The sequence below is a fragment of the Cyprinodon tularosa genome, unplaced genomic scaffold (assembly GCF_016077235.1).
Source record: "Cyprinodon tularosa strain WSP-4 unplaced genomic scaffold, ASM1607723v1 ctg313, whole genome shotgun sequence".
Lineage (NCBI taxonomy): Eukaryota > Metazoa > Chordata > Actinopteri > Cyprinodontiformes > Cyprinodontidae > Cyprinodon > Cyprinodon tularosa.
Window position 1 is genome coordinate 1 of NW_024039023.1, and position 58629 is coordinate 58629.

The 58629-nt window shown below is 36.6% G+C and overlaps 1 protein-coding gene across 1 annotated transcript; it reads left to right on the plus strand.

The window, feature by feature from the left end:
- Positions 1 to 14376: 14376 nt before the first annotated feature.
- Positions 14377 to 36756, plus strand: lhx5 (LIM homeobox 5). Its single transcript, XM_038292519.1, has 5 exons — positions 14377 to 15035; positions 17378 to 17601; positions 18234 to 18511; positions 22398 to 22563; positions 36032 to 36756. Exons 1-5 carry the CDS (start codon positions 14863 to 14865, stop codon positions 36379 to 36381), a joined length of 1191 nt encoding a protein of 396 aa, XP_038148447.1. The 5' UTR covers positions 14377 to 14862; the 3' UTR covers positions 36382 to 36756.
- Positions 36757 to 58629: the final 21873 nt, after the last annotated feature.

The window sequence follows — 58629 nt, forward strand, 5'->3', positions numbered from 1 at the left end:
GGCTCTTGCAGCCTTCGCTGCTCGGGCCTAATAAAGGTCCATAAAGACATTGATAGGAGAGTCTGGTGTGGATGAACTTGACTAGCCGGCACAGGGTCCTGACCTCAACCCGACAAACTACTTCATATTGAACCCCTACGCATTAGGAATGGGATGCCACTGAAGCTCATACATAAGTAAAAGCAGGTGAGCGAAAAATGTTGGCTATATAGTCAGTGGCAGTGATGGGACTAACGGCGTTAAAAGTAACTGTTTTAGTAACGAGTAATCTAACTAATTACTTTGACTGTAACTATAACGCAGTTACCATTGCAGACACCCCGTTATTAGGCATTACATGATAGTACTCGTGCGTGCGTCATGAGAGACGGGAGGATGAGAATGGCTGATGTATAGTGAGATTCCGTCTGTCAGTTGGTTAGGTGGGTGTTTCTGCTGGCGGGTGTAAACATACAGCACACACAGAGAGATGGAGAGTGAGGATGACTCCAGCAGCAAAACAGCGTTTTCTAGATGGAAATACCGGTGTTACGTTGAGCTGCGTTTCCCCATCACAAACGGTTTCCCCTGCATCTCCGCACATCGCAGGCGGCACGATTCACCGCGCAAGCGACAGGAAACGCGCATGCTCACTAAAGGAGCGCAACAGTCGCCCTGTGCTCGTGCCACAGGAGAACTATGGAGAGCGGGAACGATCAAATGATCGCCTATATGGAGAAAGGGAGAAATCTGGATGGATGGATTGACGTACGTACGGACGGACGGACGGACGGATGGACAGATGGATGGATGGATACTCTGCCTTTTCAACCTACTGTATTTTTTATTTTAAACATTATTTGATGGCCTTTGTGGCAGGGATGGAGATCCATATTTTATGTCACACACAGAGTTTACATCTAGATAGATAGATGATAGATAGATGTTGCAGTATCTATAACAACCCAAACACACAGGATTTCAGAATTAGACATCCCCAGTTATTAATTTCATACACTCACCAGATCTGAATGCCCTGTTAAAAAACTTCACATCGCGTCCCTGATGTAATTTACGTTGAGTTGCAATAAATGCTAAACTCTCTGCAGGTTCTTGTCTTTGTCGTCCGCTCTATTCAGCTGGCTTTGGAAACACACGGCGAGAAGGTGGGGGCTGGGTGGGGAGGGTTACGGGGGCGAGAAACGCAAAAGTAATGCAATAGTTACTTTTACTAGTAACTAGTTACTTTTATTGTGGAGTAACTTAGTTAGTAACTCAGTTACTTTTTGGGAGAAGCAACTAGTAACTATAACTAATTACTTTTTCAAAGTAATGGCAGAGTACACAAAAATTGAACTTAAATAAGAGCAGTACTACGTCATATTTTTTATTCAATTAAAAGAAAAAGGTAGCCCTATAAGTAATTACTCAAGTAAGAGTATTTGGTAAAAAGACTAGTCAAGTACTGAGGAACGGATCTACCTACTCACAATCATAAAAATTTGTATTTTAAAGAATGAAATAGAAACAAACACAACATATAGTAATTACACAATTAAAAATGTTCAAATAAAATTTCTAGGTTTTATAAAACTTGTAGAATCAATAGTTAGAGTGTGTAACAATTGATTAAATTACAGTATACTGTTTACTGAAGTTTCACTTAACCTCCAAATGACACTGCAGAGTCAGCAGATGGAAAATAACATTTAAACAATAAGCCTCGAGTACAAATGAAAGAAAACATGTTTCTCAGTGGTGCAGATTTGTTTATATCAGGCTTGTTTATAAGTGAGGTTATTCACAATGCATGGAGTAGCCAGAAATGTAAAATTATAGGGTCCTATCCCACTTCTCCACTTAACACAAAATATCAATGTTGCATCACACGTCTAAAGAATATAGCTTTCAGACATATATATATGACATATGTGTACCTCAGTAAATGTATAAATCAATTTGTCAGTAAATGTCACTAACAAACAAGATTCTAGCAAATCTTTCAATATACTCACATAGTATATCGTTGAAGGATGCATATGACCTGCATTCAGGAGCATATCCAGCAAATTTTTTAATTATTTGTAGGAGTCATGTTCCAAATTAGATGTACATACATTCCTGTGTGCATGTATTCCTTTATAAGACAGACTTGATAAAGCCATTGAGTATGGCACAGACTGCAAGTATGCTATTCGAATGATCCTAAAACTTTATCATTTCTCATCCTTGGCATATTTATCAAATGCACGGTTTTAAACATCAGTTTAATTTCTCTCTAAGGGCATCTTCAAGAGAATCTTATCAACTATTGCATTCTATGATGTTTTTTTGTGTGTAAATTTGTACCTATTTTGTGAGGCTTTAATTAAACTATTTTACCATCTTAATGCAACCAAGTGCTTTTTGTGTCCCAGCTTATAAAGTCAACCTGAGCAAAACAAAGTTTTTATTTAAAAAGTGTGGAGGTAATCTCATAGACGCATAGTACCTCGAACCCCGTAAAACCTTCATAGTTTATAGTACTCTGTTTTATGTAATCATTATTAATTGGTGAACTTTACATGATTTGAAACTATCAGTGATGCTAAACTTTCCAATAGTTTATACTCTAGAGGTCTCCTATATGTATACTTTGGTTATGTTTGGGTGCCTCTGGGTGTCAGTTTTAGATTTTTAAACATCAGCACTCGCCTTATAACAGAGATGTTTACTGTATAGGAACAAACATTAGATTAAAATGATACTCATTGTTAGAAAAACATTCAACATTTTCAATTCAATTTAGTTTATTTATATAGCACTAATTCACAACATGCCATCTCAAGACACTTTACAGAGACCATTCAACCAGATCATACAGTTGAATTGGTTCAAAGTTTTCTATCTACAGAAAACCAGTTGATTGCATCGACTCATTGACTCAAATGCAATCTCTCACACCAAGTAGCTTGTAGCGACAGTGGAGAGGAAAACTTTTAACAGGAAGAAACCTCCAGCAGAACCAGGCTCAGTGTGAGCGGCCATCTGCCGAGGCTGACTGGGGTTCAAGAAGACAGAAGCAGACATAGAAAAAGAAGCAGAAATACAAAAGGCAACTTTCAACCAGCTCCACAGTCGGGCCTGTCCAGGAAACACACAGCAGGGCAGACGAGCTCCGAGCCAGCTCCCATGTCAGAGGATGAAAGAGAGCACATACAGTTAGTCACAGTCAGAGAATATGACTAAACTGGAAAAACAGGCAAAGCTCCAACATGTATAAACAAAGGTGTTGACTCGCAGCTCAATTGATTTTCTCTCCAGGAGAAGCCAAACAGGAACAGACCAGATAAACCTATTATGATGAGAGAAAACAAAAAATAACAAAAAACAGAGCATAAAGTTAGATATTAAACTAACAAATATGGCAGAATGGAGAATAGGGATAGAATGAGGAAGAATGATGAAAAGTAGGCCCTTTGTCCTCCAGTAGTGTAAGCCTATAGCAGCATAACTAACATAAAATTTTCAGAACAGGCGAAATGAAACCAACTCCATCTTGATCATCAGTACTGTTACACCAAACAGGTTATGTGTATATATTTACAGCAAATTTACAGCAAACTTTCTCATTTTAATTTTAAATCAGGGTATCTATTGCAAGTGCTGAGTATTAAAATTAATCAAGATATTACAAGTGTTAACATTACTTTTTATTCAAGTCTTGACAGCTTTGCATTTGATATTGACTGCAGCTTTTGAAGGATGTTAACACTACTTAAGAGTGTGAAAGTTACTACTGAAAGAAAGGAAGCGCTAAAAAATGAAAGGGTTGACAGCTTCTGTCGTGCATTAACAAGGTAGAAATTTATGAGAACTAAGGGGTCCTCTTAGAGTTCAATTTAAATGTATGTTTAAAATAAAAAAATATGAGCTAATTTCTTGCAAGTCGTATGGTATATAAATTCCCTTTTGAAAGGTTTTTAAAAACTAGAACGAAAGAGAAACAACTCAAGTTTACGGCAATAAGTGTTGCCCAACTATTCAGCTCAGTTCAGATCGATTTAGTGTTTCTATTTTTTGTTTTGTTTGTTTGTTTTTTATTCTAATGTGTGTGCATTTAAAATCATATACAAGTTTGATTATACTCAGTTTAATCCAAATTTCTTTAGTTAAGTCTGGTTTTCAGTGGGCATAATTCAGTCTAATTTCTATTTAGTTTGTATCTGTAAAGTTGTGTGTAGGTTTGACAGGACCCAAATGCAGACAATGAAGCTTAAGGTGGTTACTTGCAAATTTAATTAACCAAAAAAAGGAAACAGAAGGAAAAAGCCAAAAACATAAATCCCCAGAATCCAAAAAATACAGAAAAACCAGGAAAATTCACTTGAAGAGGATGAATGAACGACAAAAGAGCAACAGTGACTGAGCAGGAGGTGCATATATGGGAGAGAGAAACAAAGACCAGGCTAATCAGCAGATTGGGAGCAGGTGTGAACAGAGGAGTCTAGAAGGGAGCAAGGGAAAAGGAGGCTAACATAAGAGGGCAACAGAGGGAAAACAAGAAATACCTAAGAACTCAAATACAATAAAAAATAACTCGAATAACAAAAAGTGGAAATAAAACCAATGAAAACTCAAAGATAAAACTTAAACAGAACCAAAACCATGACAGTATCAGTTTAGCTTTGGTACATTTAAATTGAGTATTTTTTTTATTTATTTATCAATTTTTCAATGTGCAGCTTAGTTAAATTCATTTTATTTCAGTTTAATTTAGCTCAGATACGGCTAACTTATTTTAGTTTAACTCAAGTAAACAAATATCATTTATTTAAATTAAAACAGGTTTGAATTATTTCAAGTCAGTTTAATGAATTCACCCCAGTTCTGTTGGAACCAGTTTAAATTAGTAACAATTAGTTCAGCTTAATTTCATTAATTAATCTTATATAAAACACATCAAAACCAAACTGTCCAGAAGTATTTCAGTCCTAGCAAGAGCTAAATACATTCTGGATCTCAAAGCACTTTACATCCTATACTGCTCACTACTGTTACCTTATTTAAATTACTGTGTAGAGGTTTGGAGGAACACTTATCAACACTCACTACAGCAACTACTCATAATGCAACTTCGGGATCATACAAACTCATTATTTCTAAAATCTAAATTGTTAAAATACCATGATTTAATTGAATACCAAATTGCAGGATTCATGTTCAAAGTAAGTCATAACGTATTGCCTGGGAATATACAAAAGATGTTCTCTGAAAGGGAGGGAGGGTACGATGTAAGGGGAAGGGGAAATTTTAAGACTAATAGATGTAGAACAACAAGGAAATGATTATGTTTATCAATTTGCGGAGTTAACATGTCGAACAAACTAAATGAGAACCTAAAGCAATGCCCAAACATTCCTTTTCAAAAAAAAATGTACAAAGAAATTATTTTTTTAGAAGGTACAGAGAAGCATTATAGAAAGTTTTGTTTGTGTTTTTCGTTTTGTTTATTTGTATAGATGTATGAGGGTATATGTGTATAAATATTTATGTATGTATATGTGTTGGTAGGTGTGTATATATATGGATATATATTGCAACATAATTATAGATATTGTAAATTGAAGAAATACAAGAATTAAAGGGGTAGGAATACATAAGTTTTACTTCTTCCTACTCCTTTTTGCACATGTAATAGAGGTATATTAACTCAGGAAAGAAAGGTACCTTATTTGTTGTTTCTCTCTCCAATGTTTTTAAACATTGTTTTATTGTTTGGTTTTGTTTTGTTTTTTTCTCTCTTGCATGTTCGAAATAAAGATACCACTTCAAATTCAATTCAGTCTTAACTCTAATAATTTCTATCTATAGATGTCCAAATGAATTCAGCTAATTTGTGGTCCAGTTTTACTTACCGGTAACTCAGTTGATGTCTTTACAATATACTTCAAAATTGTATATATTTCATTTGAGTTTTATTTACGGTTAAATGTGGTACATTTGCTTTAGTGCCAATGCACCAAAAAAAAATCCATCCCAAAATACTTTACAAGACAACAGATCCAATTTATATTCAGATACATAAAGTCAATATCATTTATGTAAATTTGAAGGGAATTATGTAAAATCCAATTCAAACCTACTCACACAGAAGGCAGTCAAATTTCGCTCAAAATGCAAATTGTTAAAAAGATCCCATGTAGCATGTTCCAGACACTGCATATACCTCCCCTCTGAATTCATGAATGCTTTATATAAGATGGCTGTTTCTTTTCTGCATCTAGATACTGACTTGGCAACAATCCCTTATATTGGGCTTAGCATGGGGACAGCGGACTTCTTAAGAAATGACAAACAAACAAAAAGTTCAGAATAAGTATGGTGGAAATGGAGTCAAATGTAAAGGCTCTTCAAGTGGATTCTTAATGCCATGAGCTATTTGTAAAATCTATAGATAGAAAAGGTGAACATATAAAAATGGTGGAAGCAATAGTTATTTCAATGGCTTTTTCTATTTCAGTTTAATTTGATCTAATTCAGCTATGTGAAATACAGCATAACTCAGTTCTTTTACTTTCTTTTCAGTTTATCTACCGGTAATTCAATTTTAATGAAGTAGTTTTATATTTCTTTGCTTTTAATTTTAGTGAGTTCATAATTTCTAGCTGTGTGCAGTTCTATTCATTTTAGATTTGTTTCATAAAAAAAATATTTTCCACATAATACGTCCCAGGAAGGAATACAAATTATTTATATATCAAAACTTTTTCAACACCCTAGAAAAGAAGCTTTGCTTGATTAGGATGATAGAAGTGAGCCATCAGGTTACAGTAAGCGATAGATGAGGGCTTCTATTACATTGCAAAAAGTCCCCCAAACTAATTCTATATATATATTTATAGGGGAGGATTAAAAAAGCACTATTATATAGAGTAATGAGACAACAGCTGAAATGAAGCATTCTGAGAAAAAGCTAATTCTTGTTGGTAACAAGTAGATGGGACTGGTAGGAGAAAGTTAATGAAGCCTATAGGAAAATTCAAACTGGAAGACTTTATAGCCTTACCTCTTATCCAATCACCATCAGATGCCCCCCTGCTGCAGCCCCCTCCTTTGCAGTGGTCAATCATCCTGCAGGACTCTGCTTTTAAAGCCTCTACTTCTATGCTTCTGCAGCCCTCCACCACCAGTGTCAGACCCCAGAGGTGGGGTTGCAGGTGGGTTCACATCCTGTGTGTTCTCCTCAAACATAACATCTACAATTTTAATTTTGTGGCAGTTCTTAATTAAAAAAGAACAAGCTCAAAGTTCACTTCATACAGATAAAAATGAACTAGCTCACATTTATATTTCACTTTTTCAAAAAATGAACTAAGATCACAAACCTAGAAATGAACTTCAACCCATAAATGAAGTTCAAATTCATTTGGTAAATTAATTACCAATCCTCAACAATAGAACCTCATATTTCATCTTTCAAATGTGTGATATTAATATATAGAGAGAGAAATGGAAAATACACAATGCAGTCAAGGTATACTGTATGTGCAATGAAACCTTTATTTTGCCAAATTACACAGAACATCAGAAACATACAGGAACATTCAGGTTCTGCTGAATAGATCTGGCTCACAAATTTCTTAAGTTCCTCATTCAGTAGCAAATATTCCCAGGACAGCTTGGATGTTTTAACTCGATGTGTTGCTTTAAATTTGAAGTGGAAATGGCTGACATACGGACTAGTTTGTTAAGTCCCGGTGGGCACAGTTTGCACAAAAACTTCAGTTTTCTTTCTGTCCAAGTCTTTAGTTCATAAAACTCTGCCAAGAGCTCTGAGTCAAATCATGCAGACTAGCACTAGCGGCCATCAAAGCATGTCCAATAAGTGCATTTAACAAACTTTTTATCTAATGAAAAGTGTCCTTATCAATAGAAAGCAAACATGAGCTGTGTTTGTCACTCATTATTCTCAGAGTGAACAACGCTCTTGTTTTTGTTCATTGCTTCAAAACTGATCCGTTCAGTTCACCATTCAGTAAGAATATGAACGTATTCAGTGAACGCAGCGTATACATAAACGCAGTTTACGTATGTGCGTTTTAAATGAAACCGCTCCCACACAGAAAAAAATGTAAATCTAAATAAGTCTGTTTGTCTTAAAATAAGCCAGTTTTTTCGTGAACTGAGGAAGAAAGTAAGAAATTTTACAAAAAGAACAAGACAATTTACATAAAAAAAAGAAAAAACAATTGCGTTGTCCTATTTCTAATTTTATATCATCTAATTATCTTATTTTAAGAGTAAAAATACACATTCCATTGGCAAATCATCTTATTTGCCAACTCAAATTAAAGGTAAATGAACTTATTTTAAGAGGTTTTTACTTATATCTAGATAGTTTTTCCAGTGCGTGAGTATTTATTACTTTTGGCAGAATTATAACTTTAGAGAAATAACTTTTTTCTCACCTTAGAAGCTTTTTTTTGTATGCAGCTGCAGTTATCTAATTGTTGATCTGAATTGATGCCTTATTGATGGTAGCCGTAGCATCAACGGTACTCTATTCCCATCCCTAAGTCTTAAACATGGGGTCATTGAGTGATGCCAACAGATAGCCTGCCTTTGGTAGATGATACAGCCGCTTCACCAGTTTGCTTCCTTTCTTAAAGAAGAAAAGTAAGAGGTCACAGTCTACTTTTACACAAAGTGGACATCTGTTTGACATTCTGTTGAGTCTATCTCTATTTTCTTCAATAAAACTGTCATGATCTGGCCTGTTTGCTCTCCACTAATTAGTAATTCCTATCACCTGCCCTTTTCCCTCCCTGCCTCATTATAATTAATTCCTCTCACCCGTTTCCTCTGGTTTATATTCAGTTCAGCCTGAGCATTCAGTGCCAGATCATTGCTTGTCTTTCTGTTCAGTTTTTATTTGGTTGATGTCCTGGATCCTAGCAGCCAGTGGAAAGAGGGTTTTAGTGTTTGTCTCGTCTCCTGATCGTCCACTGTTCCTCCCCTGCGGAGTCCTCTGGGTTTTTGGCTCATTATGGGGGGGGGTTCAGTTTTTATCTAAGTAAGCCTGGCTCCTGGGTGGAGACCAGTTTAAAGTCTGCTTCAAGTTCCGGTTCCACGTCCTGTCTCGGCTACCCTCTTCCACTGAGCCTGCCTGTCTGCACCTGATCCTGTCTGCTCCTGTGCGTGACCAACTGGTCATGCTTCTGGTCCCAGTAAGACTCTGAACCCTCCTGGAAGCCTGTGGATGCCTGGAAGTCTGGATCCTGCCACCTGTCTCTGTTCCTGCCTGATCTGGATCCTGCCTGTTTCTGTTCCTGTCTGTTCTGGATCCCTGACCAGGATCAGCTTCCACCATCACCTCTGGGACTGCAGCATTGGGACACTTGTGGTCTGGACTGTTAAACCAGGTAAGTGACCAACACAGTTAATCTTCTATTGGTTGATCGTGGTCACTTACCTGTGTTTCCTCCCTAGAGTGTCTGAGATTGGGCGGTGCCCCGCCCCCCCTGCCTGCAGTGTCCTCGAGCCACAGCTCCGCTTTTGTTTTGTTTTTATTTTAATAAACCTTTTGAACTTTCCTACTGACTGTCTCTCCTGAATACTGGGTCCATCTGTCCGCGGTTCCTGACAAAAACAATCTTACTGTTAACAGCAACACTCAGAGGAACGTCATCTTCCACATTTGAAGGCGCTTTTCTCTTTTAAAAAGATGTGGCTATAGTAGGCTACTTTTATAATACAAGACTTTTTTTAAATTAACCATGTGCTTTGGAGGACATTGGAAAAGCCAATTTTATTTTATTTATCTTAAAGATGTTCATTTGTTGTATTTCTAACTGAATGAACATCATTTTTTACATGTAAAATGTAAGTCCCCAACAGTTCGCCAGAGTCTTAAGACATTTGGATGTTTTATCTTTCTTAAGGATGTCAATCAGTGTGAGTCATTCTGATAAAAGTTTGTGTTTTCATTATTCGTTACATTTATGTTTTATTGTTGCTTATATTAGTTATATGGTTCTGTGTCTGTTGTTCACCTGTAAAAGAAAAAGCAATTTGTAAAGCCAACTAAATATATTCCAAAGTAGTGTCCTCAGTTAATTTAAGGTAAATTTCAATGTTTTAAAACTGTCTCTTGAAGGACACATGTCGGTTTTTCTCTCTTTTTTTGCACGTTTAACAGCATACAATCCAAAAATTAAACTAATTATGTGTTAATTTATTTAAGTGCCAGCAGGAAGAAAATTTAAATCAACATCCCTGAGATCTTTGCACAAACCGGCTCGTGCTTATCTGTGTAAAGAGTCCATGGATGCTTGAATATTTTCTATGTTTGTGAGCTTGGGATTGGCTGGCTGCAGAGCGATAGAGGTGTTGGTGGTGCTGAGCAGGAGACGGGAGCCGGGGAAGATAGAGGGGAAAGAGAGAGTCCCTCAGGCGTGTCCGGGCTCTGATGGCTCCCCTGACAACCTCCTCTGTAATGGTCTCCCTCTCTCTCTGAGTGCTGTGAAATTGCAGGCCGGCGCTCTACAGCTGAGGACTCAGAGGAGACAAACGGCCTTTTAATTCAGAGCGCAGAGAGGTGACGGAGAGGGAGGCCCTCAGGGAGGGCTACCAATCAGACATCCATCATGCTAACCTCTCCCTTGGGACGGACCCTGCCAAAGAGGGGCCCCGGAGGTGGTCTAACATGTGTGTGAGTGCATATGCGTGCGTATGTGCATGCCTTTGGGGTTGGGGTGGGGGGGGACACGCCATGGTGACTGCAGGGTAGGGTGGGGGGAAGAACCGATGCAGAGAACTCTAGGGTGGGGGCATTGGATGCATTTTCTGATTTCTTCTTACATTCAAAGCTTTTTTGTTTTCTGATCCAAAGATGTCCTTCACACTTATAATTACACGAGTGAATTTTCACTTGTTTACTTTTCATCAGCGTTTACCTTTATAACTATCACCTTAATATAAAAACACTGTAGTAGTTCCTTTCGATTCAGCAGAAATGTTGAGATTTCCACTTTCTTTGGTGCACATTACTGGGAAAAAAAACAACTGGGAGAAAAAGCCACAGATGCTGCAATGCAAACCTTTTTATGAAGAACTCTTGATAAAAGAAAAGAAATTCTTCTCAAGCCACTCTAGGCATTGGTCCTTGGGTAATATGCACATATAAACAAGCGTACCACGCTATCAGACTCCCTCTCCTTTGTAAACAAACTCATAAACAAATAAATGAAAGTAGGTTGTGTGCTGTTGATTCTCTCTTGGAGCCTCTATTGCGAGATTTGCTCGGCTTGGAGGGTTTCGGATCTAAATTTCCTGAATGAATAGGAGCCACCCTGCAGCATTCCATCCTGGTTGAAGCCTTCAGGAACACGGTTGTTATGCAGGCAAAACAGGCAAGAGCTCATCATTAAGCTTTGAATGAGATGACACTTAAAGTAAATGTAAATATAATGTAGCTTTACTTGCTAAGATTAAGAACATTTATTTTGGTTTAAGATAATTTATTCAATTTCTAAGAAAAAATTTTCCACTTTGTATTGTTTCAATGTCACTCAGGCATATCTTTACAAAAGACACATTTTACCATTAACGTGGTGGCATTATTGTCCCTTGTGTGCTAAAAATGGAAGTTACAGTAAGTTTTACTGGAAATATGGTGCTTTGACAGCATTTCTTGAATGCAGTATATACAGAGTATCTACAAAAAAAGAACTGGTGTTTACAGTAGACTCGGCATGTGAGGTTTGCAGTGAAAAGAAAGCCTGTTGCTGTCCTTGGTGCTCCTTGCCTTCAGCACCGCGGACAGCTCCCTTATTCTTCTCCACAGGTGAGGCTGCGCAGTCGGTGTGCACAGGAGAGGACAACAAAAGCAGAAGCAACCTGAGTCTTTTATTCCTTTAAAACCATGCAATGTATCTGCATTCAGACATGCTTCGTGTTTTTTTTTCACTAACCATTTTTTCCTTATTCCCACCCACCACTTTTTGTCACCCTCCTTTACTATTGAGACAGATGCAGATTCTGAAGTTTCAGTAAACGGGGAAGGCTTTAAATTGTTGCTAGAAGCTGTAAATAAACTGTTAAATCATTAATCACAGTGTAATTTTGTTCTTAAATTCCACCTAAACTGATTTTATAAGTATCCTCTAAAAAAATGCTCAGTTACAAACAGACAAATTGTGGAGTTGCTAACCCAGGCTTGGGTTGATTTGACAAAGTGTGGTCGGATTATGGGTGTCAATCAATGTTTCAGTTTAAATTATTTAATAGTATCTAATTTAAAACAAAAATGCAAACAAACGAGGATTTGAAACAACCAAAAAACTGTTAATTAACAGGTCATATTTGGGTTACCTGCTGCCATAAGTAGAAATGTATGTTTGAATTTTTTTTTTCTTGACAAGCAGATTCAAAATGAGGTAGAGATTTTTATAACACTTAAAAAGATTTATATTTTTAGAAGGTTTTTCATACAAATGTAGCCAAATAATGCCTAATTATACATAAAGTTTATGTAGAGTCCTTTGTGGTCCACCATTACAGTAAGTCATAAACAGTAAAAATCACAGTTGGGTGTCCTTCGTGTTCTGACCACTAGATGTCGGCAAAAAACTTCCCACATATTCCTGGTTTGTGTAGATTATGCATCATCAGGCAATACAAAAATTAAGCTGTATGAGGGGTAAATATTATGTTTTTTTTATTTTCAGTGTGAGCCGTTTTTTTTTTTTTCAAAACACAAAAAGAAAATGCAGATCTGTTATACTGATTCAGTTGCTCTAAAAACTAGTTGTCTTAAAAAAAAGGATTTTGTAAAGACGCAATAATGTTTTCTTGTCTCTTATAATCTAATGAATAGTTGTTCACCAATTGTTTGGTTACACCTCGTAGATTTTCTTTTCCAACTGCCTGATTCTAGCTATTCATTTATCATTCCTTATATCTTTATTTAGGCTAAAACGCTTAATTTCTAAGGCTTAATTTTGCTAATTTCTGTGGATAGTTTTAACACCAATTCAGTAGTAGCTACTTGTCAATAATAAAGGGCTCACAGTTGAGAAACCAGGCATTTGCTTAAAATCTTTATCTTCCAAACTGCTGGTTTCACTTGGATGGGTGACAAAATTATTTGAATAGTGAAATAGTAATCTTTTAGTTGAAAAAAAGTTAGTTTACAAGTTGCCTTAGTTTCAGACATCAGTCATCTAAACACATTTTAATAGATTTACTTGTAGTTACAATCATACAATCATGTTTCTGCATTAAATTTCATAGAAAATTCCAAGCCTTTTCAAGTAAGCGTTATAACAGAGCTATTATTTGTAAATTTCATAAAAATTATCAAGCTCTCCATATTTATATTCTCTTTGAAATGTCTGGGGGAGGGGCAGGGTCCTAAAAGGCATATTGGTTTGCTTATGCCTCGGGCCATCTCTGTTCAAACCCAAAAATCAAGTTTTTGGTTGTCAATTAAAAATATAGAATGTTCTCAATTTGTTTTTGTTTGTTTTTTTGGGCGCCAATTATGTCCCAATGACATTTTTATAAATGTGTTTAAAATACTGAAACCAGTCTAATAAAATATATATAGGCAGTTATTTTGCATATTCTCAATTTAGTATTAGACGACTGAAAAAATTTGTCAAATACTTTTAAAAAAATGTTTTGTTTTCTTGTTCCACTCTCAGTATGTTGTTTGTTTTTTTCACTAACCCCTATGTTTCGACCTCTTGCAAAACTTTCCCAATCGCCCCTCATTTGTATTTAAACTAACATCGCCGTTGTTAAACTCTCATTATTGTCTTGAATGACCCAAATTGCGTAAAATGAGTTAAAATTCACACCTGCAGTCATTCAAATGAAGCCCCCATTAAGTCAGAGGGGACCAGCCTCTCCTGCGTCCACTAACACGAATTAGCGCTTTTGCTGTTTGCCTAACTGCAACTAACAAAACGAGCCTGTGGGTAAATATTGAAATTCCCTTCGGCTGGGGGCCACCCTGTTAAAGCACCAGGTGACCGGGCCCTCCCTATTGATGAGCTCAAGTTAATCCATCGCATTTCCCTGTAAATAGCTGCGTGCATGAGAAAGGGCCCCCCCTTGGCCCCCCCTCCTCCTCTAGTCACAAGGCCGCTGAGGTATCAGCGTCCATTGTGTGATTATTTTCTAAAACAATTTATGTTCAGGTCTAAAGTGCATGGATTCAGTGGAGGCAGCGTCACCAGGAACACCCCGAGTCCACGGCTCAGGTATTTCTGCTCTAAGGGGTCCTGCTCGGAGGCTACACAGCTATGAGCGTGTAACTATGACAACTGCTCTCTGATTGGTTCGTCTGATGCGGGGAATTAACAGGGGCCCCGTCCAATCTGAGCTCTGGATGCAGCTCAGCGCTGGCAAAGGAAAAAAAAAAGCCTGACGATAACCCAGGCACAGTGATGTGAAAGTGGCAACGTGAGGTGAGCCCGGAGGAGATGATTGGACTTAAAACAAGACAGAAGCTATGAGGGAATTATTTTAGATAAATATTTAAAACACAAAAAAAAATCTAAAAGATGAGGTTTTAGTTTTATTTATGTTTGAAAGGGGGGGAAAAAGACAAAAAATATGGTTGGTTTCTTCATCACCCAGATCTGAATACTCTCCTCTGATTTTGGATTGTGGATTGTGACAGCAGGACTCAGGACCCTAACAGATTTTCCAGGGATTCACGGGAGAATTTTGCATTTCTTTTTTTTATTTTTATTTTATTTAATTTTTTCTTCGGGTAGTACTCCTCAACCCAGAGCCAAGACGTTGTTCCGCGTAGAGCCGGCTTGCCTCAGTCCGAGCAGCGCGGTCTGTGCAGCGGAGAGGTCGGCACTCGGCGCCTCACGGACCGGCATCATGATGGTCCTCTGCGCCGGCTGCGAGCGGCCCATCCTGGACCGGTTCCTCCTCAACGTGCTGGACAGAGCCTGGCACGCCAAATGCGTCCAATGTTGCGAATGCAACTGCAACCTCACCGAGAAGTGCTTCTCCCGGGACGGAAAGCTCTATTGCAAAATGGACTTTTTCAGGTAACATCGGGAGACTGGCACCTTTTGGCGAGATGCGCCTTTATTTAAGGCCAAAAACACTGAAAGCTTTACGCCCAAGATATATAGTAAAAATATTCTGACACAAACTGAAACTTTACGCTTTATATCAGGACATAGATTGGAGGAAAAACTAACAATTTTATTTATAATCTAAAATAATAAATATAAATGTATTGTCCAAATAAATAAACACAAAAACAACAAAGTTGTCAATTTAAGTCAAATATAAGATTTTATCAAATTGTGACAAATCTATAAAGGCTTTCCGGCCTTTTATTTCACTTTGGATGAGTCTTTGTTATTGTTTTTTTTTTTTTTTTTTTTTTATAGAATCAATTTAAAAATAGAAAAAACAGATCTATATAATCGGATTAATAATATATGGAATCACAGAGTGTAATTTCGTTAACGCAGTGCAGTCAAGCTCATTGTAGATTACCAATTGATATAATGGTTTTTATAATAAAATAGGTTCAAAATGTTTCTATTTAAGAGGAAACTGTTTTGTATTATTTTGAAAGTCCATCCCCATCTCCCTGGTGCCACTTCCCAAACATCCATTAGGCCATTAACTGTTTCTCAATCCCCCAAAAAGTGTTGCAGGTAATTGGGTGATATAATAAAAGTGAAGCCCTTCTCTTTGCATCATTTTCATTTCCATTCTGACCGTCCTACTCCCCCAAATTGTCTAATGACATGTAAGGCGCGCCAGCCCCCCCTGTTTCTGTCGGGGCCGGGGCTGTTATTGGCCCCTCGCACGGCCTTGGCCATCATATAACTGCGGGTCCCCATCAAGCGCTGGATTTAAATGGCCCAGCCATTAGCCGGGCGAAACAGTAATCACCCTAATGTGTCCATTTGTTGTGTAAGTAGTGTTGTGCCCTTTTTTTTTTCTTCCTTTTGCGTGTTTTGGAGTGAAGGGGGGCAAGGCTTGGCCATGCATGTGAAAGGCGCATCCCATTGCAAATGGGGAAACAAGCTTAGATTAGTGTAAAACAAAAAAACAATGCTCCACAATAAAAGGAGCATGCTCTCACCCGAAAGGCTTAAACACACCCTTATAGGTCCACTGGAAATCAAGGTGCAGGAGAGTTGTAGCAGGTGATACACGCAACCCTTAAAAAAATCAAATTATTTATATTAGAGCGAAATAAAAGCAAGAAATTCTCTTCCTTTTTCACCCAAATTAATTCACCTTGCTATATTTAGAGGATGACATTCCACAGAATTTATCTAAGCTATATTTGTGCATCAAATTGATGAGTCTTCCCACTATTTAGGCGACTAAATATGGATTAAAGGAAGATTTCCACGCTAAAATGCTCCCCACTCTGCTCAATCCCATAATATATCCGCGGCTACAATGTGCTGATTGTCACTAATACTTTTTGCGTGGGGTTATTGTCAGAACGCTTCCATCAAAATTAGCCTTTATTATTATCATTACTTTGATTCACGAGTTTTCCTGATAATAGTTAACACGGCAAGTTTGACATCTAAATTGATATTTTAATGTATATTTGATCGATTTAAAAAGATGTGCTCTGATAAATATTTTTTAATTCATAAAATGAAGATTTTTTTTTTCATTCTTCTTAAATTGTTCTATAATAAGCTTTTATTATGGAATGTATTTAAAATGATGAAACTGAAACAAAAGCTGCAAAAGTGATGCACCTCACTCCCAATACTGTTACTCCCCATAACCTGCTAAAATGGTTAATCTTTGTCTTTATGTGGCTGTAAAAAAAAATTAAAAACACATTTTCCTTTTTTTTTCTTGTTTTTTTTTTTAAGTCCATTTAAGTAAAAAAAAAAAAAATCACATAAAAGTCAAACTTATGCAGGTCCATTTGGTAAAACATTACTTTAAAACATTTTTTTTCACCCTTTTAACCAAAAATCCACCTTTAAATGGAAACAAATTTGATCTTAATGTTTATTACACAACAATTAAATAGCCAGTATGGGTAGCTCATTTGTTACACTCTAAAATCATCTTAAAAATTGGAAGAAACGTCTTTACGCGTGTGAACTTTTTCATTTTAACTGCATATCCTTTTACAAATTCGCTTTATTATGTGTATAACAACAAACAAGTGAAAGAAAACCTTGGTTAGTCCATAAACCAGCCTCATTCTGACCTGTACTAGAGCTATAATGCATTTTTCTACGCCCTCATAAGAAAATGTTGATTCTAATTTAAAATATTAAATATAAATATTAATATGATATAAAATTGGATTCATTTGTTTGATGCAAAATATGAAATATTTTAAAAGGGCGATAATAACGATGGTGTGATTTGGATCTGTGTCCAGGCGCTTCGGAACAAAATGCGCCGGCTGCCTGCAGGGAATCTCTCCGAGCGACCTGGTGCGCAAAGCCCGCAGCAAGGTGTTCCATCTGAACTGTTTCACCTGCATGGTGTGTAACAAGCAGCTGTCCACGGGAGAGGAGCTCTACGTGATAGACGAAAACAAGTTCGTGTGCAAAGAAGATTATCTGAGCTCCGGGGCCATTAAGGAAGTCAACCTGAACTCAGGTGAGCAACGTGCATTCATTTCTCTCTCTCTCTGTCAACAAAGTGTTAACAAAAATAAACAAAATCATTGCAGACATGCGCATTTTAGAAAATTTCGGCCTTCTTTTGGGAAAATCAAACGAATAAAAATTGGCTTTAATACATTTTAGAGTGTGTTGTTTTTTTTTAAGTCGTGGAGAGCGTTTCCAAACAACCTTGTAGACTGAATAGTTTCAATATTTACCTCTAAAGAACAATAGCTTTCTGGTTTTGCGCTCAGGGTCCGCAGGGGATGAGGATGCTGGCGCGTGCTAAAGAAGCAGACACACGTTGCACATACTGCTCTATCAATTGGCTTCATTGCTTTTGGTTTATTTCCATAGATTATTCTCAGAGTTAATTCTTACTTTTTATTTAATGAGAAATAAGTTTGTTTTTATATTAAATAATAAAAAAAAACAGCAGAAAATGGACACATTTGATCCAAAAGTCTAAATTAATTTAGAAGAAATTGGGCTTATTAAACTAAAATACACCCCCTCCCTTCTCCTTTCTCTATCTCCCTCCTTGACATTTCGGATCGTGACCTTCCTCCCCGTTTGTTTGCATCCTCCTCACCCCACCACCCCCACCCATCCCCCGGGTCCCTGCAGTCTCGTCGTGCACAGATAGGAGTTTATCACCGGATCTCCAGGACCCGATACAGGACGACATAAAGGAGACGGACAATTCCACGTCCTCAGATAAGGAAACGAACAATATTGAGAACGAGGAGCAGAACTCGGGGGCCAAACGGCGGGGGCCCCGGACCACCATCAAGGCCAAGCAGCTGGAGACGTTAAAGGCGGCGTTCGTGGCGACGCCGAAGCCGACGCGGCACATCCGGGAGCAGCTGGCGCAGGAGACGGGGCTGAACATGCGAGTCATCCAGGTAAACTCACACCTTTGATCAAATATATTTATTATTATTATACTATTTTTTTTTTAGAGATCACTTTTTTTGAATAATATTTTAAAAAAAACCTCCTTATCTTGTTTAAAATAATGCAATCAAAACTAAGATTGCTGTAAAACCCCATTTATTCTACCCTTTTCCAACATTTTAACATTGTTAAAGATACAGCATCATCTTTATCCTGTTAAAAAATAGGAGATTTAGGTTTAAAAAGCTCATGAATGAACTCTAACGTTTCTACATTTAAATGTCCTTAAAGTCATTTCCAATATTTAATTTTTTAAAATTTAGATAGTTAGTGATTATGCAATTTTACACAAAAAGTGTGAGAATGACTGTATTACAGGGGCGTCTCCAGAAAGTTTACATAGGGGTGGTTAGATGGGGGCCAACGGTTTACAAGCTGAATTTTCAAACCTCTACCCAGTAGTTTTTAGGATGCCATAAATGAAAAATAAAATTATATAATAAAGACATTAGGGAATCACCTCTAGAGGTCTACTTTAGTTTATGACATCACAAAAAAAAACAAAAAACTAACAAGCTTGCTAACTGCTGCATGTCATTAAAACCCATTCTCCTTTAAATTTATAGTCATAAAATAAAGATGCATATTGAACTGTTGGACCATGAGGGGACTGAGCTCCTCCCCCTTGGTGGCACCAGTGTCTTTCATGGAATTTAGTAAAAAAAAAAAAAACCCACTGAGACAAAGTCAGATTAGAGACAAATGATGGATTATAAATCAGTAAAATTACCTTTTAATTTTCCCCGAAGTGGGCAGGACATTTAATTGAAAGGCTCATTATCGGTAAGAGAAATGTCAAAACATGATGTGGACCATTAGCAGGGTTACAGATCCAAATTTTAGCGTCTACGCACCATGTGAAATGTTTCTTTAAGGTCTATACATTATGAACCTATTTGGGTGATAATGATAAAATGATAATAATGGTTGCAGCAAAGGCCTGTTTTTATTCTTAATCCTATCCTATTAAGAAACATATATTTAAACTTTGCTTAAATACTTTTTAAAATATAATTTATTTTTTATTGTATTATAAATATTTTCTATTTGTTATATTTAATATAAAGTGTTGTTTTTTTATTTTATCATTATAATAAATACTCTACATTTTTTCTTTTTTCTAATCTTTAAAAAAACTCAAGATTTTATTTAAATTATAAAATATATTATGTATATGATGATACTTTTTTTTTTTAATCCTATTTTTTGGTTGTTGTTGTTACATTGGGAAGGATAGAGAACATGTTTACACTGGAGGCAGCAGTTTATTTGGAAATAATACATGTTTCACAGCCATGAAATGAGAAAAAAAGGTTAGCCTCGCCGCTTGCCAATACTAAGAGGAACCCCAGACACAAACATGTTGTGCCACGTAACGCGCGCGCGCGCGCACGCGCAGCTTTCTGCTGTCTTTTATCCTCCATGACTCCACACACACACGCGCGCACGAGCTGGGTGTCTGGGTGCAGACTGTGTCAGGATGATTAGCACCATCTCTGCCAACTGTGATGTGGCTTTTTGTGCACTCACTGTAATTATCGCTGATTTCACAGATTTACATCCCACCCTCCCCTTTTTCCCACCTCTCAGCTCTTACTCACTTGCAGCCTGTTTCCTCCGCTTCCCTCTATCATAAACTACAGGCCGTTTTGTTTGTGTGCGAGCTCGATCATTTAGTCAATCAACAAACCAGTCAATAAGTCAGTCAGTGGGACCATCGTCCCACCTCCACCTCGGGCCTCTTGTGCGCGCGCGCGTAATGCTTGGAGCCAAAATGGAGGCTGCGTTTCCTCGTTCGGTGTGCGTTAAATACCCCAGCTCTCAACGCGGGGAGCCCCTGTGAGCCACGCTGCTTCTCCAGCATGTGGATGTAATCCCTAAGCAAGGCTCTCTCAAGGGAAGCGAGAGCATTTCCATAAAAATGTACCCTACAGTTAGACGATTGTTCTCAATAAGCAGGTGTTGCCTTTGCCGCTGGAGCACAGAGAGCACAGCCTAAGTGGTTTTTGGCTGTTTCTGCGTGTGTGTGTTTTTTGTTAATCTGCAGCACAGTGGGATCCTGCCTCTGGTGTAGCCTACCATGGTGTGAACATACATCATTATGCAGCAGTGATGCAAAGGCGAAACGCGACGTGTTATGTACTTGTAATGCAAAGACATTCCTCCATATGGTGCGTGCAGCTTTGCAAATTTCAAATCCTCCTTTGTTAGTTTTTTTTTTCCAAAAGAAAGTTTATTTAATCATATTCTGAGCTGCAGATCAGGCCGTTTATTTTAAGTTAATGCAGGTTTGCTGGAGGGGGGGCGTGCATGGAGTGCATGGGAGGTTCTAGACAGGTGCCAACGGGGGCCAGGGCCCCTGTACATCATGTCCTGGCCACTACTGAAGACATAATACTCAAAGTAATTCTAGAGATGATATGCGCTGGAATAGACATGGTCACTGATAGATACTTTGGATCTATTTAATTTTTTCTTTACAAATTCTGTTTTAATAACTATTTTAAAACAATAAGGTGATAGCTTCAGTGGTATTGAGATAGGATCCCAGTTTTCATCTGCTAAATGTTTTTGTTTTTTTCAAAACAAATAAAAAAAATACTATTTTTACAGCTGAATTTAACAGGTTTTCTTAAATTCTAATTCAGATTTTATAGAAAACTGTAATTTCAACTTAAATTAAGTAAAAAATATGTAAAATTCCTAAATTCTGAATGCATATTGACCTAATAAAACATTTAGAATTTTAATGAAAACTAATTGAATAGAAATTTCACTTCATGCATCTCTCTTAATTTATTTGAATCCCTTGCCCTGTTTTTCATTTCATGTCTTTCTGTGCCCCCATGAAAACACGCTGTCCCCCTCCTAGCCCCCTGCTACATTTGGTCTAGAACCGCCACTGATGGAGCGTGCACCATTATGCTTATTTGGGGATTCATCTTAAAAAGTGTAACAAAAAAAAAGGACCTTTTATAATCTAAATCTCTGTCTGATTTGAATCCCTTGTGCTTTCCAACATCATGGCGTTTCAACTAAAAATAACACCTACACTGGAAAAATCGATCTTGAAATAAGTAAAATTTTCTTAAATTAAGTGTATTTACCCTTCATTTGAGTAAGTAAATGAGATAGTTTGCCCATGGAATGAGTTTTGCTGCTCTTAAAATAAGATAATTAGATAACATGCACTTGAAATAAGACAATGTAATTGTGTTTTCTTATTTTAAGTGTAAATTTTCTTGTTCCATTGGCAAAATGTTTCTTTTACCTCCTCAATCCAAGAACAAATGCACTTATTTTAAGAAAAAATGACTTATCTAGATTTTGATTTTTTTCCAGTGTATGGTGAAGAATTACACACTTGATCTTACAATGTAAATATTTGATCAGAATTTAAGATTGGGGTTATTGCTGTTTTTAGTCTTGATCTCAAGTGCTTTAAAAGTTTCTATTTGTTGAAATTTTTCATTGACTAAAGAACTTAAAAGCATCACAAAGGTTGGTTAAAATACTTGAGCAAATTGGGGCAAAGGTTTCTTAAAATGGGTTCAAAACAGGTGAGAAGAGAGACCTTTTTGATTTCTTTTTAAAAAGAACTTCTGTACAATTACTGAATAGGAGGCTTTTTAAAGAAGGGAAATAAATGACTGAGAGACAAGGCTGATGGGAGTGAAAGCTCTCAGTGCAAACCGTAAAAAAAAACCCTGAATAACTAACTTTTTTTTTTTTTTTCATGAGAAAGATATTAACAAGTAGATCTTTGAGGAACAGAATCCTAACAACAAGATGGGAAACTCCCACTGATCAGCTCTGCCATCGGTTTGGTTTTAGGTTTGGTTCCAGAACAGAAGATCCAAAGAGCGGCGAATGAAGCAGCTGAGCGCTCTGGGGGCCCGACGCCACGCCTTCTTCAGGGGCCCCAGGAGGATGAGACCTCTAGGAGGCAGACTGGAGGATCCAGACATTTTAGGACCGGGGCCTTATGGTTACTATGGAGGTAGGAATGCACTCTCTGCGCGGAAAAGAAAACAAACAAACATTTATTTATTTTTATATGTGGGAATGTTTGAATCCTTTCTCAGAATCATATGAAGATTTGCACATTTAACAACAAATGTGACTTTTAGATGAAGGACTTGGTATTATGTTGCTCTAGTATTATCAATGGTTAGATGTGCAAAAGAAGTCAGGCTGTCAGATTAACTTGTGTTAGCTACTAATTTGATCAGAAATAAAGCAGAAACCAAGACCCCAGGCATGCTTTACTCAATTTGGTTGCGAATTTTGACCACAAGTCTATTATCAAATAATGGTTAATACACTGAAATTATAAGATTAGTTAACAAATTTAAACCCTTGTATGTTGACTAACTGCCAAAACCTTTAATTTGAAAAAACAAAATTATAAAAAAAAAAACAGCATCAAATTTTAACCTGGAAAGCTAGATTGATAAGTGTTGCATTCAGGTTTAGTTCAACTCGTTCCAAAAAAAAGAAAATTTAAAACAATCCACTGGACTTTGTTTCCAAGTTTGAAGACATTTCTCTTCCCATCCAGGAAGCTTTTTTAATTCAAAATGTCAGGAATACCGTCAAGTTCGAGGTTTTATACAGTAGCCCATCATATAATCGTATAAAACCTTGAACTCAACACTATTCCTGACATTTTGAATTGAAAAAGCTTCCTGGATGGGAACCAAAATGTCTTCAATGTCTTCAAACTTGTAGTACAGTGGATTGTTTTTTAAATTTTCTTTTTTTAGAATGACTATGACCTTAATGACTGAGAATCTTCACCAGCATAGTTCAACTCGTTATTAATGTTAAAATGCTTCCATCTAATCTGTTGATAGCATGGTGGAAAGCTCATCAGAACCTTTAGACCTGATTGGTCGAAGTGACAGCCAATACCCGCCTACCAAAGTTTGGTTTTAACCAATCACTGTAATGAATGAAAATAGCAGTAGACACCATGAGGAACCACAACTTAAACTTTTACATTCTTGCTGTTCTTCTTTCGAAGATGAAATCTTGGATTCTGAGCACACAGATATGCCAGCAGCAGCTACATGTCCGTCCTCCTGCACTGCCGTGGTTATTTTAGTTTTGGGTGGCGTAGTTCTTGCTTTTGTCACAGCTATTGTAGAGTTTGACTCAATATTTTTGGCTGAAAGGGTTTTTTTCTTTGATCCTATTGATCAATACGTACGACGGAATATTAGGGCCAGGCTAGAGATTTTTTTCCTTCTATTTCGAGAATAAAGTCGTAACATTACGAGAATTTAGCCGTAAAATTAAGAGAATAAAGTCGTAGAATTATGAAAATAAAGTTAATCAATTACGACTTTATTCTCGTAATTGCACGACTTTCTGAAACTGGTTGTTGTATGATGACTTCAATCTCGTAAAATTACAACTTTATTCTCATAGTTTTACAACTTTATTCTCGTTAAATTACAACTTTATTAACGTAATTGTACGACTTTATTCTCCTAATATTACAAATTTGTTCTCAAAATAAAATAAATAAATAAATCTCTAGCCTGGCCCTAATACTATGTCATTGATATGTGGCTGCGTTTGTCGTTTCATTAGGGCATTCAGCAGCCTTTTCACTCCTTCCATTTGCTATCCATTGTTAGTGTTGTCTTTATTTTGTAAATAAAGGTTAATTTTATGCTTACTTATTTTGCATTTTTTACCATTGTGTAATTCTTATCATATAAACAGAAGAAAAAAACAGCAATATCAGCTAAAAATATGGCACCTCCAAAAATCAACAGCAAATATATTGGTTATTCTGATGGCAAATAATCGGTATTGGCCTTTAAAAAACAAAAAAAACTACATGTCCCGCCTTAAACTATAATACGGCAACATGATTGGTGAATCAGTTTTGGGGAAGCAATCTAAGGATTTAAACTGGAGAGGAAGAAGATGGTTTGTGAATTCCAAAATAATCCCAAAATAATATAAGGTTAGGCAAGGTTATATTTTAGTTACATTTTAGATAAATATCAAAAAAAAAAAAATTGACTTAAGCCCATGAGTACTAAGAGAGAGCTTTGTTTTGCTCCACAAAGCTGAAACTTGCCTCCTCTAAATATGAACATGTACATATAATGCACGGGGATTCCTATGGACATGGTTTTAATCCAAGTAATAAGACATATGAGATTATTTGTACTTGGGAAACTAGTCTGTGAAGACTCAACAAATAAAATAATGAATATGAATGATAAATAATGTTTATATTATGTTATATGTTACTATTATGTACTTATATTATGTACATATTATAGTATACTTATAACACAACAGTTCCAGTTGAAATTATTTTGCGTTAGATTAGATTATATGAAAATAAAAGGCATAAATTCATGATGTTTCAGTTAATTGCAGATAAAAAAAAATCCTTTCCTTTTTTAAGTTACATCCAAAAAAAAGTGAATATTTCAATACATTTTTGTAGCCGATCTTTGTGGTTGGAGCAGCTCGAATCGTCTCTTTTCTCCTCATTTATGCCAGGTTTGCTTTTAGAACTTAACCAAAGACCCCAAAAATGACACAGCATTGATTAGAAACAAAAGATAACAAAAACATAACTTTTGATTTTAGAAGAAACACCAGAACAGAGGCTCAAAAACGGAGAACAACAAAGGGGGGATTTGAGCAGAGTGTAGTGATGCAACACGCCGCACAGCTTCTGCAATTGCTGCTTGTTACAGATAAAACATGTGGATTAAATATTTGCTCAACATATCAGCAGTGCTCACATCTAGACTCCACTATCTCAAAGAAGTCATGCTCTTTGTGGTGTTCTTGGCGGCTCAGACGAATGACAACCAGGTCGTATGAATGCAAAGGAGAAACTTGTTCCAAATAAGAGTTACTGCATAGTTAAATCCCTCTTTACCTGTTAAAGACCTGGAAAGAGTGATCATGCTTCATTACATCACAGCCAATGCTCTGTATTATGCTCTAGTCATCCTACTTTACAGGATGCTGCAGCTCATTTTTACCTGGCACCGAGAAGCGTAAACATACCACTTCACTCCTGGCTTCTCCTCACTAGAAACAAGTCCTTTTCCAAATTGATTTGAACATTGCATCACTTACTTTTAAAGCTTTTATTGGTTTTGCTCCATGTCATATCTCTGGCATCCACACAGCAGGAAGAGAACTCGGGACTAGTTTTTCTTTGGTGGTACAGGATCTGGATCAGAACATAAAGGCGATCTGGGTTCCACAGTTTCTGCCCTAAACTTATGAAAGACTCAACTGATTCAGACCAAACGGATCATTTCACTTTAAAAATAACAGCAAAAGTAGCAATTAGCATTCAGTTTGGTTGGGTAAATTACGTCTAAATTCAACTTCTGTTAAACGGGAAGAGAAATTGGGTCAAGTCTACTTAGCAATTTAATACTATAGCCTTCAACACTCATGATCTCCATGCTGCAAGGCAGCAGTGTTACAAACTGCACCACCATCCTAGTTGCTCTCCTTAATAACTTTCCTTTGGCTTCTGTTAGAGCGGTTACTTCCTGGCAAATGCACACCATGCAATTTTATTTAGATATATTTATGTTACATTTGCTACTGTTAAAACAATGAAAATATCTCCCCATTACAGATAAATCTACTTATTTTGCTACTAAATATGTAAAGGGGATTTTTTTTTTTTTTTTTTATGATTTGGGTGGGTTTTCTTAGTGAACCGCAAAAAGTGAAATATAAGTTAATCTATTCTTCGTCACTGGAAAAAAATCGAAATCTAGATAAGTTATTTTTTCTTAAACTAAGTGCATTTGTTTTTTAGATTAAAGAGGTAAAAGAGACATTTTGCCAATGGAACAAGACAATTTACACTTAAAATAAGAAAACACAATTGGTTTGTCTTATTTCAAGTGCATTTTATCTAATTATCTTATTTTAACAGTAAAAATACTCATTCTTTGGCAATCTACCTCATTTACCTACTCAAATTAAGAGTAAATGCACTTGATTTAAGAAATTTTTACTTATTTCTAGATCGTTTTTCCAGTGTAGTAACTTTATTTTCATTGATTTGAGTAGGAGAATACAAGAAACAAGAAAAACTACTTTATATTCTTATTCAAAGTGCATAAAATCTAATTATCTTTTCTTAAGGGCATAAATGCTCATTCCATTGGCACACCATCTTATTCACTCACTCAAAATAAGTCAAAATCTGCTTATTTTTAGAATTTATAACTTATTTTTAGACCAGTTTTTGCAGTGTTGGCATACATTAACATTTTAATGTTTAATTTTATTCCATTGTGTTTTATTGACTTGTCTTAGCTTGACTGTGCAGCATTTCGGTTAGCTCTGTCTTTGTTTTTTTTTTAATCTGCTGTGTAAATAAACTTAAATGGACATTATGCAACGTACCTGCAGATGCTCAGATGGTGCATCTATCCTTTTCTGAATACAATGAACTATGCTTGCTTATCATTTACATCAGCCATGGGTCAATTACTGGAATCAATGTTATGAGAAGTTTTAGTTTTAAAACTGCTTAGCTTTACTAATTGATCTTTCTTATAATGGTTTTGAGTCCTTTGGAGGCGATGCCAATGATGGAGTGACAGGATGTTTTTTCCAGGCTTTTTGAATCATATTATGCAGCACTGCCCCTTCCCCACTAGTTGCTGTGCTCTGCTGTCTACCTGGCTATTAGAAGGGGACATGAGTGTGTCATAAAGCATTGCTATTTTATGAAGCTATTGCAGATTTTTGTCTTTACTGTGTAAAGACATCGAGGAGATGTGTTGTAAAAATCATACAATGAGATAAAGATGGACGAGAATTTTTTTTTTTATCATTATTGCATTGGATAATCGCTGTTCACTCACTTTTTGAACAGTACTGCAAATTTCCAGCATGTTTCAATAGGAAGTGAAGCTTGCTAATTTGAAGCTAGTGCAAATGGACACATTTAATGGGAATTATGGAAATTAATTAAAATTTATTAACAAATTTCCTTTGATTTAATCAATCTACCATATCTGAATGCGAATATGGAAAAACCTCAGACAGAAAACTATTTGTGTGTAAAGCTTTATGCTAATACTTTGCATAAAGATCCAAGATAAGGTGGAAGATGATGAGTTGTATGAATACAACGTCTGAAATACTGTCTATTTATTCCAACTAATTTGTTCTACTTTATGAAGTCAAACCCTCTCGCTAGTCTAGAAAACATTTGTGATGAAGGACTGCACATTGCATGGAAGGGGATCCGTCTCCAAACCTGTGCAGTAAACTGTGCAATATGTGCCTGTGACAAACCAATACTGTGAATTAGGGCTGGACAAAACTTGGAGAATAATATATTACTTAATTCTGCCTAGTATTATGTATTTTCTACGATGATACGAACAATGTAAAAGCATCACAAAGATTGCCAAGAAGACCCAAAACAGATGATTGTAGTTTATAAAATAAAATTTAACATTTTAGAAAAATTTCCTTTAAAAAACAAGACATTAAACTTGGACCATCTGTAATCATAGCCTGCAATATATATTAAAATGTCAAAATATATCTATATCGATAGATATAAATATAATTCCAAAATAGATATAGATATAATGCTAAATAAAATATACATTTTCCTAAATTTATGTAAAATCACTGCAGGCCAATCTTAGATATTTTGGACTTCCATTTGTTCTCATAAATTCCTAAAAAGTCTCATTAATTCCTATGAAAATAATGGAAATTATGAAATTTACCAGTATTTGCAAACCTGTAGAGTTCTCAATCTGTTTAGAGCGGATTTCAAACAGTGTAGATGAGATTTCATGACTGCTGCGCCAAAAAAAACGCATTGATATAATTTAGTTTTTTTTAAAGGACACTGGAAGTCACTGCATACAATAAAACCTTAGAGAGCTCTGGTGACCTCGAAGAAGACACCTTTAGTGCAGATATAGAGCCAAAAGTAGGTTTGTTATGCTGGAAATGTTCTCTTTTAAGATATTTTTCTGACTCTATTAAAAAAGTCTCAGTGTTTATATCTTTGTAAAGGCAGAGGAGGCTTAGATAGTCGGGCTTTTTAAACAAAATTAGCAGCCATTGCTTTGTTTTTCTTTGTATGTGCGGATATGATGATGTTTAATCAAATTGAATCACTGCTTTTTGGATAAGAACCTTAAGGTGAATCTGATCAAAAAGAAAAACAATCAAATTCAGTATGCAGATGGAAATATAAAAACACAGAACCAGGCTAAGTATGGCAGCTCTGCACTGAACTAGACCAGGGGAATAAAGAAGATGCACCTGTGGTGTTTATGAGCAGTGTTGTTTTGATGGACCGTCTGAGCGCCCTGGTCTCCCTACAGCTGCACATCTACCTGAGGGGCCTCGGCATTGAGGACACAACAAAGTGAAGCCGTCAAGGCTGCAAGGAAGCGAGCAGGAGGAGGGGGTGAAACAGAGGACAAAACCTCTATACCTCTCTCTCTCTCACTCTCTCATCTCTCACGCCTTTCTCCGTGTGTCGCTTTTCTCACCCTATTGTGCTGCAGCGGCACAGGCCGGCCCGCTCGCCTTTATCTGAGCCGACGCCTCCCGGCATCCCTCCGCCCCTTTTCACAGGGATGGATGCCTGTGTGTGGCATGATGCTTCTGCATGTGTGAGTGTAATTATAGTCTGCAGTTTGCAACACTCCCCTCCGCACGCTCTACATGTCACATTCACAGCCCAAGACGAGCTTGTTGCCTATTCCCAAGGTCGACCAAACTAGCACAGGCCTGTCGGGAAAAAAACGGATAATTAGCATGTTTGGGAAAGCAACGTCACCTCTTATTGTGTGTCCCCCCCCTTTTTTTTTCTGATAAACACCAAATGCTAAAAATGGAATCAGGTGGCTGATTTTTTTGCATATCTAACCTGTTAGTTCCCCCTGTTGTCCCTGCTCGGACTGAATAGGTAGCGTGAGGAACATATGGTGGGAGTGGAGAAATGTGAGTGCAACATCTGGGGCACCGGGAAAAAGTCTACCATCGATCTCGGCTGAGGGTGCTGCTGAGACAAAATGGCTTTAGTTTAAGTGTAGAACAGGAAGGTAGGGAGAAGCAGAAGGCAGATGGAGGTTTGTAATTGTTAATGGATTCAAAGCAGGAGCCTGCATGTGGAGGGCTTTAATCCTTTTTAAACAGTTTGGGCTACTTTTCTTTAATTACTGTATATTTGTGGAGTAGAAATGTTGTTTTTAGCAGGAAATCATACAACTGAGACTCTTTAAGCAATAAAAAAAACAAATAAAACATTTAGGCACGATTCAAACTGAGAGGGACAATTTTCCTTTAAAATTAAGGAAAGCTAATCATATAAAATATGACAAAAACATTTATATCCTTATTTGCTTCCTAAATAAATGTCCTCTTTTTAGGTTCATCTTACCAATATAACCGTTTTCCTGGTCTTTTAGTTCAAGATTATAATTTAAAAATGCAAAAATTAGGTATTGACTGATGCAGGTTTTTCTAGGGCCGATATCGATTATTCTGACATCAGTCGAACCGATCCCTGACATGAGCGGCCCATTTTTATGAGGCCGTTTTTTTAAAGCCAATATTGCTTTTTTCCCCTCCATTTACATTATAAAATGAAAAGAAATTATAATAAATGTTACAAAAGTCTCATAGTATTTGATAAATTAAGCATTTATAGGAAATAAAAAGTAATAATGGAAAGTAAAGTAATGCATGCATTTCAAATAATAAAGGCAAGGATGCTTAATGCACTGATAGCGGCAAAGTTGTGCAAGTGTCAGCCGATACCGATACAAAACAGTAAAAAAATATCCTATATCTCTATCTTCAGGGGGGAAAAAGTAGAGAGCTTATCAAAAACTGAATATTATCAGTATTTATGTATGAAATCCTTTCTTTTGTGTCATAAAGACATCAGTGGGTAGAAAGAAGCTCTGGATTTATGGTTTATATGGGAAATCTGAGAGAATGAAGCAGATATTTGCAGGTTTCTGCTTTCCTGCTGGATGGAAACAACTTTTGCATTTTCAATCTTTTTTATTATTCTGGCAGTACAGGCTGTTCTCTAACAAGATGCCTTCTCGATATTACCAGAGATGAAATTCTGTTTGCCGTCTTTAAAGAAAATTGTCAATTGCTCAGCATGAATTGTAATTTCCAAGCAGAACGGCTACAGTTTTACGGCAGCACCACTGTGACCAAATTGCTTGTAACACAGAGATGACGCTATCGGGGACAGAATGTTGTCGAGACAGATGAAGAATGGATTTTCATTTAATTTCTGGGGGAAAAAAGTCATTAATATCATAGCGGCGAAAAATAAAAGCATGACTGGTGCACATTGAAAAGGCTTTATTTATTTATTTCTTTTTTTTTTCTCTGTGAGCTCATCTTATTCAGTATTGGCTAAAATAAGCCCACTGCCTGACCTTCGAAAATCTGTTTTTAAAAGTTTAGAGGCGCTGATGAGCTTTTTAATTGTGGTTTTGGAAAGAAAAGGGATAGACATGCAGTAAATGGCCTGAGGTTGGCAACCAAAGCTAGCAGAGCGGACCCATACAGCGCTCTGCACAAACCAAGTCTAAATAATGAAAAAATACTTCACTTTTAAATCAGATTTAGCCGCAGCTATGATGTCTGTAAAGAGTTAACAGGTTGTTACGCTTATTTCCAACAAATGATTAATGTAAACAACGAAACAGACAAAAAAGCTCAATGCTAATGCAATGCTAATGCAAAACCTAAAAAAAACAATAATCAGATTAATCGTAATTAATTGATTATTGAACGTATCGTCTAGTAATTTAGAGATCAATTAATTGTTAACTGGAAAAAAATAACCCCCCTTTAATATGTCATTAGCTATACGAGCAAAACAGAGACGTTTGATTTTACATACATTGTAAAAACGAACAGATATTTTAAATTCATGATTAAAAAAAAAAACTTTGTCCAGCAATATGCTCTATCCAGAACTCCATAAAATGCGTACCTCAATATTAACAAAAAGATAATAAATAGATGAACTGAAAATTAGGCTAATCTTTAGTGGCTGCCCTAAACTGAAGTGAGAAATTCATAAAATTGTATATAAGGACGTCCCTTATAAGTAGTTAAGATTACAGTTTTCATAAACTTGTTAATTTGCAAAGTTTGTTGTTAATAATTTGTGTGCAGTCAAATTATTAGCCTAACTCTCTCCATGTTGGCTAGGAATAGCTAATATTAATGCAACGTCCTCAGCGACGATAAAACTAATTCCCTCAACTATGTTTAGCAACTGGCCAATAGTTGCCTCTGACAAAAAGGTTAAAAGATAAGAAAAAAATATGTATCTACCCTAATTGTAGAGAAATAGCTAGTTTGAAGTTTAATTTCTCTAATTTCCTGCAGTGACCAAAGATGCTACAGTGCTAACGTTAGCATGCAGTGCTAATGCTAGCTTGCATGTAAATAGATTTAGATTTCATTCCTTTGAGCCACAACAAAGGCCTTTAGGGTTTTTAACTAATAAAAAGATGTAATTCTTTGGTTTTCCTTTTAATCTTATGTATATATTGCATTGTTTTCTTTGTATTCCTCCCATAATGAATCAATGAGGAAAGAATTTGACGTTAATGTTTTGTTTTTTCTAGAGTTTTATAATGACCTGATAAAAACAACAATCTGAATTGAGAGGAATTTTACTCTTTTCAGGTGAAAATATTGAGAAAAAAGGTTTAAAAGCCAGAATATTTAGAGATCATGCAATTTTTAATGATTTATTAAATATTTTGGGAGAAAAATACACTTCTAATTAATGTGGAGTTGTTCTAAATGACTAACTAAAAACATAAATGGCTGGCTCTGTATCTTATTCTTGTGAGAAGGTGACATGAGTGAATAGGAAACCTATTTTGGTGTAATAGAGAGGAGGCCTTAAAATTCAGCTTTTCTAGGGGGGTTTTAGAGCGCACCGTTCCCTGTTTTAGCTCTTGGTTTACTTCCTACTCCTTCTGAGGAGAGAGAACACATTGATCAACACATTTTAAACAAATGAAAAATTCCTATTTAACTGCAATAGGGGTTTTAGGCAACTTCTCTGGATCTTTAAGGTCTGAACTACGGTCTGGGAATAATATATTTTAATTATATTCAAATTGTAAGTTTATCAATCACTGGAATTGGCATTATTCAACTTCCATTGATCTTTTCAATGTATTTTTGGCTAACCTGAAAATTAGAAATGACAAGTTCTTTGCAAAATCTTGAACAGTTCAATTGAATTTTCCAATTTATCATGCAATGTTGATTCATCATAATATTTTTTAGCTTTTTCCTTAATGATACAGTGCTGCATGACAAAATAATTAAAGTTTTTTTGTATTGCAAAGTAGAAACTTTGGAGTGAGATCTGTTTTAAAGAAAAGGAGTAGTGGAATATTTCCGTTTTCTTGCTTAACAAGATTAAGATATCTGTGGTTCTGAAATGGACTGTTTGACTGACTCTGTCCTTTCCTTATGAGCAATGGTGCTGCTTCAACAGTTGTGAATTTGAGATGGGTTTCCGGGAAACTCTAGGATATCAGTTATATATTGGAGTCGTATAGCTCTGGTTTTGTTTTTTTACGTTTCGCTCAAGCACAAGTGGGAAACAGAGATAAAAAAAATTTATCAGCTATACTTTGTGGTTCTTGTTGCTTTTTATTTAAACTCTCTTTGTGATCAGTTATGGAACTAATTACATTTTAATATAAACTCTAATTAAACATTACAATTCAGCTACAGCATAATGCCTTTATAAAAACAGATCCCCTGCTTCTACACAGCTACCAAATATCCAGCAAATAACCTATGACTCTCCATGTAAAGAGAGCTTAGATTATAAAGACAAGTCATCACAAGATGTGTGTTATGTCTAATAGTATTAGCTGTACTTCTCTGGCTATCAGAAAAAAATATATCATAGCTGTTTAAACAGTAATACAAATGAATGTCATTAAAACGTTGCAGCTGAATTAAAACAAAAGCTAAAACCTCTCAGGAGCATAAACACGCCAGTTACTGTCACAGGTTAGACACAAAACATGCTAATCCAAAAGTGAAATCCACTCACAAATGAGTGGATTCTGGAAATAAGGTGTCACTTTCTCTCAAGTTCCAATCAGCAGGTAAAAGATGAAGCTGAAGGCTGACAAATTTTAACAGGACAGAGAAAAAAGTCATTAATCAAAGCTGACGGAGGCGCGGTGTGGAAAGATGCCGAGAGAGGCGTTGTTTACCCTCATAATTTAATAGATGATAAACTTCCCAGTGAATCTAAATCTGTGAAGCTGACAGGAAGTCGAAAACTGCTGGTTTTCCCTTTTGCATGCAGACGATTGTTTATTATTGGATTCCCACAAAATGTTCCTGCATATTAGCAGTAATATCCACTGAGATGCTCTGTTTGTGTTGCTGGGATATTGCAAAAACAAGAGTGCTGTAACAATAATACAGGTCAGAGAAAAAGTTCTGATTTTTTTTAGGTTATCGAAAGAAAGTCTTACAGCTAGTCAGTTAAACACTTAAAAAAATGTCTGTGCTGGATTGCAACTTCAAGGAAGGTAATAAGTAGTAGTAGATAATATACGGTCTATTAAAGTAGAAAAAAAAATGGATGTCATTTTATGTTTCTTTAAAATGGCGTATAAGCTCAAAAATGGCATTGCTAGGTAACCGCCTAGACCTGGGCAGCCAGGTAACCGGTGGGAACCCAGCAGCTTGGCCTCAGTTAATCCGTCCCCTCCCCCTCCTGACAAACGGTTGTACTGAAACTGTAATTTCCCTCTGGGATTACCGTAATAAAGTATGCCTGATTCTGATTCTGAAAAGACAAAAAATGGAGCTAACTTCTGCAATGCTAAAAATTTGCATGGCTAACAATACCAAAGCAGAATTCTTTATATATACTTACTAGAAAACATAGTTGCTCACCTATATTCTGAGATTATTTCAAAAGCTTTCCAATAATCTAAACTCCATAAGATTCTATAATTCTGTTCAGCCTTACTGTTATCTGCTTCAAGTATTGCTCTCTCTCGCTATTTGTAACCAAAAAGAATAGCAAAAAATCTTTCAGATGTAAACAATCTTCTGATTTATGACTTGTCGATGCTCTCTGCTTACACTTTTGTGAAAACATATGTGAAAAACTCAACTGTTTATTTTGTTTACTGTTTATTCTTGATACATTAACATCATCCACATAAGAGAGCACAGAAACACGTAACATAGACAATAATTACTAGTCAGAAGAAGATCTGTTAAAGATCTACTTTGGTTGAATCCGTCAGCTGTATCAATGTGCCTTATTATCTGCTTTCTCTAACTCCCCCCAAAAAAGCATTGTAAAGAGCCAATCATTTCAAAGATGGTAGAGTTGTGTTTTTCCAGGTGTCTTGAAATGATTTGAGGGGACCGATTATCTGGTTGTCAGGCAGACTGATAAAGCTGGCAACCTCAATCAAAGTAGCTTTGTGTCATAACATGGACGATATTCAAATAGGAATAAAAACAAATTAAAACCCCACGTCTTTTGGAAGTTTAAATGGATCATATCTACTGAAATTACATCGTATTCAACTCTTGTAAACAACTCAGATCAGCTAAATGGGGAACATCTGACTAGTTGTTAGCCTTGACAACAACAAGAGTTTATTTTCACTTTTCCCTTAAACTCACTTTGACGTCCCATGGTTTGGTAGGGGCGATATCACTGACGACGACTTCAGTTCAACAAATCCAAACTAATAGGTTCTTACCCCCGTCAAGACTGCACAGATGGTCAACACAGTTACTAATCAGGTGCTAACATATGGACAACATTTTTGCCCAACTTTAGTGAACTGATTAGACAAAAGCAATGAAAAGACAGAGGCAATGTAATTAGAAAATTAAATTTAGATTAACTGATAAAGGGAAGTCGTTGGTAGCTTAACTGTGAGCTGAAAATAGAGTAGAGTTCTGGAAATAAGCAAAGCTTAGTGAAGCAGAGCCAAGGGACGGTGCCCAAAGCTCTATCAGACATGACAGAGAGATGCAGGCGAAGGGACCTGGCCCTTCTGCCGGGGAGACTGGAATCTCATTTTGGAATTTCTAATCTAGACCCTGAAGTTTCAGCGAGGGAATCCATCTAGGCGCACGCATGGCTGCGAGCTGAATGAGAGGGGGAGATGAATGCACTGTGGAAGAGGCGAGAGAAGTGAGGTGGAGAGGTGTGGAGTTGTTTATACACTCAAATGAGGCTGTTGGAGACCGGTTGGTTGGAAATTGGACATGATCAATTTCCCCACTTAGGCAGGGGTGGAGCTGTGTGTAAAATTGCAAATGCCGATTAAGCAAGCTCTGAATGTTTTATGTGTTTAAAGTCTGAAATAATATATTAACCCTTTTTTTTTTCCTTTTTCACATAACAGAATACCAAGGCGACTATTACGGACCAGGGAGTAACTACGACTTCTTTCCCCATGGCCCCCCCTCCTCACAGGCTCAGTCTCCGGCTGAGTCCCCCTACATCCTGACTTCTGGGCCAGGAGCCATAGAGGGATCGGGCCACCACCCATCAGATGACCAAAGGTACACGGACATGATTTCTCATGCGGAAACCCCAAGCCCCGAACCGGGCCTACCGAGCTCCCTTCAACCGGTCCCGGGGGACGCATACGGGGGTGGACCCAGCCCCCCTTTCTCTTTGGCCAGTAACTCCAGCTACAGTGCTCCGATGTCCCACCAGGGCCAGGAGATGGGGGAAACAGCCGCCTGGTGAAAGGACAAAAACAAAAACCAGGGACCAACAATGGGCTGAATCTCTGCCCAGCTAATTCAGGAGACATACCAACGTCAGAAGGGGAAAGTACTGCTGATATTTCTAAGGTTAACCTTCTAAAAACTATAGGCTAATCTTAACGACCTCAGAACTAATGGAAAGAATGAAATAACAAGCAGGAGAAAGAAATTTCGCTGCATGGTAGACACTACAAAGCATTTCCCTCGTTGGGCACTGGACTGAATAAGAGATTCCATCCAGCAGAAATGCTTCTCGCCTTCCCCTTATCTTCTAATGCTCTAGGAACACATTAGTAAGAAACACCAAAGGGGACATGTCTAGTTTTCCTAATTTCACACTGCATTTAAAAAAAAACATTGCTCAAAAGCAATTTCAATTCTCACTTTATCTCCATGTTGCCACTGATTTTAGACCTCAGCATTCATACAAAAATGCATCCGTTGCCATCGAAGCAATGTATGTTCAAATCCATTTTCAACATTTATATTATTTTTATTCCCTTGTAAGACAATACATCAAATCAACGGCTGCTGCTTGACAGACACGCACTGACTTTCCCCTCACACATCCTGGCTTAGAGTCCCTTAATGCAGAAAAAGTGTTCTTGATCATAGCTTGAAAGAAGGATGTCTATACTATTATTCAAAACACGAACACAATTATAGACACTTGTGCTCTCCTACACACAGACACACACACACACTGCACACCCATCGAGGCGGCCCTGATAGTTCTGCTCCGCTCACTGCTTCACCTGACCTTCCTTTTGTTACTGTCCCTTTTAAAAAAACATGTTTTAATGGAAATGATTTTCAAAAGAACATTGAACCCATAATGGAGAATGTCCTTCAGCAGCTGAGGTCTCCTTCCTCTAAAGGCAGAAAACAAAAGAGGGGACAGACAACATCTGTGACATTTCAGCTGTCTCCTTCGAGGTGCGGGTTGCCATCTAGTGGCCGCCTTTTCAAAGCACACAGGGTCTTCAGTTCCATCTGATCTGATTTGGGAGCTTTAATATTTATTTATTTTTCCTTTTCCTATCCTGTAATGGTTCAGACATGTCAATCTGGGGCTACTGTATTTTCTTTTAAAAGACAAATTCTACTAAATCCCCAATTTCAGTTCAGCCTTTCCTCCCTCAGCGCCGCCTCAGACACACAGGACGTCTCACACACTGAATTAGCTGTACTATTGTTTTCAGATCATTTGTGTTTTCCCTTGGACATTGTATAAGATCTAGAAAGATTGTGTCTTATCTCCAGAAATGCTCGGATACAAACATGTGAGTTAGTGTGCATGTGGTGGATGCTTGAGTGAGTGTGTGTTGGTTTAAAGGGGGGAGGGGGTGAAAGGGGGGGGGCAAGGCTGTATTATTTCTATGTAAATAGCACTGATAATAAAACCTCTCTTAAAACGTAAAAGTCTGTTGTGTTTTTTTCGTCGTTTCCTTTGTTTTAGCAATGAAATCTGCACTAATTGGCTGGACTATAATTTTGGTTGCTGAGGGTATAATCTATCTAATGTTTAGTTTGGCCATTAAGATCTTAAGAATAAACACGATAAGCTTGTATAATGTAATGAAATCTCTGTAAAGCTAAGCACCCCTTATTATGCAAAGTGTTTCAATTAACTCATCCCAATCAACTGTGATAAACAAAAGCAGGGCAAATGGCCTAAAATAGACACATTTCCTTGAAGGTTCATTGGGCTCTTGCTTCCATTCCAAGTAAACTACATCAAATGTTAAAAAAACATTAAAAAAGAAACCTTTTGCAAAAGCTGTAAACTAAACCCAGTTCTCCTCTCAGATGTACTGTTGTAGACCCCGTTTAATTTAACTCAGCAGAATTGGATTAGAAGTTTCATCCAGCAAATAAAATCTTTGTTATATTTTCGATACCAAACACTAAAATAAATGAACGCAATACGTTCCTTATCTAATACACTGCAAGAAAACAATCTGAAATGAATTAAGATGTTTTAAAAATACGTTTATTTTCACTTATTTTGAGCAGGTAAATAAGTTCTGCTAATGGAATGTGGATTTTTTTTTTGCCCTTAATTTATTTAGATATCCTGCACTTGAAGTGAGATAATGAAGTTGTTTTTTTCTAATTTCCTACAGAAATCATTATATTCCGTTGGCAAATTGTCTTGATTATCTGCACAATAAAAAGAGAAAAAAAAAACCTATTTCAAGCAAAAGTGTCTTTATATATATATATATATATTTTTTTGCAAGGAATATTGAACGTTTCCTAAAGCTAAAGCTATTGGGTATACTTTAAAATATAATATATATCCATATTTTCTTTGGTTAAATATTCATTAAATGGTGAAACAAACAGATAACATTAAAGGAAAATAAAAAGGTCATAGAGCAATACTAGAAATTACCAAAACAAACAAGAAAAAAAATGAAGTCTAAGTTCACATCTGCTTGCTACTGACTGATTGAAATAAAAGAAAATCAAGCATATACAGTCTCAGAGTAAGGGTAACACTGAAAGGCTGCTAAGGGATGGCAAAGAACCAAAGGATGATTAGTTTCCATTATGCTCAAAGGGAAATTATTCTATTTAAAATATTTTTTTTTTCAGTCTTGCATCAAGAAGAAAAATAGGAAGTCATACCGATCTCTCAAAGTGCTTTACACTACAGCCTATTCACCCAGATTTGAACATTGATTCACAGACTGGGAGGCAAATCTGGGTTAAGTGTCTGGTGACAAGGGTAACCTGGAATAGAGGCCTACAACCATCTGATTGTAAGACAACCTTTACCCACTGAGCCATAATTATCCATGGCTGAAAAAAAAATACTTTTTTTAGAGGTTAAAAAGATAATCTGAGCTCCGACAGTTAAAAAGGTCCCTGCTGGTTCATGTGTGCACAAAAGAAAATTAAACACTATATTAACAAGACAGGAAGATAGACCTGTTATGATGTTATCCAGGGTTTCCTGCCCTGGATGGAAAACCATGTGACCTATATGAAAAACCACCATCATTTTCTAGCGGGTCTGATTCTAAGCTGCTCAAAAAATAAATAAATAAATCGCTCAATTTCCAGCAGCCATCACTGCAAAATGATGCTCACTTGCTAGCATTAATAATCTGAAATTTGTCTCAGCAACCCATGCTGGTGGTTTTACTAATACTTCATATGCTTCAGAGCAGAGTGTAAAATAAAACTGGGACCCATCCCTTTAACCGTGACAACGGTGATGGAGTCCCCACACAGCCATGAGGCACACACAGGAAATCCAAGCTTGACTTCAGACCAGTACCTCAGGCAATCTGGTCCCTTTCCAGATCCCTTGACCGCCCCCTTCCCTCCCCTTCTTTCCTCACACCACCTCCCCCTTATCCCCTTATCCCCCTCTTTATCCCATCCTCTGGCTGCATGTCCAGCCCTCTCTCTGTGGGGCCAGGTGGGCAGACGGTGGCCCAGGTCTGCAGTAATTTTCCTCCTGACTGGTTTTAATGTAAAGGGTAATGTGAGAGGAGACAGGCGTGCAATGTTTTAGCGTATATATTCTCACACACACATACACAACCACACAAAAGCTGGATGTGTTCCCCAGCATCCAGCAGTCCATTACCAAGAGGCTCTACATCCTCTTTATTTATTTCTTCTTTGCTCCCACTGTTTACTCTCTGGAGTATTTTCCTCAATTCTGGGTTTTATCACTCCATCCTCGGCTGCGTATCTCCAGCAGAGCAAGGAGCACAGGCACACTGGCAAACACACACACGGGAACAGAACAAAAATGAAAAACTGAAATGCTTTGAAGTTAGCCTTCTCTGAGAAAAGATCCAAAACAATCCTGCTTCTGTGAGCAGAAAACTTGCGCTCCAGTAAACCTTCAGCACCCCTGGTAACCTTCACCTCTTTTTCACCCAGAAGCATCTGGTTATCACTATCACTCACTCTCTCTCTCTCTCTCTTTCACGAACTCACAAACACACTCTCTGCGTACAAGCATGCATGCACACAACCGTCCCATTAACATCAGTGCTTTCGTAATGGATGTGTTTGTGGTGCTGCTGTGGGAGAGAGGAGAGACCTGAAGTAGCTGTTATAAATCACTCGCTTGTTCCCCCCCACCCCCTATCACACACTCACACACACAAGACGCCTATTGGTATCACTACATGGAGCTCCCATTCACTGCCTGTGCAGCAGGGACACACTCTTTTCTCCATACATCCACCTCCTCTACCGCCTGGGGTGGGTAAATCCTATTACTCTATGAAGAGGAGGAACACATCATTAATTACACTCAGATACTCTTTTATACACACAAACATGTATTTATGCCAAACTGGAGTGCAACACGCTGAACGCTGCTATGCACGCCCGGCCCCAAACCCCTAAAATAAGCGGTAGCTATCATGCATGTACGTTTCTTTTTCAGCTCCATCTTGACAGGTGACATTAGAGCAGAGGTCCTCTATCTGATGCCTCGAATACACGCTCACACTTACACACACTTCTCAGGCCTCTGCTTCAGCGGGGAACATGTCAGGATGCGAGAGAGAGCAAAGTTATGATCACCGAGAGAGATTTCAGGCAACATGGACAGATCAGGGACTGTCAGAGCGTCACACTTAGATTTATTTGGCTTCTCAACAGCCTTTTCAAGGTTTGCCAGATAGATGGGTGCCATAAAGTGATATACGCAAGCTATAAAATAAATAGGGCAGAGGCAAGCCATGCATAGCCGGGTCGGTCTGACCAAGTGTTTATGTACCCAGTTGGGCACCTTTAGGACACATTAAGTCACATCTGTCCACTTTGATGAAGAGAAACTTCAGATGCAGGTTTTCAATGTATCCTCCCCAGCCTTGTTCATGTCTTTACATAAAGAATTGAGAGGAAAACCTATGTGTTTGTTAATGTTTCACCATGTTAAAATCACAATTTTGCATTTGTTTAAATGAGATTGAATGCATAATAAAAAAAAAGGGGTTGCAAAATTAAAAAAGTTAGATGCACATTCACACTCTTCTTTCAGATATTGCTAAATAAAATGCATTAGAAATAATTCCCCTGAGAAGTTGTCTGATTAGCAAATTTATGGGTAATTTAGCATTAATCTAAGTGCAATATTCAAAACCTTAAAGGGGGAAGTTGTGGGGTGGTTTTAACAGGGTGAGGTAATTTCATAATCTCTTGTGTGTTCTTGTTCAATCTATTATGGCTGCACTACAAACCTTTTAACCCATGACCATCAGGAGTCCATTAACTACAGAAGCAACCAAAGGGTCTATGGTTAAAAGAAGACAGCAAGACCAGTGTTCAAGTAAGAATTAATTGTAAACTACTGGGACAAGTTATTTGCACAACAACACTTTAATGAAGGATGACAAGAAGAAATTCATTGTAAAAAGAAATTCTTAAGAAGTCTTATTTCAAGTTCTACGTCTTGGAGGGGAAAACAGTTATGTGGAGATGTTCTGGAGAAATTAGGGTTAAATCTTAACCTTAAACATTTTAATTACTTTAGATTGGAATAACTAAAAATAGTGATGTGAAGAAATAAAGTATCTTTTTAGATAGAATATGGCTTGATGTAACACACCATCTCCAGAGACTCCTTCTCCTACCTCCTGTTAACTCCTAGCTACTATTCCTATACTGTTTGTGTAGCAAAAACATTATCAAGGGTAGGAAAGGAGGTTCGGACTGCTGTGCTGAATATTGACAGCCATCAGCCTTACAGATGTCATTACACAATGGAGGCAAATGAATAATGGTGGTCAAATGGGGAATTCAGCCTAGAACTATTAAAAACAGACTAAAGCTCTCCTTTTTAAACCCAAAAGATATAAAGGTGTGTATATGAGCATGTGTCACACCCAGGCTCAGACTGGTAATCTGTGATACTGGGCATTTGCCCGGTGGGCCGGTCCTAATTTCAGTGTTTGAGGGCCGGCCCTCCTTAAATCATACCGGCCCCAACACCTACCTGTGACAGTAAATAACTCAAGGAGCTCAAGAAGTAATACAATGTTAACTATCTAAGCAATGCATGTAGTATATATATAATCCTTCCTTGTCATTCACATCCTTGTGACGGTTGGCATATGGTGTAATTTTCAAAACTGTAAACTTTCAAACTGTAAACTCCTATTTATTCAAACTGTAAAATCCTTGCAACAAACTAAATTATAATAAAGCTAAATTGCTTTCTTTAAACCAAACTACGGTGTACCTCTTATATTTGGCACATTTATGTTCGAATATTTAGTAAAAATATGTTGCGGGGCATGATGGGGTTTTGCTTCTAACGGCTAACGTTTCCCGCCTTACGTGCATTGTTGCTGGGTTGGGATGCCCACTTATGTGTCCATAAGTGGGCCGGTGTAGATGGAAAATGCCAGGGCCGAAAATTCCAGTCGGAGCCTGGTCACACCATATTTCCGTAAGGTGAGCTTTGCCTATGCATCCTGTCATGCGAAGGATTGAGGGTAACCGTAGAACTCCTAGCAGTTGGTAGGAATGTCAGGAGGTCCCTAACTGGTACTGCTTCCTCTTTCTGGCTCTTCTCTTACTGCCGAAAGTATTTGCAAAGCACTTACCGTAGCGACCATGGTAGCTCTTCTGCTATTAATGAAGTGCCCTTACCAATTTCAGGTATTTTGATATAGAGGTTTGTCACACATCTTGTTTTTGTAATGGGTTTAAAACCTTGGACCCAATATTCAAAAACAGACAGATCTGGATAGTGCAAAACTAGACTTTATTTAACACTCAGTATGGCTGCTCGTCAGCTGGGGCGGATAAACCGGATCCTATGTGGGAACAGAAACTCTGGTCAGTGACTAATAAGGGTGATAACAATTAAGAGATAATAGTCACTGACCTGTTTCTGAGTGGAGCTGAAGCCCGCCGAGGGGCAAGAGAGTCCTGAAGGGAATGTCCAAAGCCGAAGTCGAAGCAGAACCAAGTTCATAGACCAGAAGATCAGAAAGCCGATGAGGTACAGAAGGGGAATCCAGGCCGATGTCAGAAAAACAGTCCAAGTTTGGTGAGCCAGGTGAATCCAGGAATCAGTCCAGAACAGAGCAGATTAAAGAGCAGACTAGGGAAAAGCAAAACTCGGGATCCACAGGACAGAAACAGGTCACAATCAGGTAATCAGAAAAACCAACAGAAAGCTAGAGTTACTCACACAAAACAGCTTGAATATTCTGGCACTGGTAGCTGGAAAACACACAGCATATATAGGAGCTGAAAACAGGTGGATCAGATAAGCAGTAATGGGAATCTGGGAAGAGTTAAACAGGTGAGTGGAATGAGTTGCCAGCCACCAGTGATAGTTTTTGGTCTACAGACAGTGCTCAACAGCCCCATCTAGAGTTGAAATTACACCTTTTACTCAATTAAGGCCTAAATGCAAGAAAAACAAAGTTTAGTCTAAGTGCATCAACTTTACAGTGGGCCATAGCCGTGCCATACCCTATTTAGTAAGTATTTTGAAAATACATTTGTTCCTAATGTAATGCATAATATACATATGATGATAATACAAAGGTCTGAAAATTTCACAAAAAGCTATAATTCATTATAGCTTTTTTTATTTAAGTTCAGCCAGCAAGGAATAATCAATGGATTATTATCTATACCTTAAACTATTACGTTCACAGTGATTTAATGAATTTAGCATTTATCAGTAAAAAATAAAATATATATATATATTTTTCGCCGCCATCACTGAGTCCGGGAACGGCCATTTTTGCCCAAATACAGTAACACCTAACTCTTGACATCTTCCAGCAGTGACGTCACAATGCTGTAATCCTAGCGCCATTCTCCCCGCTTCATAGGCAAAATCAATGGGAACTATTTTACACACCTGCAATCAACAAGAATTATTTAAGATTTCCAGAGGACTTCCCCATTGAAATTCACCAGAGCTATGGTTAAACTCACAATGCCGACGTGCAATGCAGTTTGATCAGGTAAAAGTGAAAAAAAAATTTGTTGTTTCACCTTTCCAATTCATGAACCACCACGGACGGGTTTGTCGTTGGATTGCCAACTTGAAGAGGAAGGATCTGCCATCAAACTTCTGGTCAGAGAAAAAAAACACGTCATATGTAGCCAACATTTTGAAGAAGAATGTTTTCAAGATGACTTGGATAATAGTGCGCAGTGACAAACACCATATAGAACATTGGGACTTGATCAACAGCTGATACCACACGGTGACGTCACAAACCAGTAGGTGGCAGTAGTGTTCTTTGACGAACATGGATGCCTCCAGTAAAGAACATTCAAATGAAAGTTACTCTTAATTAAAAACGCTTTTTATTGGACAGTATGTAATAATTCTATATTTAAAGTACTTTCAGAAGTTTGTGTTCTGAATATGAGCGAGCTTTTCCTTTAAATAACTTAACAAAAAAAATTAAATTACTATCCAACATTGTAAACAAACACACTTTTGGTCACAAACATACTTATAAATTGTGTAGCATCTTAACGACACACTGAGGTTGGTAAAACAATAGTCTAATGTACTGTTTCCGCATAGATTAATCACAGCAAGAGTGTCTTCTCATGTGCTATCTGAAAGAAGACTAAAAGCTTAAGATTTGTCTGAACAAAACAAATTGAAAGAAAATCCATAAAGAGAACTACACTGCGATGGCATTATAGGTTCAGATTAAGAAAAGTTGGACTACTAATTTAGACAAATAATGTTTCAGTTAAGAATTTAAATAAGGTAATCTTTAATCTATAAGACATTTGTTGTTTGTTTAAATCCAGTTCTCATGGTTTTTTAAGAAAGAAAGTTACTTGAATAGTCGACTTAGTCAACTGACCTGGATTCAAACTATTAAAGGAACTGAAAATTGGTAGGCATATGAGACAGAGTCCAAAACCAGGGGGTTGGTCTAAAGGACACCTGTCATTACAAGAAATATGTTTTCACTTAATGCTAAAAAGAAGTTAGTGTTTATTACATCTTATTTGCTCGAGTTGATTACCTTGAATGTGATAATTGCTGCAGAATGTCAAAAGCACAACTTGGAATATAATTTTTTCAGAATTCTGTGACTCCTATTTTTTTTTTATGTAACAAGAAAGACTGAGCTAATCTGGAAGCACTTTTCCCAGATCGAATCATTCCTTATATTTTATGATATCAAGTCTTTTCATTTTTTGTCAAACTCTTGTCTCAGTGAAACCACATGCTGTAACGTTTTTGTTTAAAAAGCAAGTGAATGCTTGTTCAGTGAAAGTGAACCTGTTCGACCTTCTCTGTACAGCCAGAGCACCACCAAGTGGATCCCAAACAGAGCTGCATATACTCAGAACACGGCTTCAGATTCCCCCCCAAAAGAGAGAAAATAAAAACTAAAAATGCAAGCTGTCATCTCTTAGTTAGAGAAGAACAGATAGAATAACAGAAATACCTTTAAAAAGTACATATGAAGTGTCTTTATGAAACCAGATAATTGATTTTATAAGAATTCCACTATTCTGCTGTCAAGGTCAGAAAATACTTACAGAAAAAAAACTATAATACAATTTGCCCATTCATCAATGCATCAAAAGAGGTCTGTAATCAGAGTTTTTGAAGTGAAAAATAAAATATAAACGATTGAATCACAGAGAAAGAGCTTTGGTTTTGTAGCTTTTTGATTTTTTTTTTTACCTTTAAAAAAAACTGTGTTTTAACTCCTTTTATTTTCTTATTTTTTGGCTTTATTGGAGATCGGCCATTTTCCATTTTCACCACTTATCACAATCGGTACACTTTCTTTCAAGTTTAATGGTATTTATAAAACAGCAGGCACAGCAGATTGTCTAAACACAAATATCCTCTCTTAACTTCAACAATAAACTTAAAGTAATGTTCTGTGTTTCACAATAATGTACACCAATTATCTTTATTGCAGATTTAGACTAGGTAGGCTGATGTTTGTACACTTTTAACAAACTGTTTTGCTTTAAAAAAAAAAAAAAAAAAAAAAAAAAAAAAGGAGGATTCACATAGGAGATCTTGTGAAAACCTTATGGAAAAATTATGAATAAATACTTTTTATCCAGTGTATAAGCCAGGCAAAATTTAATATCTAAATGTTCTGGCTTTTTAATGACAAAGGACTGAATAAATCATTCCTTTTAGTTGAAAATACCAGTGCATTTATTTTTAGAGAGCACGACATAAAAAATTTTCGAATACATTTTGACTATCCTTTGTTACTGTATGTTGTCTAGCAGCATTTTTAGCAACATGGATTGCCATCCTCCTAAGCATATTTAAAGTCTGATGCAAATGAAAATCCCATTGTTCATTGGATTGTTAAAGTCAGTGTTTGTGTTTTGTTTAAGTGTGGTCAATTGCATAACAATGACAGTGCTTTGTAATTTAGACGGCATGGGTTCCAGAACCGAATTGTAGATGCCTGTAGGCTGAAACCACAATCATCCCCCTCTGATTAGTGAAGGATTTTCCTTTTGTAACAAAGATGGATTCTTTCACCCCTCATTCATTTAGTTAGGGCTAGTGACGCAATGGAAACCGCTTCTGACTACGGATCAGAAAATTCTAGGTTAGACTACTGGCTCGATTGTTTACAGTTTTAGGGAGTGGTGGCCTAGTGGTTAGGGCATGGAGCTTGGGATTCTGAGGTTGTGAGTTCGCCAGACTGCCACTCTGGGTCCCTGAGCAAAGCCCCTTAACCTCACACGGCTCCCCTGGCGCCACATGATGGCAGCCCACTGCTCCCCATGGGGATGGGTTAAATGCAGAGGGTGAATTTCATTGCTCTGTACTTGTGACAGGTAATGACAATAAAAGTTGTCCTCGAATCTTGCCCAGAGCTTCTGGCTCTCCTGTGCTGCACCATGCTTTGTTGTAGCTGTTATTTGTTTTTTTCAATATAGGAGTCCGAACAATCCTCATTGCACTGGACCACATGAAGAACTCCACTCAGTGTTAGCTTGTGTGTTCTGTCTTGGGATTATCTATATTTTTCCTTGAGTGTCTTCACTGGTTTTGTGCTTGCAAAGACCTATATAGAAGTAATATAGTTCAACTTACCACTGTGTTAAAAAACAGTAACCTGTTTTGTTGCGTTAGATAGACTAGATGGAATGTCATCCTTCTTCGTAGACCACCCATCATACCTTCAGTGAACCTTAAGCAGAGGATAAAATAGGAAATGCTATAATTGTGTATGATAATGTTAATTACTCTGAAAATCATAAGAGAACTAGTTAGTAACTATAGATGACTTTAGTATTTCATCAGCTAGTTCAACAATAAATCCTTGAACAAAAAAATAGGTCACAGTGTAAATAGAGAATGGCAACATTAGGATGGATGGATGGATGGATGGATGGATGGATGGATGGATGGATGGATGGATGGATGGATGGATGGATGGATGGATGGATGGATGGATGGATGGATGGATGGATGGATGGATGGATGGATGGATGGATGGATGGAATTTTCTTTATTTTTCCGCATTAAACAAATTGTACGATAATATACATTTTGAAACCATCCTGATACTTTCAATATTGAGTATGCAAGTTTTCTCCAGACTGACCAATATTGGAACCCATTTTTTTACAGTCAATATTCATCATCTAACAATTGTTTTATTGTAACTATTACATTATTATAAATCAATGCTTGAGGTTCTGATAATAATTTTTTAACTATTTTGTACAAAGTTCAACCAAAGATCATATCAGATGTAATAAACCAAGAGGTTTCTTTTCCCATGTAGTTATCGCCAGATTTTCTTTTTGATTTCTTTTGTTTTTATATTAAATCAATAAGCTGGAAAGACGACACCAACTAAAGGAACTTTGTGTTTATTTACTTCAAATAATGAATACAGGTTAAAAAAATTCAAATATCTGAAAAAAGAAAAAAAAATCAGTAATTTCAGTAAGTAAAACTCAGATATTCATATAAATTACACAGAGAGTGAAATGTTTCAAGCCATTATTTCTTTTACTTAAAGGATTAAGGATTATAGATCATTTAAACCCAGACTTTGGTCTCTCAGAAGATTAGAATATTACATAAGATCAATGAACAAAGGATCTGTTATAGATAAATGTATAAGTATATTTCTTCCTATACATTAAAAACATGGGTGGGCCTCCTGTCACATAAATTTCTCCATCAAAATTAATCGCAGGAATTAACAGCATTTTGGAGATATAGTATTTTTTTTTCCAAATCTAACAACAACCCAAACTGAGCATTACCAAAATTGAAGCTCTCATCATCTTAAAATAATAATTTATTTTCTGAAAGTTTTAAGAGTTTTTAATGCATAAAACAAAATAGAATTAAACACCTCACAGTTTTTATGACATTAGATTCAGCAAAATGGGAGAGTTCAAATGAGTAAAATCATTATCATTTTTATTTATAGCAACAGTTGAGCCTCATTTGCCTTTTCTTTTGCAGTTTATTCACTTTTCATCATTTGGGACTGAAAATCTCACTCAGTTTTGATCTGACCATAATAATCCAACCCATGGTGTGCTAAATTAACCAAGGACTGAGTTGGTTCACATTCAGATAAAAAACACATGTTGGTGTTTTAACACAGCAGTTTTAACGTGTACAAAAGGTATTAAAGGGGGAGCAGCAGGCATCCTGGGTAGCCAATAGAATATAGTAATATTGTGAACAAATAAATTACTGATCAATCATTTTTTGCTCAATATATATGTCTTGTTTTTTGTAGTGGAACTATGTGTTGCCAGCTTATAACCTCTTGCAACCAAGTATAACCTTTTCTTGTTTTACACAAGATTATGAACAAATAAATAAATTAACATTAAGCTGCAATAACCTTCAGTCATCTCTAATTTCTCTTTATTTTCTGATGAGCTAAGCTATCCAGAAGCCTTTATAGTGATCCTGTCCCATTTTTTCGAAGTCTCTTTAGAAATTTCTCATTTTGATTTGATTTGATTTTTTTTTTTATCACTGATTTTCACAACAGTATTAATCCCTTTTCAAATAAATGTCAGATGTTTCAACCACCAGAATTTAAGTATCTGTTAGTAGAAATACAAATACTGATATATTATTATTAAAACACTCAAAAAACATATTTGCTTGATAAAAAAGCTTTATTTATGTTAATATTTTACAGCTTTCCCCCCCCCGTTTTTAATAGTCCATGAGTTTAACATAAAAATATGTAAATTAAAGGTGTAATAATATTTCTAATATAAAGCATTTTGTTTAAGTATTTAGATTTGTTTTTTTATTGTGTGTGAACACTAGGAGATAATTTCACATTATATTGTTGATAATATTTACTCCCAGAAACAAAAGGGAAAAGGTGAGAGATGAGATTTAATGAAGCACGTAAAAAAATATAAGCTTGATGCCTTTATTTATGATCGTTTCTTTTCTTCCTTATCTATCCCACAGAGTAAAGCGGCACAAGCGGCACAGAGTCATGCAGGAAAACTTCAGGAAAAAAAAAAAAAAAACCTGAGCTGCTGATGAAATCCTCCAAAAAAACAGATCAGAACAGAGAAAACTTTAACAACTATGTGTGATTGCTGACTTCATTTGGAGTTCTGAAAATATTTCTTGCTTCAAACTTAAAAAACTCATCATCACAGCCTTGGGGATGTTTTCGGCTACGGGGAATTTTAATTATTTCATACTTTTCTTAAAGTATTTTCTTTTTTTCACAAAATACAGTTGATTACTTTTTACAACACAGGTCATTCTCTGAATACCAAAGTATATTGAATCATATTTTCCTTTCTGCACAGAGGTCACCACTGAATCTCTATTAAAGTACAACACGTTTATTCTGGAAATCCTCAAGGATTGTTACAATAAGGCTTACTTTATCTTTCCTTTGCTTTACAAAATATATCACCAATGCTTTCATTGAAATAGAACTTAAATAAAATAGCTAAAACATTTTAGAAATAGTTTTCTTGTCTTTATTTACTGACAATCACACAATAAAAATGTCTGCTTTTTCTTTTATTCGTCTTTTCTATAGAAAAAAAAAAGATGTGCAAAAATTAGGCGTCCTCGAAAAAGATCTTCTGGAATGAATGTTTGATGGAGACAAGCTGCAGGATTTTTAATTAGAGAAAAAAAATCCCCCAACATTAAAATTAAGGTCTTTTAAACAAATTGTCTGTTTGATTTACTCTCATTATTAATGTCTCCTAAATATAAGAAGCACTTTGATGATTTTTATTATTTATTTTGCTTAAAAATAAACAAATAGGATGCAGTTTTTACCAATGTGTAGCATAAATAAAAAGTAAATCGTAAGTAGTTACATAATTAAAACTGAGATATTTGTCCAAGATTAAATTTAAGAGAAAGAAAAGCTTGTAAACACCTTTTGTAACCAATGGGAATAAATCTACTACTTTAAAGCTACTTTGCCTATGCTACCGTTTCTTTTAAAATAAGAAGATGGGAGATTTTAGTGCTTTTTAGTGTTTTCATAAATGAGATTAAAGACTTCCAGGTCCATTACTGAGGAAAGGAGGTCCCATAAAGTTCAATGTTCAGATGCCTGAAAACAAATGCATGGAAAACTTATGGATTTTATTCTAACAAAAATAACTTTAACAAATAATTAAAGATTGAAATATTTTCTAATGATGGTCATTTATCAAGTGGAAAAATCTACTCAGACAAGAATGTTTTCTGAAAGGCTGAGTTAATAAAATTACCAAACCTAGGCCTAAATGTGCATAAATAGGAGAATTTTCTGTAAAATAAAGAAAAGCTTAAAAATAGAGCTAAATAGAGCTGTTATGATGTGTTTATTCTGTTCTTTAATTGTGTCACTTGTGTTTGTATTTTGGTTAAGACTGGTTATTGTTTGGTCTTTGTTCTCTGTTTAGATTTGATTCTTATTCTTAGGAGACACTAGGGAGGAATAACCCAAAAGTAGTGATGGATTAATGAGGCATCTTGAAGTGTTTCGACACATTTACAAACTGTATTGATACTTTAAAGAGACTAATGGGGACTTATAGAAACTGATTTGATGACCTAGGACAATGATATAATTTAGGTTATTGTAGGTTATATTATTTCATATCTATGCTTAAATTGAAATTATCTTTAGCTGCAGGCAATAAATAATGTAAAAATATATCATAACGTGAAAATTTAGGGGAAAATGCGAATGAGGATGCAGTAAACAGTAAATAAACTAAGAGTCAATTTGAAATTAGCTTTAATTCAAAAGAGTTGAGTGATAACTGAGAGTAAATGGATGACACATCGAGAAAATTAAATAAAAACACAACGGCTGAAACGTTCCTATCCCTTTTAGGCTCCAAAATTCTTGATACTTTTAATGATAAACCACAAGCAGATGCATCATGTTGACAGAGATTTTCAAACACAGTTTAGTTAGTCAGTCAGTTAGAAACAACTCCTGTATCGTTCACATTACTTTCTTGAAACGACACCGATAGTGTTTTGCTCTATGGGCTTGACGCATGCACCCACGCATCGGTGTTACTGGACCCATCACTCACAAAAAGAATGATGAGGATCCAGTAATGAGTAACTGAACAAGAGGTGTTATATGGGAGACAGAAACAACAGGAGAACTAATTAGCTGATAGGGAGCAGGTGTGAACAGAAACAACTAGAAGGAGCTAAGGGAAAGGAGACTGGCACGGGGGGGACAGAGAGTAACTAAGGCCCCGTCCACACGAAGACGAACCCTGGCCTAAACGCACAAATTTTTCACCAAACCAGCCTCTCATCCACACGAAGCCGGCGTTTCGGGGGTCTGTAAACGATCTTTTTTTTATTCAGCCTTCAGAGTGGGAAGATTTCGAAACGCCGTTTTCGCGTTTCCATCTTTACGCTCTAACCGCATATTTTTTTTTACACGCATGCGTCATAGCGTCGCCTCTAAATACGCATGCGCGACACATCACAACAACAATGGCGCCGTTGCTGCTAATGCTACTCACCCTGCTGTCGGGCTTACAACAGAATCTTCTTCTTCTGGAATATCTCCAGGAAAGAACAGAGCAATATCGACGACATAGTTCAGCACCTGAATTTGACTGAACCACGAAAATGGACCCGCAGGGCAACCATGTATAAATATTAGTGCGCATGCTCAACATTTCGTCGCTTATTTTTGCTTTGGCACCACAGCGCCACTTACAGGCCTGGCATACATTTTGCAGCGTTTTCATGCATTCGTCTGGACGATCACATTTATTTTACGTCTCCGTCTTTACGGCAAACATTTTGGAAAATATCAGCGTTTCGTGTTCGTTTTGACTTTGTGTGGACGGGGCCTAAAATAATACAACACTGTTTAAATATAACATAAAATGAAAAATAAACCAGTGACACAGAATGACTAATCAAAGTGTAATTGAAAACTTAAAAAGAAACCTAGACAGAAGTCCACAAAGGGTGGAATCATGACAATATGTGCAAGATAAACAAAATTCAGTTCAATTCAGTTTATTTCTATCGCGCCATTTCACAACACATGTCATCTCAAGGTACTTTACAGAGACAATTCAAAGTTTTTCTATCAAAAGAAAACCAGTTAATTGCATCGACTCGTTGACTTGAAGGCAATCCCTGACACCAAGCATGCTTGTACACTGCAAAAATGATCTAGAAATAAGTAAAAATGTCCTAAATTAAGTGTATTTACCCTTAATTTGAGAAGCTTAATAAGATGATTTGCCAAAGGAATGCGATTTTGACTCTTAAAATAAGATAATTACCTGAAATAAGGCAAAGCATTTTTTCTTATTCTAAATGTAAATTGTCTTGTTTCATTGGCAGTGTCCCACCTTCCTCCTCAATTCAAGAGAAACAGCACTTATTTTAAGAAAAGATTACTTATTTGGATTTCTTTTATTTGCAGTGTAGCGACAGTGGAGAGAAAAAACTTCCCTTTAACAGGAGGAAACATCCAGCAGAACCAGACTCAGTGTGAGCTCCCATCTGCCGAGACCGACTGGGGTTCAAGAGACAGAAGCAGAGATACAGAAAGAAGATGGGATACAAAAGGTAACTGTCAACCAGCTCCACAAGTGTCCCCATCCAGGAAACACACAGCCAGGCAGACGAGCCCAGAGCCAGCTCCCATGTCAGAGGATGAAAGAGAGCACATCTAGCCAGCCACAGTGAGAGATAGCAGGACTACACGTTCCTCTCTCACACCAAGCATGCTTGTAGCGACAGTGGAGATAAAATCTCCCTTTTAACAGGAAGAAACCTCCAGCAGAATCAGGCTCAGTGAGAGCGGCAATCTGCCAAGGCAGACAGGGGAAAAGGTGCATTGTCTTTCTATCAGTTATTTTTATATTTATATCTGCTGCTTAAACTGAAATAAAGTTGGGTATTTGAGCAATGATCTGAGACACAACAGCAACTCCACCTTTGAATTGTTAAAAAGACAAAATGTAGGTTTTAGGAATGGCCAGTCAAACTCCTAACTTAAATGTGATTGAGATGTTTTGACAGTAAACAGGAATGCATAACCAGAAAGTCTGGCCTAATAAGCCTAATAAGACAATTCTGCCAAGAAGAGTCTCTTTACTCCTCAGCAGTGATGTAGAAGACTGATTACTCGGTGAGGTCTGTTATACGCAGAGGCAGGAGGGAGCAATGCTCCCTCAAACAAATGCTTTGCCTTCTCAAATGAAATCTGCCAGAACCTTTCCCATTTATCTGCGCTCTCCGCTTCATGCCGTTCTGAGCTCTCTGGAGTCAGCAGAGAGCTCCGGCACATTCCTCATGCTACTGAATGGGAAACGGAGCCGCCGCCCTGCCCGACACTCTCCTAGTCAGGTAATGTCAGATTTATAGAATCCTTAGTGATGCTTGGTGCAAAAATAACCTCAATTGATGAGATTAAAATGCTGCTGAAAACATGGAGGTTTCCGGCTTAATGGTTACTGTTGGTGAGGGAAGAATATTGATGCAACACCTGCTGGAAAACAGTTGAATTTTCTCCCAAAGAGAATCAATGCATAGCTGCATAATGTATAGCCTAGATATTTTTATGTTTAAATCTGTTTTCTCAAAGTCTGGCCCAGCTTTGCACTGATGTTTGTCAGTTTTAATAAAGAAAGAGGGAGAAATTGCTACTGTTGGGTTAAAATACCCCAAAAGAAAAGAAAGATTCTAGAAAAACTGAGCAAAAATCCAGTTGCCTCTGATTTAAGTCTGATTTGTGGTCATCATAACATGGACAATTGGGAATTTGCACAGAGAAAACCTCCCTTTGATTATAACCAAAAGGATTTTGCAGGGTGATTTCATGTAGTTGGCACATTAAACAAAGAAACAAGCATATATAGTCAAAGAGCTCTGTTAATGCAAACATTTATATCAACAGCTGAGGAATCATTTTGCTGCTTCATCATATTATATTTAAAATACAAACATGCAAAAGACTAATTATAGTGTTGTAACACAAGAAAAAGGCATAGGTTTCTTAACTGTCTGCTCTACAGCAGGCCTGTTTAACATGAACTGACATAACATGCAGGCAGGAATTGATTTAAATGAAAGGCAGGTCTAAAGCTGAGCTACATGTTTTCTGGTGAAGTTGATTAATATTGATAATATTGGCTACTCTGTCAGAAAGCCTTAATGTATGCTTGTTTTTCAGCTTTTTCGAGATGAAATAAAATCACTGCCTCTATTATGGAGAGAACTAAATTGATTACATTTATTAGCTCATTTTGCAAAGTAATCTGAAAAAAGAGCACACACGTGTATATATCCTGTTTGTTTTATTATATCTTATTGGCATTTTATGACATTTTGCATTGGGGGCATTTTATTTGGCTGGAGCTCCAAAAGATGACAGAACCAGATCCATCTGTGCCTGCAGAAGGTTTGAGATTCGGAACCAAACAAAACCAAACCAATGCTTCTTCGTCTTTATTATTTCTTTAATTTGATGGAATTATGAGGGGATTTCTGTTTTACCTGCAGCTAGATTGGACGTCATCCTCGGAAACAGCTTTCAGCTTCATGGATATAGTTTCTATTTCTCCTTTCAACCTGTCTATGAACACCAAATCAGTGTTTAACCAAGTGAAGGTTTTAGCTTATAATATCTTAGATTGACTCATGTTGGGCATCAACAATTTCTGTTTACAGTGTTTATGTTTACAATAACCATTACTGATTGGTGATGTCAGATTTGACAGATTTGTTCAAAAGAAATGTGTGACATAAGTAAGAAAACATCATTTTGTTGAAGTTTTAAACTAAATACTTTTCTAGCACATAATTAAAGCTATTTTGTTAGAATTTTAAACTTAAAAAACTCATCATCGCAGCTTTGAACATGTTTTAAAAAACTGCCAAATGTTGTGAAGAGTGGCCAAAATGTTAATGGTTTACTTAAAGCTATCTTTTCCAGCCCACATGTCCAATCTGGCAACATTCACAGCTCTAGTTTACCTTAATCAATGGAGAAAACAATATAACTATGCTGTAGTGAAATTTAAACACATTATGATGCACCACTTACATTTATGCACGTCGTTTAATAATTACAGAAACAATTTGTATTAATTATTCTTCTTGAAACATTGAAACAAGTGCAAAAGGTGAAGAAATTTGTGAAGAGCCAATTGCAAAGCTCTGTTTGATTGCTTCCTGAGTTGGTGACACCTCAGATGAATTTTCCTAAAACCTCTGCAATAAAGGTGTCGTAAAAGGTCTGTTAAGTCCCGTTTAACTGAAGGCGCAAATAAGTGAATGAAAAGGAAAAAAAAAAAACTGCTTTTTTTTGGTAAGCGACCTTAAAGTTGTTTTTCTTTCTGAGTCCTTTAATTGTAAAACTCTCATCACAAATTGTGGTTTAAATATGCATCACAGCAAAAATCCAAAGGAAATGTTCTGTACTATCCTAATATCTTGCTTTTAGCAGTTCAATAAGAACCAGCCCCCATAAATTGATCAAAATAAATGATGTATTTAGACATTTTTATTTAGAAAAACCCAGTATAGTATCTTTCTTCTGACATGCTCTCTCCCCTCCTTTCTAATAATAATAATCATTTCGATTTTTCCATTAAACTCCTTCAGTTTTTGTTCATAAGGATCCAAAAATGGAGTAGTTTGAAAACATTTAGAACTGGATTGGATTCAGAGCACTAAAGTGATTGAAGAATGGGGGCTTATCCTCTCCTTGTATTAATATAATGATCAAATACTCCACATTAGAAGATCTGATCTCCAAAATATCCTGCCTATTGCATCCTTTCAGGGAAGGAAAGCAGAATCACAAAAATAAAGAAGGTATCTGGTTAGAATCTCTGGTTAGAGATAGAATCATTAGATTTATCGGGGGGGGGGGCACATTTCAAACAATACAGGTGGGGAGATTTGGATGTTGAGAATCTAAAGCAATGTACATAGATACATGGAATGTGAATATGAACCGTTTGCAATTGATGCCTATACAGCTTATTGGTATAAATCAGTCAAGAACATGGTGATTTTGGACATCTATAGGTGGTAAAGAAATTCAAACTGAGCCTAAATGACTTGGCAAGGTTTTTTTTTTGTTTTTTTTTGCCAGATTGGTAATTTTCAAAAACACCTTCTAATGCTCTTGGATTTTCACTCCATGCCAATCCATGATCAAGGTTATGTCTCTATTGTCCAAAACAGAATTTGGTGCATTTTGTTTTTTTTTACAAACTTATGTAAAATTACATATTTAGAACAGAGGTTTCCAAACATTTCACCATGTGCCCTCAGAAATAAAAGTGCCACAGACTGAGGATCCCCTAAAGGCACCCCTAAAATAGCGGATTGGGGACTGTTGTGCTCTGAGAAGGTTGATCCCCACAGCGTGCACTCCTGAGCAAAACCCTTAACCCCACACTGCTCCAACAAAACTGTTTGTCAGCTTAAACCAATTCACGGTAGTGTTAAATTTCTCCAATGTGAGAACAATAAGGAATACATAAATACATATAATAACTTTACTCTTTATAGCAATTGAAATAATTACATTCAGTTTTAAATACATTTATTTTTCAAAGGAAATGCAATTCATTTTAAATGTATATTTAATTAAATGATAGGTCATTTAATTATTTAATTAATCATGAATTTTATCATTTAAATGTAACATAAAATTTTATATTTTTTTATTTAATTATTATTTAGATATTCATTATTATAATTTATTTTATAATTTCATTAATTATATTTCATAATTTAAATTATAAAATAAAAAAATAAGATATATAAAATAACATATATATTTATTGTGTGAATGAATGTAAATAAAATTATTTCATGATGTATTCCTCCTTCGCATCATAATGATAAACATTTTTTGTTTGTCCTCTAGCGATCTCCACCTTGGGAACGGCTTCTTTAGACTTTTATGGTCATCCAGTTTTCCACCACAGTGTCAACTGAACTAAATTTAGCTCCATATGCTCGATAACAGCTTAATTCACAAGTAAAAACAATGAAAACAAACCAAAAACAAAAGATAACACTGTAACTTCAACACTAACTGAATAAAACAAGTGATATAGTGAAATAGATAGAGGGTTTGAAGTGTACAAATATAAAAAATAACATAAGTAATGAAGGAAAATAGAAGATTATATGGTCTGATATTTATTTTTGGCTCAAAAAAGAAAGAAAACTATATAAAAAAGTGTTTTTTTATTTATGCTCAATAGAGGGTAAAAGTGCACTTATGTAAATAAATTTAGAACTGGAAAGGCTACAGGTAAAAAAAAAATAAAAAATTACATTGAAATGTCTTACAGCAGAGTTACCACTAGGTGGCAGTGGTGCACAAGGAGGACTGAGCTGCCCTCGGAAACTTTCTGTTCCTTTCTGGGTACAGTGCCATGTTAAAAAACTGACCTCATCTGCAACCTATAACCTCCCAAATAAAATTATATAAATATACGTATTTTCAAATTGTGTTTATGTTTTCCAAAAATAGAAAATAAATTATTACTTTGTCAGTAAAATGCTTAAACAAATAACACCCTATCAGGAAAACTGAATAAAAAAGATAATTTAGTGGAAATTATTGATAGGTGAGTAAATTGTGGGTTTATGTACTTTCCAGACCGCAGACAGCCTCACCTCTGCAGCAACGGCTCCTACCAGCAGCAAACTGCTCTGACACAGACAATGCTCCAGTGTTGGAAGAAGTTTGTCTTTGGGGCCTTCTGG

What these genes read in the sequence shown, in the direction of transcription:
- lhx5 (XM_038292519.1), top strand. Translation starts at nt 14,863, where the DNA reads ATGATGGTCCTCTGCGCCGGCTGCGAGCGGCCCATCCTGGACCGGTTC. An exon ending in GGAAGTCAACCTGAACTCAG is followed by an intron (nt 17,602 to 18,233) that starts GTGAGCAACGTG and finishes GGGTCCCTGCAG; the next exon opens with TCTCGTCGTGCACAGATAGG. An exon ending in TGAACATGCGAGTCATCCAG is followed by an intron (nt 18,512 to 22,397) that starts GTAAACTCACAC and finishes GTTTGGTTTTAG; the next exon opens with GTTTGGTTCCAGAACAGAAG.